Source organism: Triturus cristatus, chromosome 5_1 (assembly GCF_964204655.1).
Source record: "Triturus cristatus chromosome 5_1, aTriCri1.1, whole genome shotgun sequence".
Taxonomy (NCBI): Eukaryota; Metazoa; Chordata; class Amphibia; order Caudata; family Salamandridae; genus Triturus; species Triturus cristatus.
The window spans coordinates 290,414,703-290,486,791 of NC_140587.1; positions in this window are offsets into that span (position 1 = coordinate 290,414,703).

A 72,089-nucleotide genomic window follows, 5' to 3' on the forward strand; every position below is an offset into this window, starting at 1 on the left:
ACGTTCCGGTGGTGCAATACCTTGCGCCATATTTACAAAGTGGCGTTAAGTCACTTTTTGTGGCTTAATGCAGCTTAGTTAATATGGTACCCTTTCACGCAGGTATGTGCATGAAAGGGACGTGCAATAGGTGTTGCTGTGGGTGTTTCACTGTAACACCCATTACTTTTTGGCGCTGCCCAGATTTACAAAGATCTATAAATCTGAGGCAGCACCAACAACTAACACCATTCAATAGCTGGCATTAGAATGGCGCAACAAGGTGAAATTCTTTTATTTCTCCTCGTTTTTGCCTTTTCTATGTGCTGCATTGTGCAGCACACATAGAAAGAGACAAATGCCATTAATGATTGTTTATGTGCAGGATGGCCCTTCCTGTGCATAAACAATCATTCCCTGCAACACAGGCACCCAAGGGTGTCTGTGTTGGCACTCGGTAGCTATTTTTAGTGTCAGCACTAGGGAAAACACAGGGGTGCGCAGTATTGTTGCTAATACGGTGCATCCCTGCGTTTTGGAAAGTGTGGAGCTCCATCATTTCCACAAAAACTCAACCTTAGTTTTACGATCAGTGCACAAATTCACCATTTTGTGTTTTTTGTTCTTTATATTCATACAATATTACACTTAATCTCCATATCGCTCATAATTACATTGGAAAATGCACATCACTATTCAACAGTATTTCAGAATAAATCTTTTACTGATATATCCCTTAGCCTTATATGTGCTGGACACGGTGTGTCAGATTCTAATGCAATATTTACTTTGAGCATCAGAGCTGATTTGTGCTGATGTGTGGGTAGAGGGAATTCTCTTAGTGACTCCTGCCATCCCAGCAGCACAAGCATTCAACAAATGTTATAAACCAAGGGGCAGATTTATGTTGCCTGGCGCATCCCTGCAAATCAGCAAGGATGCGCCAGGAATGATGCGTCACGCAAGTTTACCCTTGCGCCACACATGATGCGCCGCATTTATAATGCGGCGCATCATGGCGCAGGAATAAACAGATGCGTGACGCATCCAATGGCGTAAGGTTGGCGCAGTGCTTCAGTTGCGTCGCAAGCGCGACGCAACTCCAGCACTGTTCCAACCAACCCTATCCCTAACATGGTGCGTCAAGCCTTACGCCTGCTTCAAGCAGGCGCAGGGTTTTGGCGCATCAGCGTTGGGAAAGTGACTCAGTCAAATCTTATAGATTTGACTGAGTCACTTTTCAGGGGCGTTCCTGCGACGGAACGCCCCCCCCCTATGTCGACACGCCCACGTGAAACCTGACGCAGGTTTTACGTGGCGCAGGGCTTTACACCGTGACGCATCTCCATAGATGCGTCACAATGTAAATTGGGCGCAACGCGGCGCAGGGTTTACGCCGCCGCTGCGTCACAAAAGTGACGCAACGGCGGCGTAAAAGTGGCGCATCTGCAACATAGATCTGCCCCCAAGTTGGTTCAGGTCTCAGCAATGGAGGAGGAAGGGTGGGTAGGAGGTGGGGTTCGAACCTGAAATGTTTTTCTAGTGCATTTATTTCAAAATTTTACAAAGCTTAATTAAATCCAGACCTATTGGCAAATTGATTTTAAACCTGTTCAAGCACTGACAGTTGTTATTTGTCCACGAAATTGTAGTTCTTTAAGACAAAGTTGCAATCAACCCCAAACAGCAAATGTAGTGTTGTCTAGTGTCACTCTAAATATACACAAGAATATGGAATGTACGACAATCCCTCCAGTCTCCAGGGAGTATCTTTCTTGACCCTTTCACTTAGGTCCTGCTGGCAGATGCATTTGTGTACTTTTTGAAGCACACTGAATTAAGTTAATTAATTTCTGGTAGACAAGGCCTATTTATGTTACTTTTTTAATTTCTGGTATTACTTCAAACACTGCCTGCAGCAAATCATATCTGTGCAGTATCCCATACCTGTCAAAATACCCATGCAGTGTCTTTACAAGTTCAGAATTAGCCTGATTTGCAAATGACGGCAACTTTTTTAGCTATCTGGATCGCTAATGGAAGCCATTTTTATTATGGTGCCTGGGCCTATTTTCTGTCCCAGTCTGACCCTGCATGTAACCATTTGCCAAACACAGCATGAGTGCTCTAAATACTTCACTTTTTAGGTCTCGCTGAGCCCAGCGCATGCGCTGGCTCGGAGAGACATTTTATAGTTGGGACTTTTCAAAGTGCTACCGCTGGCATAGAGCTACAGTGCACGAGGCGTGCACGCGCGCAAAGCAGCCATATGGCTTTCCTTCGCCGCCATGCGCTAGGCCAGCCAGCAGCACTAGCGCGTCATCGCGATCACTTTCGCTTTCACAGCGATAGTGATCGGGATGACCTTCGTGGCCAATGCTTGTTTTCATTCCCGCTAGGTGGCAGCAGTGTCAAGCTAACGGAAGTATCGTCCCTCTAATTTTACTCGGATTTCACCGTTGAGGTTGTTTGGTAATTCCGTATGCTGGGGCTGAAGTCGCCTTTGTAAAACAATGATCGCAGGTGTTTATCTCGGCTATTACAAACACAAGTCTAGCTTGATTAGCACCGGTACAAACTCCACCATATATGGTAAATAGATGTGCACTTTTGCAATATGCGATCTCTCCTGGGTTTTACTGACATTTTTAAACGATTACCAATATGCTAAAGCCAAAATATTGTCATCTTCAACCCCGATAGTTCTTGTGGAGATTTTATGTGCTCCCTCTGTCCTTACAGCGAGACCTTAATCTGCCTCGCAAGAGCTTTGTGTTTCAAGTGGCAAGGTTGTGAGAAGCCCCATGTTTTACTTGCTCCTCTCTGGGGTGCATTTTAAGTATGTCTGTCGCAGTTAGTACTTTACTTGTTTATGATTGAAGACAGCAGCGGTTTCCTTCTTCTGTTGGTTTCCTTTGTGTGTGCTTGACACCTGTTGACTGATTGACTCCAGCGTCGAGAAAAAGACGTTTCCTAGATTTAAAAACTGCAGATGACGTTTTTGTATGTCTGAGTTTATAGCACCTATTTGCTTTAGTAGCCTGGTATTGTTACATGTCCTTATTAAGAAACTAGGGCATGGGGCATGTATGGACCGCGACAGTCAACAAAATAAAAGTATTTTACTGACAGGTGTTCTAATGAAGCTTTATAGATGTCAAGTGAGTTGCCTTAGAAACCAAGATGTACATAGTGCTGCTGACTTAAGAGTTAATAGAAATTTTACTCCAGCAACACGCTTTCCATTACTCGCCTGTTTACCCCCTTCTGTTCTACTTATTCCTGTCCTGGATATATGGTATTATGTTTTTTCAAGAGAGCAGTGGGTGGTGAGATTTTATTTGTAGTTTTATTTACTGACGCTGGGAGAAGGAATTTGTTAGACTGAAAAATGTCATCATTTTCTATCATTTTCGCTGAGAGTATGTTTAAAAGGCGATGCAGTAAGAACATGTAATGATTGCCACTAACTACTACATCCTCTCGATCATTTATCAAAACCTGACTATTACAATGCCCTGTTCATGAATATCCAGAAAAGATTTCTGAAGAAGTTAGACTATTTAGAATGAGGCTGCCTGGCACCCCCAAATACAAATCAGTATCACAATCCCTAAAACAGCTGCACTGGCTACCCATCAGGAGGTCCATTGATTTCAAGGCACTATGTATTGCATTAAAGTACTTGTACAAAATTGACCCCAAATACCTTTAAAATTCCTTTCCTACACCCCAGCTATTCATTTACCTGTTGATGGTGGGGACTCTGAGCCAGTACTCAAGATCTTCCCTGGAAGAAGAGCTGATTTGTTAAATTGCGTTGATAATGTTTACTTGGGGCCATTTTGTGATGGGTTTCCTTCTGTATTTTTGTCTTACACCTCTGTGATCCTCATATCATTACTGCTGTTGATTTTAGTTCCACCCCTTTTGGCCCTGAATCTCTGCTCTAATAAGGCAAGATAGAGCATTTGAGACATTGCCCAGGAATTCATGGCATGTTTTTGCAGAACTGATGATGCGCTATATTTTGATGAGATTTTTTTACTTCTGTATTGTGACTCTTCATTGGAGTCTAGTAAATGCTTTCCTTACACTTACACTGAGAAAGCATTTTAAGCATTGCAGCTTTATCACAGTAGTTTTAAGTATGACAGTCTTGCTTGCCGAATGTGGATTTGAAAAGGGCTTCACATTCCACATATAACTTATCAATGAACTTAAGACAATCCTTTTTTGAAGTGCTGGTTAGTGTCCTACCCGTTCTGGATACTTGATATCTTTTTTTTTTGTTCTTCAAAATTCTCAAGTCCTTTCTCCATACTATGCTTTCTCTGAGCTTCCTGTACAACCCCTCGTATGTTTTTCATGGGAGTTTATTTGGATTCCTGTGCTTAAGTTTTTGGGACTAATGATTTCAAGGCTCCCTGGAGCCCTAAAATGTTAAAGTCTGGTGTTCTCTTTGCTTATAATGGTTTCTCTTAGAGGTTCTACATAGGTTAGACAGACTCAGTTTTGAAATTCTTGATCACCTTTCCTGTGATGTCATTATGATGTGCTTAGTGAAGGCGGGCCTAACTGGGTCCCTGTAGCCAGCCCGCGCTCCATTGCGGCCGGCTTGAACTTGTGCCTTTTTCTCAGTCTGGTGCAACCAGACATCCACAGTTGGTGCTTTGTGCTTTTTGGCGCTATTTTGATCCAAACCTTTAACAGTGAATAGCTCCAGATCTTCTAATTGGATTTTTGCGGTTAATTTTGGGTTTGCTTGTGCTTGACCCTGACAAGAATTGTGTTAGCTGCCTGACCACAGCTCCCACCCCAGTCAACCAGTAGCCCAGTTTGTTGCAGATCTGAACACTGGTTTGAGTCTTCATACAGGTATAGACAAGGCCACTAGAATTACGCAATATTGTGGCTGTGGTGTTTTCTGCATAATTATGAATTTGACACATAATCCATCATCTGCTGCATAATTCGCAGATTATTACAAAAAAAATGTTCTAGCTCAATTGGGTCAAAAGTTATTAAAATGTGACAACACATGATGCTGCACATTGAGGGCCGTTTGCAAAGGTTCGACTGGTCTCCTTTCTGTTTCTGTATTTGTGTGTCAGATTAGCACTAATGACATGAAGCCTTTGCCTAGACAGTTTTAACTTGTAAAAATGACAACATAACAAAGTCTCGATATGTGCCCCATATGCAGCATAATTCCCTTTTTTTGCTACATAATTCAGCTAACCCTGCCGCATAATTTGGTCCTTCCTTGCAGAATATTTCCATTGGCCCTGGATGTAGGTGTCGAAGTGCCACAAATGATTAGGATGTTTACATGCAAATTACAGTGTAAGTTTTATGAGTTGCCTATGTGCCTCTTTGCCACCTGTCCTTTTTAGGTCGAGCATTGAAGACCTCTTGTATATACTTATATATTAGTATATACTTATTTGTGTATGTACTTTGTGGGCTCTGGAGATCAGCCCTAGGTCTTCTGCTTCCGCTTAGGGACTTTTTTTTGTTCAACTGTCTCTATTTAACTGTCTTAATACATTTGTGGGATCTGGAGATCATCCCTAGGACTTGTCTGATTCCGTTTAGGGACTTTTTTTGTTCAATTGCCTCTATTTAACTGTCTTAATAAAAAAGGACCAGTAGAGGTCAGTAAAATGCCAGAATTGCTTTCTGCTGAGGGGCTTTCTTTTTTAAATTTTTCTGGCAACTTCCTCTATTTAACTTTCTTGATAGAAAACGACCAGCAGAGGTCAGTAAAATACCAGAATCACTTTAGCATTCTCTGGATTCCAGTCCATAGAAATTGTCTTCCACGAGCACCCCTAGACAATAATATTTTTTTCAAATCTTGTATTTTCAGTGATATGACCACCGAAGGCCCTGATTTTATATTAAAAAAAGAGCTTTGGACTATACTGTTTCCCGCTGATTGGCAATATTTCTCACCATGTGTTGTCATCCCTTGTGTGTCATGCAGCTTGGTGCTTACTTTCCCTCCATGTTAAAGAACAGTAGATGTTTCAACATTCAGGCTAATGTGCTGCATAGCTAAATACGTATAAAGTCCCAAAGGCGAGACCTATTGCATTGCAAATGCTTGTTTAATTGTGTTGCTGGATTTACGAATTCTGTGCTAGATTCGCAAATCCTCAGACCGGGGCATCTGCGGGACCCAGAGAAGGTTGTGCATCCATGACTCCCGCAATTAAGTAATATATATTTTTTTTATTTGAATGCCAGCGGGTGTCTCTTTGCCACCTGGCCCCTGGATGGGCCTGGGGGTCAGGGCAGGTTGATCCTATCCCCTTATGCCCTTTGTCTTTTTATTTTTACCAACACAGTGCTTAGTGCAATACAAATGTTTCTCGGATGGCCAGTCGAAAACGCATTTTTGGTTTACAAAGTTTTTTATGGCAAGTTTTGTGCAGGTCAGTCAAGTGGAGATAAAAAATAAAAGATAGGTTTCCCAAAAGTGATATTTACCATTTTAACTTCCTTCGGACTCTGTACTCCTTCATACAGAGAAAATGAGATGAATACAATTTCTTCAAACTTGGCAGGTAATAAAAACAATTTACTAGTAAAAGATCTCTGGAATGTTAGTCTCCAGACCCAGGTTTGCAGACTGCCTGTGAACCTAGATATAAAAACAAAAGCCCCACATTGGATAAGAAGCTTTTACCTCGGTTGTCCTTTGAGGGTCCGCTGAAGCAAAGTTGAGTCCACGAACGTCTTATAACAAGATATGTAACGCCTTAAGAATATTTTTTTAAACACACTGGTGCATATTATCAAGCACGGCGTTAAAATTATCGCCGCTTTAGCGGCCAAACACTGCCGCTAAAACGGCGATAATGGGCTTGACAATATGCTGCAGAGAATTCCAATAGAAGCCCATGTTGACACCAGAACATGGGCTTCTATGGGAATTCTCAAGGGCATATCATCAAGCCCATTATCGCCGCTTTAGCGGCAGTTTTCTGCCGCTAAAGCGGCGATAATTTTAATGCCGTTTCTTGATAATATGCCCCATAGCCAGGCTGCAGGGTGACCCTATCACCAACTCTAGCTACATATGGCTGAAGACCAAGAGTAGTAGGGACTGGAGTCTGCAGCATTCTGCGCTCAAGGCTTGGCCATAGGCCGGGCCATGCACCAAATCCTTCCGTGCACAGCCTTCAGCCCCACAGATGTATCACAGGGTCTGGCCAAAACCTCCAGTGCACAGTCTTCAGCCCTAGGTGCCCTCACGGGCCTGGCCAACTTCTCTTTACCTTGCCCACGGATTTACTTTTGCAACCCTTGCCACATCTCATCAATACCCGAACAGTTTTGATCAACACTCACCCCTTAAACTTTGTCTTCATTGTCAAATGTGCTTGAAACCTGAGATGCCTGCACTGGGCTAAACTTGCTAACAGCCTGTCAAATATCATGCTGATTCATTAACCGTCATCAACGTTATTAGCAAATGAACACTTTTTGACCCACCTCATTTAACTCGCCCCTTCTTGGCAGAATAGCATGAAACTCAATATATTATTAGTAAGTTAAACATGATAAGGGTCTGTGAAATGTCATGCAGATCTATGCTAAGGCACCAAGGGGCTTATTTATAGGCCCCTTGCGCAGCCGGTTTGTCACTGTTTTTGATGCACCAGCTGCGCAGTGTGCTGCCCCGTATTTACAAGGCCACATAAATATGGCCCCATTTCATGCATCACATTGCATGAAGGGTCCCTTTCTGCACAAAAACAATCTTCCCTGCAACCACAGACATCCTTGCACCATGGTGCAAGGGTGCCTGCATTGGCGCATGGCAGCCAATTGTGCGCCAGCGCTGGGGAAAGCACTGAGATGCGTCATGTTGTAAATATGATGCATATCTGTGCTTTTAAAATGATGCAGCCCGGCGCAGCAAAATGGCTTGTGGTGCTGAGCTGTGTCATTTTGTTGTAAATAAGGCCTCAAATGTATTAGTAGATAAAAGATGTATACCGTCTCCTATTTAAATTAGCTCCTTCTTGATTGATCTGCATAAAAGTTGACATACCAACAGAAAACTAAACATGCTAAAGGTTGGCTCAATTTCATGCAGATCTGTGAAACAGCACCATAGTTATTAGTAAATAAACACTTTTTGACCACTTTCTTTTTCAAAGTACCCCCTTTGATGGATCAGCACAAATTTGAATACATTGAGAGTTGAACATTCCAAATGGCTGCCAAATGTCTTGCCAAGAACCCCAAACTGTCTGAGAGCATCCATCTGACAAAAACCCCATTGATGTTATCCACTCCTGCACATCACCATGCAGCACAACACCGTGTCACAATCATGCAACCAGCCATGTGGCCCGTACTGTACATCACTCAGGGCCTTATTTATGAAAGCTTGCCACACTTTTGCGTCGCCGTGGTGCAACTTTTTGTAACACACTATCTGCATAAAAAAATGCGCCATGTTGCGCCCTATTTACAAAGTGACACATCTAAGCAGATGCATCACTTTCTAAAGCCCTGCGCTACATTATACCAGCGCCAGGTATAATGTTTCGCAGGGTGGGCGTTCCCCCCGCAAAAAACCTTGTAGATGTGGCACAGTGAAATCTATCAGATTTCACTGCGCCACTTCTAGTTCACCACTGTGTCAAGATCTTATGCGTGCCTCACAGCAGGCATAAGACTGACGCAGGCACATTTAACATGGGACTTGCCCATGTGCAATGACCCATTGCTGGAATTGCATCACTTTTGTAACACACTCCAGCAATGCATCATTACTTTGCCTACAGATACATCAGAAATACTGATGTATTGTTAACTCCTTGCGACATGGAGCGCCGTACATTAAATACGGCGCATCCATTGTGTCGCAAGGAGGGCACAGAGAAAAAAGTTGCATTGCTGTTTTCACACAGAAAGGCGACAGTTTTCATAAATGAGGCCCTCGGTCCACTTCAGATGCACATCACTTAGTACTCCCATCATGTGCAACACTTACTGCTTCGCTAATGCATAGTTCCCAGTGCTACCATAGGACATACCACCCTGTACTTCTGTGAGACACATCTTTCAGTGCTCACTGTGGGGCATCATCCAGTGCTTCCCGAAGTTGTATCACCCAGGACTCCCCTGGTACACACACATGCCCCCACTGCACATTCTGCTATGTTCCACTGATGCACACCACCCTATTCCCTCTGCTGCACAGAGGTGTGTATCACTGCTGGCCTGTGTACATTGATGCCTATTTGCTTGTTTGTCTGCTTGTTTCCATGTCTGTAGGATGATATGAAAATCTGTGGCTTCAGGTGTGGTGATTGGTGTGCATTTGCGCATCCACCATATGTACCTATTTTGTTTGCACACTATAAAAGCAAGGATTGTTACTTAAAGACTACAGTAGATTCACAATACATAGGACTAAACAGCATTTATTGAAAAGAAACTCGTGGGAGCAAATAGGACCTGTGCAATCAGTAAACCAGTACGCCGTGCACGGTTCTATATATTGCATCACTGTAAAGAGGCCTCTAGGGGTTGTCAGTGAAGTGATTGCCCAATTTGGGTCAAATTCAGATAAACACGTCTCCTGTTTAATCCGGCATAGGCGCCATGATGTTGGCTAAGGGGTGTAGTATTCTACAGTCTAGTGTTTGTACCTTTCGTCACACCACATCCGCGGGCCAGGCGTGGCCCGCGGGGAAATAATAAAAGGGGCCGCCCGCTCGGGGGTGTGGTTCTCCAACTGTGATCCGTTGGCGTGGTGTGTGGTCGCGCGCTAGCTCCGCGCATTGCGTAGCGTCTGTGGTCACCCCCAGTGCCCCCAAATAGCAAACCTTACACTGGCGATGAGGGTGGGGGACTCAGAATCCCTCCGTCTGCAGATCTGCGAGCCGGAAAGGCTCCGAGGACATCGCGAGCATCGGATCCCGGCTCCCGGGTGCGCGCGCATGTGCGCCGGCCGTCCGACACGCCTGAGGCTGCGTGTGCGTTGCCGCCTCTGGTGCGAGGCCCGGAGTAACTGCTTGGACCCCCGCTGCCACGGGGCCAGCTGATCTGCATGCCGGTAGCGCTGCTACCTTCCAGAGGCCTGCCTGTTTGCGTTCTTTTGCTCTGAGGCCCCAGCAGCACCACGGAGGTTGCTGAAAGTGAAACCAGAAGAGGATTCCACAAGAGAGCTATTCAGGGCCAGAGCACTCGCACCAGCAACTTGAGGGGACCTGGCAGGTGTGCAGAGGAAAAAACAAAAATAAATGAATAAAGAGGTAGACGAAGGTGAGCATTGCACCTACCCACAAGCGCGGGGCCACAGCTTCATAGCTGGAGGGACAGCTGAAAGCACCTAAAAGGGGACACAGGCCCACTACAAACACGGGAGAACGCCACAAGGGCCAACACGGCCGATCAAGAAAGGGGCCCACCGCATACTGCACTAGACAGGCCAATTACCCGCACCCGCCACGATGGTTGATAATACCCAGAGGGGCGCACAAGGACCGGCGGCTGCGCCTGCTCCGGCCCCATTCCAACACGCAGCGTCAGGAGTGTTACCCCCGTTCAGTGAGCTGGAAGAACCTGCGACAGCGTCGCCCAGATGGAAGATCTGGATCGAGCGGCTCAACAACTACTTTATCGTGACCAGGGAAACCGACGACGCCATAAAAAGATCATTGCTCCTGCACTACGCAGGAGATGAGATTTTCAAGCTGTTCAAGCACTTGCCTAACACTGGAGCGGCGGGGGATTACGACGCAGCGGTAACCGCCCTGAATGCTCATTTTGATCCCCAACTGAACCCAGACTTTGAACGGTTCAAGTTGCGCCAGGACCGGCAGAGAGAAGGGGAGTCAATGGACGTCTTCTATGCCCGACTGCGCGAGCTTGCAAGCACGTGTACGGAAGATGACCAGCCAAAGGAGATTCGAGCACAACTAATACAGGGGTGTTGGGATAAGACGCTGAGAGGACTTATTCTTCGCCAGCCGAAAATCGCACTCGAAGACATGCTAGTACTGGCAAGATCGCACGACCTGTCGGCAGCCAGAGCAAACGAGATGGACCAGGCGCTCACCAAGACCCCGGACAAACCCGAAAACATCAAGGTAGAGCGGGCGGACGCCATTCGCGCCAAGCCAAGAGGAGGCCTGTCCAGGAGCCAGAACACAGAGATGGTAAAATCGAAGTGTGGGTATTGTGGGCATGAACCACACGCTGCGAAAGACTGCCCCGCACAAGGGAAGGTGTGCACCAACTGCGGGATACTGAACCATTTCTCCTCGGTATGCCAGAGACGCACGAGAGACCGTGAGTTCCGAAACAGAAGACCCCCGACGAAGGCAGTAAGACACCTGTCGGTGACGGACGGGAGGCCACCCGAAGACTCAAAGAGAAGAGGGAAAAAGTACCTAGACACGAGTGAAGAGTCATCGGACGCAGAGGAAGGAGAGGCCTACCTCATCTCGTTCGCGCGGGAACTTAAACTGCGCCGCAGGCCACAACCAACGTGCGTTATCCACGTGGCAGGAACGGAAATACAGGCGGTCATTGATACCGGAGCCACAGTGAACGTCATGGGCCTGCAACAATACCGACAGCTGAAGTCCCGGCCCGTGGTAAGACCGTCCAAGACCCGCATCTATGCCTACGGAGCCGACACACCTTTGCCGTTGAAGGGAAAGATCACTGTACCAATCAAGGCGGACGACCTAGAGGTAACAGCGACGATACACGTCATTGACAGAGAAGCGGACACCCTTCTAAGCAGTCACACCGCAGAAGACCTGGGTCTGGTCTCGTTCGCAAGGTGGATACAGACTCAGCAAGTCGAAGAACTGCTTAACCAGTTCCCAGAACTCTTCCAGGGACTTGGACGCATCAAATGCAACCCAGTCAAGCTGCACATTGATGAGACAGTCGCCCCAGTCGCATTGCGACACCGGAGAGTCCCGTTCCACTTGCGGCCGTTGGTGGAAAAGGAGCTGGAAACCCTGGAAAAGCAAGGCGTCATTGAGAAAGTGACGGGGCCAACCCCATGGGTGTCGCCAATGGTCATCGCGGAGAAGCCGAAACAGCCGGGAGCAATACGCCTTTGCATTGACATGAGATTGCCGAACAAAGCAATACGGCGGGAGCGACACATCACGCCGACCAAGGATGACATCATCGCGGATGTGAATGGGTCCAAGTGGTTTTCGAAAATCGACCTAAACGCAGGGTACCACCAACTCCCACTAGCCAAGGACAGTCGATACATTACCACGTTCAGCACCCATCTAGGGCTAAGGAAATACAAGAGGCTCAATTTCGGCATATCGTCCGCCGCGGAAGTGTTCCAAAACACGATAAGAGAGATGCTGTCTGGGTTGCCCGGCGTGCTAAGCGTCAGTGATGACATTCTTATTCACTCGGCGACAGCGGCTGAACACTACAAACACCTCCGCGGCACACTGGCGCGCCTCAGAGACCACGGGGCAACCCTACACAAGGACAAGTGCCACTTCTTTCAGCCATCATTAGAGTTCTTCGGGTACGTGTTTAATCAAGAGGGCATCCAGGTAGACCCGAGGAAATCCCAAGCCATCAGAGACGCACCGGCTACGCTGACTCCAACAGAAGTACGCAGCTTCTTAGGGATGGCGACCTACTGTGGGAGATTCATCCCAGGACTGGCCACGCGGGCGGAACCACTGCGAGCCCTCACCAAGTCAGACGCCAAGTGGGAGTGGGGACAGAAAGAAGAAGAGGCGTTCCAGAGCATCAAGGACGCTCTACTAGGAGAAGCTACACTCGCGTACTTTGACCCCACAAAACCGACGGAAGTACTCGTAGACGCCAGCCCGGTGGGGTTGGGCGCCGTCTTAACCCAGGAGCAAGAACCTGGATGGTGGGCAGCACTGTCTTTCGCCAGCAAGTCACTGACTCCCACGGAAGCCAGGTATGCACAGGTTGAACGCGAGGCCCTGGCAATCAAATGGGCCTGCAACCATTTTCACCTATACCTCAAGGGACAGCCGTTCACGATGGTCACCGACCACCAACCACTCGTGCCCCTTTTCAAGGGAACAGCGCCTCACCCCCCACCGCGGATCGAGAGATGGGCGGTACAACTGCAACCCTACGAGATGGAAGTAGTGTACCGGCCCGGCGCCAAAAACCTAGCCGACTTCCTGTCCAGGCACCCGGCCCCGGCAGCTGCACACGAAGACACCAAGGACGTTGAACAATACATCCATTTGGTTTCCCCTGCGGCCTGCCCGGTGAACATGACCCTAGAGGACATCAAAGAAGCGGCCGCCACGGACGAGGTGTACCAAAGGACCCTAGCCGCAGTCCAGGCAGGAGTATGGACCAACTATCTGCAGCCAGCAAACTCCTGGAGCCCGGCAGAGACAGAGTACGCTGGGAAGATGTGGCACGTACGACATGAACTCAGCGCCACCGATGAGGGGATCCTGTTACGAGGTGCACGGTTGGTGATCCCTCAAGCCTAGAGACATCAGGCAACCCGACTAGCCCACGGGGGCCACCAAGGCATCACGAAAATGAAGGCCAGGATGCGGGAGAAAGTCTGGTTCCCCGAGCTGGAGACTATGGTGGAAGAGTACGTCCGACGATGCCCGTTGTGCCAGCTGACCAGGGGGGGTGAAAAGACCCGCACCCGTGATAACCGAAAGCGCCAGCACCCTCCCGTGGTCGAGGGTGAGCATGGACTTTGGGAGACTCCCTGGAGGAAAACACACCCTGGTACTCATGGATGAATTCTCGAAGTAACCTGTAGTGGAACTGGTGACCTTGACAGCCTTCGCCCAAGTGGCGCCCGTCCTAGAGAAAGTGTTCGCGATGTTCGGGTTCCCCCAGGAAATCCGCAGCGACAATGGACCTCCCTTCCAGGGGACCGAGTTTGCAACATTCCTCAGCCAGAGAGGGGTACGCCACTGACGAGTAACTCCCCAATGGCCGCAAGCAAACGGCGATGTGGAGCGTTTCATGCGCACCCTAAACAAGGTGTTCCGTATTGCAGGAGTGGAGCAAACGGACCCCGAGAGACGGCTCCATGAGTTCCTACGGGAGTACCGAAGCACACCCCACTGCTCCACTCAAAGAAGCCCATGGGCCCTGATGTTCCAAGGACCCCGGAGAGACCTTTTCCCCACATGCCCAGGGTGGGCATCGCCACCCATAGATACGGATGAAGTGCAAGCCTGAAGAACTGGCCGAAATCAACGGGCAAGCATCCACCGCCGGGCCACGTCCAGAACCCTTCGGACCGGAGCTACCGTTCTGCTCAAGGACCGTCGCCCTGGGGGAAAATTCAGAACGAACTATGAACCCGGACCATGGACAGTGACGGCCAGCCGAGGGACCATGGTAACTTCCAGGAGAGGAGGTGATGAAGTATCCAGGAATATATCCTGGTTCAAAGAAGTGCCATCGGGGCAACCAGAGAGACCCGTGGGAGAACCCGCGGAGGGCGCCACCACCGACGCCCCTGGGAGTCCTGAGAAAGAGGGGGGGTCAGCGGCTAACCCGCCCGCTGAGGACGAACACCCCGCCGGTTCTCGGATGCGGGGATCACCTCAAAGGTACTGCCTAAGGCCCAATCCGCGCCCCAGCCAGCGTCTGAAAGACTTTGACTGCTGAAGACCACCAGACGCTGACGCCGGAAGGCACGTAAGTATCACCACTCACGTGGTTGGAACTTTTGAACTTTTTTGAACTTTGTGAACTATTGTAAAGTTGTTTGTTTGTTCCTTTAACCAATTTGGATAGGGATGTAGTATTCTACAGTCTAGTGTTTGTACCTTTCATCACACCACATCCGAGGGCCAGGCGTGGCCCGCGGGGACGTAATAAAAGGGGCCGCCCGCTCGGGGGCGTGGTTTTCCAACTGTGATCCGTTGCGTGGTGTGTGGTCGCGCGCTAGCTCCGCGCATTGCGTAGCGTCTGTGGTCACCCCCAGTGCCCCAAATAGCAAACCTTACTAGGGGGTCACACTTAACATGGACGCCCTGACTTCTGTGGCAACGCACAGCTAATAGGAACAAGCAAATTAAATGTGCAGAATCACCAAACACTTGCACTTGCTCATAACCTAATTTAGGCAATGTTTCTTCTTTCTGAATCAGACCTGGGCATTTGGCAGGCCTACAGAAGTGTGTTCTTCCTTTGTTATTATCCATCTGAAAGTATCACACACTCCGTTTTACAATCTGCATCTCTTCATTTACATTATGTGTGTAAGATGTTTAACATCCACATGTATTGTATTTCATAATTCCTTTCAGATGTCCTCAGGCTCGTTTCAAGGTTAGTTAATGGATGTATAATAAGGTTTGGTTTGTTTCTGTATATGCAGGTCAGGTCAGTAACAGCATGTATGTGTGTTTTTTGTTGAGATTAGAAGCGGTGACGCTCTTTGCATAATGCGATATTGGGTGCGAATGCTACACAGAAAACATGAGATGTGATTAGTGTCAAGTGTGCTCCTCATTGTCCTCCTTGGTGGTAAGACGCTTTTCACACTCTAATTCCACTCCTTAAGCGTATCAAGGATCTTGATTAGCGAGATCTGAAAAAAAAAAGTTCTGCTACATTTTAGTTATAATTTATTGAAGCCAAAGTAGGACTGGAGCGCCCTCTGCTGCTTACATTTGAGATTATCAAACTGTATTTAATCCATAGGTTTTTTTTACAAGTGTGAAAAAAATAGGGGCTACAAGAAAGTAATCTAGCCAGGGATTTTTTCCTAGCCTGAGCTCAGCTTGCAGCCGTGCTAAATACCAAACATCCTGGGTTAGACTAATGCATTTCCCTCGCATTTCCGCCGGGTCTATAATTTGTCACAAATACCAGCTAATCTATGCTGAAAGCCTGTCTGTTCAGACTTTCTTTTTCCTGGTACTGGTGCAGAAGGTTAGACTCTATTCCTTCCATTCCTGGTTAACGGTAACCCTGAACAACCTCGTTTGTGCATGCCCTGTCTGCAATCACTGAATGGCACGAGGGCTTTCTCTGACACTGTCGAAAAACTGCTCAGCAGCACGCTGCGCTAAAGCCCCGCCCCAGAGATGGACTTGTGTGCGCGCGGACCCTGCGCACGCCTGAGAGCCACTTCTGCGGTAGGTGAATGGTGCAATGAGTATTTTATGTGACTTTTGTTATGGATGGTAAGGTTCGGACGATGAAAGACGCAGTGAACCTTTGTTTTGCTTTGGAAACTGAAATCTTTGTAACAAAGTTCATCACATTTATAGACTTTAACTATACCACGCTAACAAATGTGGGGTCTGAATTTAATTCCTTGTTGCTTTATCCTGCATTGGGCAAGGGCTGTCTCTTTTTACTGTTATATTAGTTTTACTATCTTAGGTTGGGGCGTGGCTTCGATATGCTGGGCCTAGTCCAGGGGCAGCTGGTACAGATTGGGGGTGGCGGGGCGGATGGGTGGGGGGTAAAGAAAAAAATAAAACTTACCTCCTTGCCGCGTCTTGTCTCTCCTCAGTCAACTCTTCGCGTTATCCCTCCGCTGGGCAAGAACACAAAGCACCCAGGCTCCCCTGTCCAATCACAGCGCTAGTGCTTGATCTGAGCACCATGGTTCGTCACTCAGCCAGGGAGTGGGAGCCTGGGTATATTCTTCACCCAGGCTGTAATGCAGACTGGATGGAGAACATGCAAAGTGTGCATGACTGTTTGGCCGGCCCAATAGGGCCGGCCAAACTGTCATTGCGCACTTACAGAGTGCCCACCACTCCTCTCCCCTGCTCTGAGAGCAGAGTAGCCCACCCCGCAAAGACGCCGCGCCAGGAACAAATAAAACCATAATAACAAGAAGTTATTATCATTTTATTTTTTGTTTATTCACACTTCTAAAAGCAGAGGAGTGACGCTGCCAGTCTGGGCAAGCCCCCCTCCCCCAAAACAGCAGTAAAAAATGTAGGGGTTTGGTTGGACTCATCCTTAAACTATCAAGTCCAAACCCAAAAAACGGCAGGGACTTGTTTTGGACTTCTACGGGGGCTCAGACCATTGCTGGGCTTCTTTGACGCATCCACGCGTCAGGTCATCATTCAGGCGACGGTTTTGTCCAGACTTGATTATGCCTGCTCCCTCTAATAAGGGTCCAATAAGGCGGAGGTTTTGAGGTTGCAAAGGGCACAGAATGCAGCAGCAAGAACCCTTTTAGGCCTGCGTAGGTCCGACGCCATCCGCCGTCTTCATTGGTTACCTGTGGCCAGGCGTATTGAATTTAAAACCTTATGTATTTCCTTTAAGGTTTTGAAACTGGCCACCCCTCCTATTCTGGCCAATCTCCTTCTGCCATATACCCCACCACGGCTTCTATGCTCACAGGGTCAGCACTTGGTGGTGGTTCCCCGGACACGAAGAGTCGTGCAGGTTGCCACTCCTTTCGTTATAGAGCTGCCACTCTTTGGAACACACTCCCTGTGAAAGATTCGTGGCCTCAACAATTACTTAGAATTTAGAAAGGCCATTAAGACTTATCTTTTCCCTGCATCTTAGTCCGGGACTGCTCTTTTTGCCTTGTCAGTCTTTTCTTGGTACTAGCGCCGGGACGCCCCTTTGCTGGGGCAGCTGTTGCGCTCTAATAGTCACAATAACATAACATAACATAGCTGCCACTGGCCTAGTCTATCTACAGGAGCCACAAGCAGCTTTCTAAACTCTGTATTTACTATGCCTTCAGACGTTGCATACCTTGTCTATGGGGGGGCTCCATCTGCTACTCCTTTTGTGCCTCCTGATAGGCCGCAGCAGTGACTTAGATTGATATACGAGTGACCTCCATTTTCTTAGCAGTTGTGTCTTTTCTCCTCACAGAACACCAATGACCTACCAGAACTTTTGGGGACTTTCCTGAATATGCCTAACGTCCTCCCACATTTGATACTGTAATGCTTTTTTTTTATTTTTTATATATTTAATATGGTCAGTGGCGTAGTGTGGTGATAGCTACCATTTTATCAATGCACCTTCCTCATATGACGGATTTATCGATTGCCAAGACCCATGGGGACTTCCATTCTATGCCTACTAATCACTCATTTTTGCATTAGCTACTACTTTAAGTCACCTGCTTTGTATGTTTGACATGCCCAGTGGTGCAGTTTGATAGCGACTGTCTCTTCTGTAGCACTCCTTTCATGTTTTTTTACCTCCAAGCTATGGTTGAGGTGTCCCTCTCAACTGGTCACCCCATTATTGATGTTTTGTATATTTGTATTCTCTTGAATACAGTATATGGAAATATCTGGCTGTCTAATGGTCTCCAATGCCGCAATATGATCTTATTATAACAATCTATATTTGTTTTTGGCCCCACTGTTTCAAGCTTGTTTCTTTTTGAGCTTGTGTCTTCTTCATGGTAATCATACTGTTATTTTAGGGCAGAATAAAATCCACTCAGAAGGGTCCTCCCAATACTACAAACTGCGTAAAAATGGCCATCGGCTTGGTTGTTGGTGCAAAAGCCACATCATCTATCCCGAAGTCCAAGAGGGTGAAAAATGATCCTCCTTCACCTATCAGGTCTTCTAAAAATCCAATTCTGGATAGCATTGTGGATGAAGCTTGCAGCCTTCTATGTGTGCCATCAACGAAAATTTATGAGGTTAGATGGATTGTTATGGAGGACAAAATGATTGAATTGGAGAAACGTGTTAACTCTGTTCAAGATTTTCCCACTAAAATCCCTTTGCTTCAGCAAGAGAGCTTTAAGCTCAAATTACATACAGAAGATTGGGAAAACAGGAACCGCTGTAACCATCTCCGTCTCTATGGTCTGCTAGAGGCTCTCAAAGTTTCTTTTCTTGAAGACTTCCTTCTGCTTCTTCTCTCAATTTAAAAAAGAGCTCATCGCCTGGGTCACCCTAATACTCACTTTTCCAAAACACGATGCATAATTATGCTCTTTCTTGAATTTCCAGACCTTCTCCGCATCATTAAAGCTGCTTAGGACAAATGGCGACTTGTTTGGTCTGGTCACAATATCTCCATAAGTCAAGACATCTCCAGTGGTGCTAATGCCAGACTTAAGGAATTTCTTACTTTGAGGCTTCAAATGCGACATCTGAGCATATGTTATGGTATTCTCCACCACTGCTTATGCAAGATAACTTACGAAGCCACTTCTCAATCCTTTGATGACCATGTTAAATTCAAATTGTTTCTCTAGAACATTATGCCTCATCCTATGGATACTGCTGCTCAGAAATCTTAATATGCTTTCATGAACTTATTTCCTCTTCCTGTCCCTAAAGTGTCTTTTTTCTGTTAATATTTCATGTATCTGCTATCTTCTGTTGTTCTTTTTATGATACTGACACATCTCGTATCACTTCTCAGTATTTATCCTTTCAGATCTGGATGCTCATCCTTCATCTGCTCCTATTTTACTTTCTTACTTGTCCCCTTTCTTCATTTCATTTTTCCCCCTTTCTGTTCTCTATGAGTGCTTATATAATTTTTGTTTCGTTTTTGCATCCCTATCCTCACTCCGTATTCTATTCAATGAATGTTGCCATTTTGTCTCCTTTTCTTTTTTAAGTCGAGCGTAGACAGCGCTAGCGCTGTCTGCAAGATCTGTTGTATGTACTTTGTGGGCTCTGGAGATCAGCCTCAGGACTTACCTGCTTCCACTTTTGCTTAGGGACACTTTTTCTATTCAACTGCCTCTATTTAACTGTCTTGATACAAAATGACCAGTAAAGGTCAGTAAAATACCAGAATTGCTTTCTGCTTGTTTAACTGCCACTATTTAACTGTCTTGATAGAAAACTACCAGTAGAGGTCAGTAAAATACCAAAATTGCTTTCTGCTTAGGGACTTTCTTTTTTATTTTTCTGTCAACTGCCTCTATTTAACTTTCTTGATAGAGAACGACCAGCAGAGGTCCGTAAAATACGAGAATCACTTAAGCATTCCCTAGATTCCAGGTCATAGAAAGTTGTCTTCCACGAGCACCCGTAGACAATAATATTTTTTTCAAATCTTGTATTTTCAGTGATATGATCACTGAAGGCCCTGATTTTATATTAAAAACAAAGCTTTGGACAATACCATTTCCTACTACTAGGCAGTATTTTTCTCCATGTGTTCCGCAGTTTGGTGCTTACTTTACCTCCATGTTGAAGAACAGTAAATGTTCCAGCACCCAGGCTAATGTGCTGCATAGCTAAATACATATAAGGTCCCAAAGGCGAGACCGATAGCATTGCAAATGCTTGTTTGAAGATTGTCACCCATAACCCTACTTTTACCCTTATGTATCCACTATGTGTAACGCTGTCTCGTGAAATATTTGTGAACTTGGTCATCTGGTCAAACAACAAAAGGTACTTTCTTTGTATCTAAACTTGATTCTCAAATTGCCTTTTTTACAAGTAAAGACAGTGGGTTGGTCAGGTATTTTTCTTTCGTACTATTGATCATTGTCATAAAGCTTTAAGACTACAAGATACCTCCACTGAATGTGATACTGATCAACGATGGAAAGCTTTGAGATTACGGGTTACCTCTACTGAATGTGATACTGATGGACGACGGATGCTGGTAAATGCTAAAAGCCATAACACACATTACTCTGTTTAATGTTTATGGCCCAGTCAAATCTGACCCGTATTTTTGATATTCTATTGAGTTAAAGCTTGCCAATATTTGCAATTCCCTTATCATTATGGCAGGTAACTTTAACCAATTGTTGGGTACTTTTACAGATAGAAAGTCTAAATATAAATTTGAACCTGACAAGTCGCACAAACCGTTCCAATCAGACATTTCATCTCAACCATTATTTAACGTTTGGAAGACTTGAAATCTTGATAAATTTTAATTTTCATTTTTCTCTATCGTTCCTCATTCAGTGTCCAGAATTTATTGTATTTTCAATGCTTGTCACATTACCCAGAGTTCCTAGCAGGAAGCAGGAAGCAGGAAGCAAACGAGTGAAGGATAAAAAAAGCAAAAAAAGAGAAGGATAGACAACAAAGAGAGAGACTAGTGTCTGCACCTGAACCATCGTTAACCAAAAAAAAAAAAACAAGTGGGATTCAAAAATTATTTTTCTTAAAGGACCCAATGGCGGCTATATATGGATAAACACAGGAACAAGCCCACTTGCCAAGCCCAATCGTACCTGCATTAAGGATAAATAACAGTAAAAATGAACAACTGCAAGCAAAGAATAAGAAGGAGGAAAAAGAAGCTCAAAAACTCCCCATTGAGAACAACAGCCCAACCCACTCAATGGAACAGTTACAAATTTCTCAATCCTCTGGAAAGGCAAAATGGAAAACAGAAGATAATAAATCAGTTGTGGTAGCAGCCCAGATACATAACCAGAGTTCCACAGTAATGGAGAAATCCACGAAAAAAGAGAACAGGACCAAGGCCAAAGATAAGGCTAAAGATAAAAGCTTTACAATAGAGGGGAATAAAACCGGGGAAGATCAAATAATTGCGCTAGAGGAAATTTGGTCAGCCCTCTTAACATCTAAGGAGACAACCCCGGACAGATTAACAGAACCCAACTTTCAAATAGAACAATGCATTCAAATTCAAACACAAGGTGATCCTAAAAATAACCAATTTCGGCAAAATCAGCAAGGTAGATATAGACCAGAACAAGGTAAAGGGCCAGATTGAAGAAGATAGATTGGAATCTACACCAATATGTCAAGTCAAAAATTATGTTGCACCAGATGAGAAACATGAAAAAACCAAGGGGTGGCCAATAAAACTAAATTTGACATCCCCAATCACGATCTCTTCGGTGAGCAGACTGGAAGAGGTGTCAGACGTCCTGGAAATACTACCAGGAACGAACCAAAAGGTCCCGTGGAGTGAGGCACTATTAAATACCCTGGATCAGGCAATTAGGGCCTTGAATTTCCAGTCAAACAAAATGGACGTACAAATTGATCTAATAAAACTTATCGCAAGCCATATATCAGGCATAAATATCAAGCTGGATCATATGACAACTCTTTTATCTAGAAGATCAGATTCGGTCCAACAACATACAAATGCCTTGAAGCCCACCTGCGTGTGTGGCAAATTGGTGGATAAATTGTCAAATTTACCAAATATCCTAAAAGATATCTTAGGGGTAGTACAAACATCACTAGGGAACAACAAACATACGAGCCCCAGCAGGGATAAAGAGATCAAAGAGGAAAGTGTGAGCCAAAATGAGGGCATAGAATGGAATAGAAGCTCTGACTCAAAAAAAATGATAGATGAGGAACACTCAAATCAAGGAGTATTCCAAATTGAAGATTCACAAAGAGTAATGGACAATTTACACGTAAAGTTAACAAAAAGACAAAGAAAACGCGCCAGAAAGGGGAGGACTCAGCAAAATGAGACGCTTCCGATAAACGATCAGATTTTTTCCATTTTCAATAAAATACCTTTAAAAAAAGAGAAATGGTTATCAGAAAAAACTTCATCAATTCTATCTGAAAATAACCTGGAGCACTCAAACCAACTAAGGATAGAGAATGGGCACGATCTCCTTAATGAATCACAGAAATCCCTTACGCCAATAAAGGCAAACCATGCACAGGAAAAAAAGAAAAAAAAAAACTAAAAATTCAAATAAAAAAACTTCCGCAACCACAAGGCAAAGCCCGAACTGAAATGGAAGGCGACAATAATATATCCTATAAAGAAAACTCAGGAGAATGGGAAACAAAAATGCAGTGGGCAGAGAATAGTTCATCTCCTAAAGTTAAAAGGGTAAAACGAGAAAAGGAACAACTAACTATCAAAGGCGACGAAGTACGGAACCTCAGGAGACAAGATAGCGAAGAAGAAAGGATAAGAACACCGATAAAAATAAAGTTAAATGAAAATGGGAGAGCATGCAAGACATCTCAAAAAGACCAATTCTCAAAGCGTCCACAAGCAGCGTTACATTTAAAGAGTGATATACTTGAACATAATATTGAAGGGACAAAGTTGGAAACAGGCGGGCCTATTGCACCCATTTTTAAGCGAAATAGAACAACAAATACAATCGGAGAAATAACCAAAAATATTCAAATTCCAAGCAGAACAATAATAGCGAAGGGAGACCAATCAAAGAACCAACAACAAGAGGAAAAAGAAGAAACACTAGTAACTAAAATACAAGGAGAAAGCCCTGAAAAATTATTATTTGTACCGGCATATCAGATAACTGGTGGTCAAGACGTCTTGAATAGAGGGAACTTACTGCGACTTTTTAAAGAAATTCCAGAATTAGAGGAAATAACATCCAAAGACCTGATATCTGTAGAATTTAAAACTGAAGCAACCAATCCAGATATAGAAGAAACGCTGACTACCTGGGCCTCAAAGACCTTAGTGGATAGGATACTCGCAATGAGCCTGATCTTTGAAGCATGGGGTATTGGGTTAAGACGTCTTCAACGGAAAAAATACCCATTCCCTCTTTTAAAAGCCATTAAAACGGAATCTACAGAAAAGGAAATCAAACATAATCAGAGATCATGCCTAAAAAGCGCATGTTCGGTAACACCGCAAAAAACAACACAAAGAGGCATGATACCGACAACCTTAGAGGACCAGGATAGTAGGCTGGAAAAGAGCACAGACTGGTCCTGGATTGCCAAAGCACTGAACCAAAAGAGTTCCTAATCAGTATAAAAGTTCATACGAGAACAGGAAAGCTCACTTATAGATAACACCCCATAATTATGGGGAATCAGGAAAAAATCAGTCAATCAGAGACAAATTCGGTGAGTTGAACATAAGAACAATCAGTATTTGCTCTTGGAACGTCCATGGCTTCAGTAATATGGGACAAGATCATGAAACCTTGAAATTTTTGGAACAACAGGATCTAATACTACTTCAAGAAACCTGGAACCGGGGGAGGAGCCTAGCGCTTGACCAAGATGGCTGCGTGAGCTTTGAGCTCCCGAGACCCTCGCGCCCTCCGTCAACTATCCTGTTCTTTATCCTGTTTCTTATGCACGGTATCCTGCAGATGAGTCATCGTGGGGGCGATTGACGCTGCCCGGGCTAAAATCGCCCGCCAGGGACCGGAGTTGTGGACGACGGCAGATTGCGGCCTACCTCCGAGGGATGCCAGGAGCTCGCGTTGGCAAGATGCCCGGCCACTAATTGAACAACAGCAGGCCTGTGGGGTGTGAACGGGCGGATGGAGACCACCGCACTTTCACTTTCACTTTCTCGCCCTTTGTTGGCTACGGCCTGAGAGTGCTTCCTGAGGATCCACGGACATCTGGAGGACTTGCGCCCGACCCTGGTCGTTGAGTGACGGTCCGGCCTGTCTCATTTAGCTGGGTGAGGGACGTTTCTCCGTAATTGCCTACATCGAGTCTGCAATGTCGGCCAAAGCAGAGGCTGACAAGCCGAAGTTCAAGGCTACCAGGCGGGGAGGCTATACCCAATCCAACAATATGGATCGATATGCCCAGCAGAAGGGGTCGCCTGGTGGATCGGGACAGTCACTGGAAGTACAGAAAGCTGACTCGTCCCCGACCTCGGAGCTGTCGTTGCAGGATGTCATGGGGGCTATTGAGGGGATGCAAACATCGATCGGGCGACAGTTTGATGCCTTGGCACAAAAAGTGGACACGATTTTGGTCGATGTTAACTTGATACGCGCGGATTTGGCCAAAACCAATGAGCGGGTCAAGTCCCTGGACCTCAAGACTACTGGCCTTGCGGATGATGTTTTGGGACTGCAGGCGGAGGTCGAGAAGCTGCGGACTGCTAGTGACCTCTCCGCCCGTCGGCTGGAGGAATTTGAAGGTCGGGCCAGGCGCAACAATGTGCGCATTACTGGAGTCCCGGAATCCTCGGAAGAGCGCTCAGTGGACCTACTCGTTGAAGACTTGGTGGTGAACCATCTTGCGCCTAAGGGCCTTGGAAAGTTTTTTGCCGTAGAACGGGCTCACAGGGTGCCTGGCGGGAGGCCTAAGGCGGGAGCTCCCCCGAGACCGATTGTCGCCCGGATATTCCATTTTCGAGATCGGGACGCTATCCTGCAAGCGTCGCGGGTGACGGGCCCGGTTCCTTTTCAGAACGCCTCTGTGAGCTTCTATCCTGACTTCACCCAGATGGTGCAGAAGCAAAGGCAGTAGTGTTTCCTGGGGGTTAAGAGACGCCTTAGGGAGATGGATTTGAAGTACGCTATGCTTTTCCCTGCCAGACTACGTGTGGTGTATGAGGATCGGACTTTCTTCTTCGACTCGCCTGAAATGGCCGGAGATTGGTTGGACGCTCTGCCACGGAGACGGACCGGCGGGGACTGTGTCACGGGAGTGGACAGTGGCCGGGCTGAGCAGGAGTGATGCCCCGGGTGTCAGGTTGTTTTGATTTTGCCCCGGACAATGACTTGTGGCTAACTGCAGTAATGGGGGGGGTGGCGGAGGGCCGTTCGGAGCTCTTTCCTCCCTCGGGGTTCTTTTTGTAGATTTGTTTTTGATAGGGCGACAGGCACACTGCAAGTTGGGGGGGCTTTGTAAGCTGACGCAGGGGTGCAGGGAGGGGGGAGGATTTGGGATGTTGGGGTGGTTGTTGGGGGGGGTTTTCTTGCAAGGCGTAGTAATGGTTGTCAGGTTGGTTTGGTGGTGGCTTTTCGGGGGGGGTGGAGGTCTCTTGGTGTTTGGGGATGGGGGGTAGGGGCCTAAATATTATTAGCTGGAATGTTAATGGCTTGGGTGATCGTATTAAGCGAGGGATCGTCTTACAATTCCTGAAGCGGACCTCGCCTGATGTTGCCCTATTGCAGGAGACACATCTTATAGGGAATATGTGTTATGCACTTAATAGAAAGGGTTACAAATTCATTGCCCACTCTGGCTTTTCATCGGGCTCCAGGGGGGCGGGCATACTTGTTCGAGCCTCACTGCCCCTCGAGGTTGACTCCACCATTGTTGACGATAGGGGGCGGTTCGTAGCTGTGGCGGGGAGATGGGAGGGTAGAACGTTGGTATTGGTTTCTGTGTACGTTCCTCCGGCCCTGCAGGCCTCCACGTTTGCGGATCTGGGCAGGGCCTTGTTGGAACTCCCTGAGGGGCTGCTAGTGGTGGGGGGAGATTTTAATGCTGTTGGTTCTGGGCTGCTCGATAGGCACCCGCCCAGGGATACCGGGGGGGCTCAGAAGTGGCTTCCTGACTTCATAGACACTTTTGGTTTGGTGGACTGCTGGAGACTCCGGCACCCCACCCAGAGTCAGTATACCTTTCACTCCGGGGCGCATGGTAGTCTCTCCCGGATTGATTACTTGCTCACCCTGGCTGCGCATGCCTCGCTAGTTTCTAAGGCTAGGCATATGGCACGTGGCATATCTGACCACTTGCCGGTGTGGGTCCGTTTCGACATTGGCCGGGTAGGAGGGGGTAGGGTGGCTCCCATTAACCCCGGGTACTTCCGTGACCCCAAGACGCGCAGGGCATTGCTGAAGGCAGTTGATCACTATTTTCAGGACAATCAGGATTCGGTTGATTCAGCGGTGTCTCTGTGGGAGGCGTTTAAGACCGTATTGAGAGGGGAGGCCCTCTCATTGGTGGTGGCCGCCAAGCGACGGAAAGACGCCGAGGTGATACAGATTGAGGATGAGATTGCGGCTCTAGAGGTAACCCTGGAGGAGGAGGTTACAGCGGACACTCTGCATAATCTGAGTTTGAAGCAATCGGAGTACAGGGATCTGGCGGAGAATGCTGCCAAGACCCTTAGCAGGGAGCAGCAGGGCCGTCTGTATGATGTTGGGGATAAGGCCGGGAAACTGCTAGCTTGGTTGGACAAAAAAGAGCGGGTCAATAGAGTGGTGCCGGAGTTAACGATGGAGGAGGGAGAGGTTGTTACTGACCCCGAAGGTATAGTCCAGCGTTTCTCGGATTATTTCCGCGTAGTGTACACCTCGGTTTCGGACAGGCCGACTGCGGACTCGTGTGACCTTTTGCGTGATATTGTTCTGCCCTGCCTTTCTGACGTAGATAGGGACGACCTAGATGGTGATATAACGGTTGATGAAGTAGCGGGTGCTATTCGGGCGTTGAACTCGGGTAAGGCCTCCGGTCCGAATGGTTTGCCTATTGAATTGTACAAGCTTTGTCCGGATAAGGTCGCTCCTCACCTGCGCGCCATGTTCGTGGAGGCGCGGGTGAATGGGTCTCTGCCGCTTGATCAACGACTGGCAACCATAGTGGTGATACATAAGGACGGTAAGCCTCGGGACAAGTGTAGTTCCTATCGGCCGATATCGCTTCTTAACGCTGAGCCGAAAATCCTTGCTAAGATCCTGGCGAACCGCTTGGTCCGGGTGCTTGAGGATTTGATCCACCCGGACCAATCGGGCTTCATTCCGCATCGTAACACTGCATTAAACCTTAGGCGTCTCCATGGGGTGATTGCTAGGGCGGGCACGTTGCGGGAGCCGGCTATTGTGGCGTCTCTTGACGCCACGATGGCGTTTGATACGGTGGAGTGGGCATACCTGTGGGCTGTGCTAGCCAAGTTCGGCTTCGGGCCTGGTTTTGTGGACTGGGTGAGGTTGCTTTACGAGGGTCCCCTTGCTAGTGTTGTGGTAAACGGGAGAGCGTCCAGGCCGTTCAAGCTTGGGAGGGGCACCCGGCAGGGTTGCCCCCTGTCGCCTTTGTTGTTCGCCCTTGCTCTTGAACCGCTGGCGGCGTGGATACGATGGCATCCGAGTATACGTGGGCTTCGATGGTCGCCCGACCACGAGGACCGTATCTCACTTTACGCCGACGATATCCTATTATACCTCGCCTCGCCCCAGAAGTCTCTCATAGTGGTTTGCAACGTCTTGACTTCTTTTGGTAGGAACTCGGGCCTTGTTATCAATTGGGGAAAGTCATATCTGTATGTTTTGTGTGGCGATGTTCCGCCTGTCCCCCGAAACTGTTCGATCCAGATCGCCCAGCAGGGCTTCCGGTATCTAGGGATTTACATCTCCACTGACTCCATCTTGCGATATGAGAAGAATCTGCTCCCCCCCCTGGCGCGTCTGCGGCGGGCTGGCGGCAGTTGCCGCTCTCCCTCCTCGGGCGCGCCGCGTTGTTTAAAATGATGTCTCTTCCCCGTTTCCTCTATGCCTTGCAGAATACCCTTGAATGGGTCCCGACTAGTTACTTTCCAGAGGTCGAGAGCCTCCAGCGTTCGCTATTGTGGGACGGGCGGCCGCGCATAGCGATCGCTAAGCTGACGCTCCCGTTGTACGACGGTGGTATTGCGCTTCCGGACATTCGAAGATACTACTGGGCCACCCAGTTGTGCGCGATTAATCATGGTGTCTATGGCTCGGCGTTGAGCCCCGGCTATGCCATGGATCGGTGGTTACTGCGTGGCGGTAATTACCACAGAGCTTTGTACTCGAAGTCGTTGGACTCGTCCCTTACGGGGCCCACTGGGGTGGCGGTGCGGGTGTGGAAGTAGGCGACGGACTCCCTGGGTTGTGGGGGCAGGCTTACCCTCGCTACCCCGTTGTTTGATTCTGATATCCTGGGGAAGCTTTGGCATACAAAAGGGTTCGAGAAATGGGATTTGATCGGTATCTACAGGGTCGGAGACTTGCTGGCTCAGGGCAGGGTGAAGTCCTTTGAGGAGCTGCAGAAGGAGTATGAGCTGGGGAGCACTGAGTTTTTCCGCTATGCCCAGGTGCGTCAAGCCTTGCGGTCGGTCCTCGTGGAAGGTGAGAAGGTGCCTGCGTCCTCTCCGTTGGAGGACAGAATTCTGGATGGCCATATGCCGGAGAGCGCGATCTCTCTCATCTATAAGAAGCTGATTAATGTCCAGGCCGACCTTCTTCGGGGGTTGCGGGATCAATGGACTAGGGATGGCCTCGAACTGGATGACGAAGATTGGCAATATGCAGTTTCTTCTCCTAGGGAGGTTGCGATTCCGTCGCGTCTGCGGCTGGTGCAGCTTAAAATACTCCATCGAGTCTACGTGACAGGTCCTAGGTTGGTCCGTATGGGTTTCTCTGAGGAGGGTTTATGTAAGCGAGGCTGCGGCATGGTGGGTACCTTCTTACATATCATCTGGGAATGCGGCGTGATCGTGGAGTTTTGGAGGCGAGTTCATGCAGTGATGGGGGAGGTGACGGGCATTGTCATGCAGCCGGAGGCGCGGTGTTGTCTCTTGAACGTCTGGGGTCCTACCGATCTTGATGACGCACAGACTCAGTGGGTGACCCTGGGGAACATGGTGGCTAAGCGGGACATCGCGCGCCTGTGGGGCTCTGCTGGGCCTCCTGCGCTGGCAGCGTGGAAGGAAAATATGGATTGGAGCATGCTAAGGGAAAAGACAGTGTATTGTGCTAGAGGGCGCCCGCGGAAATGGCATGCAGTATGGGAGCGATGGAACCACTACAGGGGGGACATATGTCTGCCCCCTGATCCGGATCCGCCTGAGGAGCAACTTTCCCCTTGACATTCTTTCCGGCTATGTATTTATTGTTGATGACTGATTGCCTTTTATGAGTCTCTGCTTTCCCCCTCCCTCCTCTCATTATAGCGTTGTTTCTGGTGGACGAAATGGGACTAGCTCCCCCTGATGGGCACCCATCATGTGCATTCGAAGCTTATCGCCTTGCTAGTGTTTGGTTTGTGTTTGTGTTTATTTAAAACTGAACATTTTTCTGATTCTCCTTTCAGTGCAGTGCGAACGCTTTTCTGTGTTGCTCAACTTAAGCTGCCGAACCTCCGGGTTGTCGGCTGAATAGCTGTGTTCCGGATTTACTGAATAAAGGTTTTTAAAAAAAAAAAGAAACCTGGAACCAGAGCCCAGTATCCATCTCCGGTTACATAGAGTTTCATATCTTAGCTGAAAAACTTTCAAAATTTGTTCACCCGAGAGGAGGACTAACAGTATACATCTCTCAGCAATATGGATGGCAAGCGGAAGAGATAGATACCGGGGTTAATTGGCTGCAAGCAATAAAACTCACAGCAAAGTTTGACTCAAACGTACAGATTAATAACTTATTAGTGCTTAATGTATATGTACACCCGGAAAAGAAACAGAAGAAGGAAAGACTTATAACATTAATATCCCTCCTTCAAGCATTGCAAATTTCATATGAATGGAACCCTTTAATTATTTCAGGAGACTTTAATACCAACCTAGTGAAAGATAAAGATTTAATTCAAGAACTTAGAGAGCTGGGCCTGCCAATTTTGAATGGGAACACAAATGGGGATAAATCCATAACAACTTTTTTAAGCGGTAAACGGAGATCAACTATAGACTTTACAATAATGAGCAATAACCTGCTGCCAAAGGTAAACGAAAAATTCAATTTACGGAAACTGAAATGGGGCGGTAAAGATATTAGACCAGCAATGGAGAAATTCAATACAACCAATTGAAGAAAAAAAAAAAACCATAAAAGCTTGGGAAAACTTATGTGATTCCATAACTAGAGACCCCCCAGCTCCAAAATCAAACAACAGAAGAATAGACAGTGGAAAGAAGCCATGGTTTAATCTTACGCTCCGGGAGGAAAAAAAGAAAATTTCCCTTGAAGTACGGAAGCAGGTAATAATGATGAAAAACGGAAGGAATCCAGATAAGGTAAAACTAAGAGCAATGCGAAATAAATACAAGACAATGCTGAGTAAAGCAAAAAAAGTATATCAAGAAGAAATCTGGACCAAATTATTAATTGCTGGAAAGAATAAAAATGGCCGGTCATTTTGGGGTATAATTAACAAACTAACAAAGGGTAACCAACTAAAACAAGAGGCAGGAATCGGAGAAAACAAATGGATCAAGCACATCAAAAATATGTTCGCTGGTGGGAAGAGCAGACAAAAGTGGCACAACAATAAAGAGTGTGAAATATGTTCCAATGAATCGGAGCAAAAAAAACCTCCTCTCAAAACACAGGATGACAAAAGGATTTCAAACACGGGCAAAAAGAACCGACTCAGTAACAACATTGGTAAAGTTATCACAAGCGTACCTAAAGCACTAGAAGCTAATATCCTGGACCTAGACACCCTTGTGACAGTTAAACAGCTAAAAGGAATAATAAAACATTTAAATACAGAGGGAGCAGCAGGACCAAATGGACTCCCAAACGCTCTTTTCAAACACTTCCCTGAGTTTTGGCCGAATACTTAACCCCATTATTTAACTGGATTTACACCAAGAATAAAACGCCCAAGTCCTGGAAAGGAAGTATAATACACCCTATTTTTAAACAGGGCGATCATAACGAGCCGGGAAATTACAGGCTGATATCATTGACAGATGTGGATGCAAAACTATATGGATCATGCTTGCTGCAGCACCTTCAAGATTGGATGGAGGAAACAAAAATAATACCTATGTTTCAAACAGGTTTTAGGCAAAAAATGGGCACCTTAACAAATTTAACAACCTTGGCACTCCTAAAAGGAAAAGCAGAAAAAAGGAAGACCAGATTATTTGCATGTTTCATTGACTTACGAGCAGCATTCGACAGAGTGAATTGAAACCGACTATGGAAAAAATTAAATATATGGGGATTACCAAAGAACCTGTTGGATGCAATAAAAAACCTGTATAGCGAAACTTGGGCAAGAGTCAAATTGGGAGACGGCAGCAGTACTACTGGCGAAATTAATACGCAACAGGGTCTAAAACAAGGATGCGTCCTTGCCCCAAGCTTATTCAATCTTTATATGGCAGACATCACACAGCATATGAAGATAGCAGAAGGACACCCGCCGAAGTTGGCAAACATCCCAATCCCCTTTCTGCAATACGCGGACGACATTGTTGTACTGAGCCAAACCCCAATAGGACTCCAAAGATTGATTAATAATCTGGTAATCTATCTGGAGCACGAAAGTTTGGAATTAAATAAAGAAAAGACTAAAGTGGTCCGTTTAGTAGATAAAAAAAGCAGATATTTAAATGGTTCGCAAATAAAATACAAATAAAGGAAGAACCATCGTATAAATATCTAGGCCTAAAAATAGAAAGAGGTTCATCGAACAAAGAACTCAAAATTGACCTAAAGGCAAAAACCCACTCCTTGATTTATGCACACCGGCTACTACAAAAAAAATGGAGTTGTCCAAACTATATCCATCAGTTAAACGTGATAAAATCACAGATTTTGCCAACCTTGTCATATGCTTTGTTAACCTGGTGCGGTAAAGAGGCGGGGCTGTTAAATAACCTTCAAATGAGGGCATACAAAGCAGTTTTAAATCTCCCAAAATCAGCCTCACCGGCCCAGGTTCGCTTAAAATTTGGTCTTCTGAACCAGAAGTTCTGTAGCAGGGGCACTTTTGTAAAATTTTGTCACAAAATACGTCTATCCGAAGAAGGCACATTGGATAGTCTATGCTGGAAGGAAATAAGAAATCAGCTGAGTAAAGACACGCAAGGCAGTTGGGGATATTATTTGGCTCAATCTTTGAAGGTCCTCGAAATCCAATCATTATGGGACTCTAACCCAGATAGACCAACTTTCAATAAAATAACAAACAATGCTGTCAAACGGATATCGTTTTTGGAAGATCAATCATTAATCACGAAGCGACGACATGGGTGGACAGTAATAAACTCATATTCCGGGATAAAGCCGCAGTCTTATCTAAGAAGTCATTTTAACGTGACATTAAAACAGAGATACATCGAACATCGGTTGGGCTTACATTTTTCAAAAGATCTATTATTAACTTATAAAGGCAGCTATACGGATTCCTGTTGTCGCGTATGCGGCTACAAAAATGAAACACTACCCCACTTGCTATGCGCTTGCCCAGTACTATTGGACATAAGGAGACGATTTCTAAAAAACATCTTTAACAAACTGAACATTCGCACATGCAGGCAAGCTGTTATTCAATGGTTAGATGGAACATCTCCCATGTTGGCTTGTAGGGGGGTTAAATATATGAGACAGGTACAATCCCTCCTACAACAAGTGGAACAGGGGGGGATGAAAGAACCCAAAAAACTCAAAACTAATATTACATAGACAAATGTTCAAACAATTTATGGACAAGTTGATCTTAAACCAACATTACATAGATAAATGTATAAATAATTTTATGGACAATTTGATCTGATACCGGTATAAAATAAGAGTATTTTAATGAATGTATCTTAATTTATTCTGTAATAGTTTTTAATAACTGGAAACAATAAAATTGACTTGACTTGACTTATTGTATTTTGGTCAACAAATCAGTGCTCCCAACCGTAAAATCTTCTGACATTGGCTCCATTTTTATATCTGTCGATGCCCAATATTCTCCTAATATGATTTTTCTTCTATTGATTCCAAAACCTGTGATGGATATTTAATACCTCCTTGCCATATGATGATCAATTTATCACTGAAGCTAATGCTTTTATACAATAATTTTTCCACTTTAATAATTCTGATGATACATCTACTGTCAATAATTGGGAAGCTTTTAACACCTCCTTTCGAGCTTTTATCATAGCCTACTTTGCCTGAAGAAAAAAGAGTCTAAATGCTCAATGTGGACTTGGCCCTTTTTGGCTAAAGTTCCCTAAACTTTTTTGCTTTTTCCCTAGACCTTTTTTCTGACATGTGTTGCCAACTTAGATACTTTGGACTCTTTGCCACTGCTAAACAGTGTCAACGTGAAAGTGCTACCTGTGTAGAGTGTAATGGAGATTGGCTGTACATTATTGGTATGTTTGCTTTAGTAGTAAAGTCCCTAATAAAGTGCACTATGTGTGCTAGGGCTAGTAATGCAAATGCTACTGGTGGGCCTGCAGCACTTATGGTGCCACCCACTCAAGTAGCCTTGAGAAGGGAACTCAGGCCCGCCTTTGCAGGGCCTGTGCGCAGTTTTCTAAACTGCCATGTTGCTCTGGTAAGTGCATGCACTTACCAGATCCTACCCTTCCCTTTCCATACACATCAGGGACCCCTATGGTAGGTCTAGGGTACTCCCTAGACAGGGTGCAGTGCATGTGAAAGGTGGGACATGTACCAAGGTGTGTACCATGTCTTGGCAGTGAAATAATCTCCATTTCGTATTCACTGCTGGAAGGCCATCTTGCGCATCAGAATGGAATGGAATGGCTGTGTAATGTGTTTGCCAGCCTATCTTCCCAAAGGCTTGAGATGGAAAGGTGAAGTTTAGTGTGCCCGAACTCACCCTGCAATAACACATTTTTTATGAAGATGGTTTTTGCATTATGTGTTTGTAAGCCACTCTTTCAGAAGTGGCTGGGTTTTTGTGCTTTAACTATTTCTGTGTGTCTCTGCCTGGTTGTGGATTGACTGGCTGGATTTGAAAGCGATAGGATCTGGGGAATGTCTTGACCAAGGGGAGGAGGTGAGACAGCACAGGCTGACCTGCATCTGGAGTGTGTAGGGGGAGGAGTAGGCCTAGAGGTGAAGAGGCCTGGGCTGGTGCTATAAAACAATTGTCCGATCTCCTGCTGAGTGATTGAGAATCCAGACCCCCACTAATCAAAGGAAGAAGGTGTCGCTGGTATGGAGGCATCCAGAACTGGTTTGAGCAGGGGTCAGTGCCCCCTGTAACACAACGACTTAAAAGCCATTGAGGGGTATAACTATGAGAGCTGGAGGCCCTGAACTTTGGGGAATGAATTGATCAAGTGTGAACAAGACTGGAGCTACTTCGTGGATCAAGAGGAAACTTTGCCAAGGAAGAAGCAACTGAAGAGACTGTTTGATAGGACTGCTCTTGCTGTGTGATCTGGGGCTGGCCTGCAGTTTGCTGTTTCAACTAAGGAAAGGCTGTAGGGACTTAGCTGTGTGCTGTGTCCGCCTGCTTGATAGACTTTGCTGTGTGCTGTGTCCTGAGGTAACTATCCCCAAGGGCTCTGTTTAGCCTGAGACCTTTGCAAATCGTGCCCTGTCATCTTGGGCACCTGGAGTTCCAAACGAGACTCAGAGACGCGGTGTGCATGTGCTCTGTCTAACCTGAGTCCTTCGAGAAGATCGTCCTGTGAATCTCTATACCGGGGAGCCAAGTAAGTCTCAGCGACGCAGTGTGCGTGTGCATGGGGGCAGCCTGAGACTTTCGTGTGGATTGGCCCGTGATCATGTACATATGAAGAGCAAGTGTGTCTCAGCGACGCTGTGTGTGTGTGTGCTGTTTGCACCCTGAGACCCTCGCTGGAGGTGCCCTGTGATCGGGGGCACTGGAAGATAAAGTGTGTCTCAGGGACGCTGTGTGCGTGTACCTTCTACTACCTGAGAACTGCGCACGGGGTGCCCTGTGATCAGGGGCACCCAGAGATAAAGTGTGTCTCAGCGATGATGTGTGCGTGTGCCGTTCGCAGCCTCAGACCCTCGTGAGGAGTTGTCGGTTATCGTGCACCCGGAGTTCCTGTGAGTCTCACTGACTCTGAGTGCGGGTGTAGTGTGTAGCCTGGGATCTTCCCATTGCCTGAAAATTCTGAAAAATTGCATTGGAGGCCCAAGTCACTGGACGAGGAGAGGAGAGTGGGTTCGCGGCCCCCCAGGTAATGTGTGTCGTCTCCTGGGGCGGGGTGCGGGCTCGGAGGAAGCCGCTCTCGGCCTCTCTCTGTCCTGCAGCGCGAGCCTCTGCTTCGGCTCAGATTGAGGCCCGTGTGCCAAGGGAGTGGCAGCACCAGACCTGAGTGAGAAGCTGTATTTACTGTGTTCTATCTTACCCGTGTGGGGGGGCAACTGTGGCCGGAGACTAACCTCAAGCCAGCACGAGTGGCGGAGAGACCGCCGAAGGCACCGTAAACGGTGCCGAAGTAACTTACGTATTGCATTATGTTAGATCTGGGGGTCTCTAGTTGGCAGGGTAGGTACCACTGTCCAGGTAGGGACCCTTGCTTCTAGTCAGGGAAAGGGGGATACACTGTTAAGATAACCCCTGCTCACCCTCTAGGTAGCTTGGCCTGAGCAGTCTAGGCCATCAAAGGCAATGTGTAAAGTATTTGTACCAACACTCACAGTAACACAGTGAAAACGCCACAGATTTACTCTACACCAGTATTAGAAAAATAAGGTATCTTTACTAAAAACTTCACAAGACCAAATACTACAGAAAAACCAACATACAATTAAAAAGGTTACTTTAAAGATAGTTCAAGAGTTTGTAGAAAGTACTCCAGGATGTAAAAATCAGTGTCCTGCACAATGCGACTCTCAATGCACAAAATGCGACACTCTCGTGCCCAACAGTACCTGTAGTTGCGCTAAGGTTCCCAAAAGCTATAACAATGAAGATGGCAAAGGCGATGCGATACTCCTGAGACCTTGGGGAGGCTTTGCAGCAGCCTTGCTTCACGCAGCAGAGGTGGATGCGCCAGCTCCGATCTGTAGGGGGAGGATGCGATGACTTTGGCTTTCGTTGCGTAGGTTTCTTAGGGGGAAGCTTCACGCACAGGTACGGTGCGACGCTTTCCGATGGGGCGCGATGCGGGGCGTTGACTTCTGGCGCCGCAACCCTCGATGCACCATGGGACGGGACTCTGCGTCGACGCACGCAGCGACTGGATACTTTCACGCACCGGCAGTGGTGCGGCCTGCAAACTGGTTCTGCGACGACCTCCGCAGTGTCAGGAATCTTCACGCACCGGGACGATGCTCGACGCACTCTGCGATGCGGGGACTCCGGGTGCTGCAATGACGCCGCAATGAAATTCTTCTCGCACTCTCGATCTTGCGACTCGCAACCGGATGATGTGACCCTCAAACGGATGATGCGATGGGTATCAGTTACTCTTGTTCACGCTTTCTGCTTTCCAGCTCCCAAACACAGCAAAACGACCTCCTGAGGCCCCAAGACTAGGCAAGCACTCCAAGGCAGGTCAGAACTCCCTCAGTAGAGTTCCAGGGTAGCTGGTGGAGAAGTCCTTTTGTTCCTGGGACTTCTTAACAGGGAGCCAGCTCTCCTCAGGCCCTTGTAGATCAGAATTTAAAGAAGAGGACACAGCAGAGTCCTTCCCCTCTCCTTGGCAGCAAAGCAAAACAGCAAGCAGGCAGTCTTCTCCTCTTCAGTTCCTTCCAGCTCTTTCCTTGGCAGAGGTTCCTTCTTAGTTCCACAGTGATCTAAAGTTCAGGTGTCTGGGGTCCTCTTCTTATACCCCTCCAAGTCTTTGTCTCTCTTTGTTTCAGTGGGGGGATTCCCCTGCTCAAACCGGTTCCTGGGTGTGCTCTGCCCTGGAGCACCTGGTTCCTTTCAGAGTGAGGGGCAGGGTCGTTGGACGCCCAGCAGGAGGTGGAGCCTTCTTTGTGCTGGCAGAGGCAGAGTCCTCAGCCTGGCCAGCAGGGGATGGAGCCGGCATTGTGCTGGCAGAGGCAGCCCTATTCAAAACCCAGGGGCTACTCCTCCCACCCATCTAGAGCAGATCTCCCTATTCACCCTGCTGCTGACTCATCCAGACTCCTGGAGCCACCTAGCCCATCACATGACACCAGTCAGCCAATCTGCACACAGGCACACAGGAAGGTTAAACAGGAGAATAGCTACTTTCTAAAAAGTGCTATTCTCACACAGTGAATTTAAAAACCATCTTTCTAAAAATATGTATAATTAAATTCTGGACACAAAGATACCAAACTTGGATTTTCTATCTTGCCTTTAGGGGAAGATAGGCATGTAAACAGCCTCCCCCATTCTGTCCTATGGGCAAGATAGCCTCTCAGCAGTGAAAAACGACAATGGCTGTAATTCACTACCAGGGCATGTTACACACCTCAGTACATGCCCTACCTTTCAGATACACTGCACCCAGCCCAGGGGGGTACCTAGGGCCACTATAGGGATGCCTTACATGTACAGAAGAAAGGGAAGGATAAGGCCTGGTCAGTGGTTGCACTGGCCAGGTCGACATGGCAGTCCTGGACTGCACATAGGCACTGCAAGCAGGCCTAAGACATCATTTTAGCGCTACTCCTGTGGGTGGCACCATCAGTGCTGCAGCCCACTAGTAGCATTTGTACTACCAGCCCTGGCACTCTCAGTGCACTTTACTAGGGCCTTGCAGGTAGAACAAATATGCCAAACATATATAGCCAATTACATCACAATTTCCCTAGGGAGCACTTGCACTTTGACACTGATCAGCAGTGGCAAAGTGCCCAAAGCATCTATACCAGTAAAAACGACATCCAGCATAGCATCAAAAATACAGGAGGTAGAGGCAAAAAGTCTGGGGTAACCACGCCAAAAGATGCCAGGTCTAACACGTGTCCCCTCCAGCTGAAATGTGGGGAGAACTACCCACCCTCTTGGGAGTTCTCATCACTAAGGCGGAAAAACCTGGACAGACCGTCAGCGTTGGCGTGGTCTGTACCGGGACGGTGTTCCACCGTGAAGTCCATCCCCTGTAGGGAAATGGACCACCTCAACAGTTTAGGGTTCTCACCCCTCATCTGCATCAACCATCTAAGGGGCCTGTGGTCTGTCTGAACCCGGAAGTGAGTCCCAAACAAGTAGGGTCTCAGCTTCTTCAGAGCCCAGACCACAGCAAAAGCTTCCCTCTCAATAGCACTCCACCTCTGTTCCCTGGGAAGTAGCCTCCTGCTAAGGAAAGCTACAGGTTGGTCCAAGTCCTCATCATTTATTTGTGAGAGCACTGCTCCCACTCCATGCTCAGAAGCGTCTGTCTGCACTATGAATTCCTTGGAGAAGTCAGGCGCCTTGAGTACAGGTGCTGTACACATGGCCTCCTTCAGGGCATCAAAAGCTTCTTGGCAGGCACTGGTCCACATCACTCTCTTGGGTAACTTCTTGGAAGTTAGTTCTGTCAAGGGAGCAACAATGGTGCCATACCCCTTGACAAAACGGTGATAGTACCCGGTGAGTCCTAAGAAGGCTCTCACCTCTGTCTGGGTCCTGGGGGGTTCCCAAGCCCAGATGGTATATATCTTGGCTTGTAGGGGCGCCACCTGGCTGCTTCCCACCTGGTGTTCCAAATACACCACTGAACCCTGCCCTATCTGGCACTTACTGGCCTTGATAGAGAGGCCTGCACTGTGCAGAGCCTTCAACACTGCGCAGAGGTGTTGCAAGTGTTCTTCCCAAGTGGAGCTGAACACAGCAATGTCATCCAGATATGCGGCGCTGAATTGCTCCAGCCCGGACAGTACCTGGTTGACCAGTCTCTGGAATGTGGCAGGGGCGTTCTTCAACCCAAAGGGCATGACATGGAACTGGAAGTGCCCCTTTGGCGTTGAAAACGCAGACCTCTCTTTGGCACCATCAGTTAAGGCAATCTGCCAGTACCCCGAGTTCAATCAAACGTACTGAGTTAGTTGGCAGCTCCCAACCGATCCACAAGCTCATCAGCTCTGGGGACGGGGAGTGCGTCAGTCTTCATGACCGCATTGAGCCCACGGTAGTCCACACAAAACCTAAGTTCTGGAGTGGCACCTGGCGCAGCAGCTTTTTGGTACAAGTACCACTGGGCTAGCCCAGGGGCTGCTGGAGGGCTCAATCACCCCTAGTTCCAACATCTTAGAAACCTCCTTCTTGATGCTGGCCCTGACCTTGTCAGCCACCCGGTAAAACTTTTACAGGAATGCTATCTCCAGTGTCCACATCATGGACACACCAGTTGGTGATACCGGGGGTCAGGGAGAACAGAGATGCAAACTGACCCAACACATGGCGACAGTCCCTCTGCTGTTATGGGGTCAGGGTGGGTGAGAGGACCACTCCATCCACTGACCCATCTTGCTACTTAGCTTCCAGGAGGTCAGGAAGAGGATCGCCATCCTCCTCCATCCCTGCATATGTAGCAAGTAGCATTGTTACTTCAGACCTCTCAAAATGGGGTTTGAGGCGGTTCACATGTAGGACCCTCATGGGGTTCCTGGGAGACCGCAAGTTGACCGGGTAGGTCACTTCACTCTTGCGCTCCACCACCTCATATGGCCCAGTCCACCTGTCTTGAAGCGCGCAAGGCTCCACTGGTGCCATCACCCACACCCTCTGCCCAGGTTGAAACTCCACCAGAGTGGTATGCTGGTCATACCATCTCTTCATCTCATCCTGGCTGGCTTCCAGGTTCGCCTGAGCTAGTGTCCTGAAGCGCTGTGTCTGGTTGCGGATGGCCAGCACATAGCTGAACACATCCTGGGGAGTTTTCCCAGGGGATTTCTCCCAACCTTCCTTCACCAGACTGAGAGGTCCTCTAACAGGGTGCCCGTACAAAAGCTCAAAGGGACTGAACCCTAGAGACTTTTGTGGTACCTCCCTGTAGGCAAATAATAGGCATGACAAAAAGACGTCCCACTTCCGTCTCATGGGCTCTGTCAGCCCCATGATCATGCCCTTCAGGGTCCGGTTGAACCTTTCAACCAACCCATTTCCTTGAGGGTGGTAAGGAGTGGTGAACTTATAAGTTACCCCACACTCCTCCCACAGAGACTTCATATACCTGGAGATGAAGTTGGTACCCCGGTCAGATACCACCTCTCTGGGGAAACCCACACGGGAAAAGATCCCCATCAACGCACGGCCCACCACCGGGGCTGTGGTTGTCCTGAGAGGGATAGCCTCCGGGTACCGGGTGGCATGATCCACCAGGACCAGGATGAACCTGTTGCCCAAGGCTGTCCTGGGGTCCAGTGGCCCCACAATATCTATCCCCACCCGCTCGAAAGGGGTGCTCACTACAGGAAAAGGCTGGAGAGGGCCTTTGCACTTCCCTCCAGCCTTGCCACTTGCCTGGCAAGTCTGGCATGATCTACAAAAGGAACCAACATCCGTCTTTATCCCGGGCCAGTAAAAGTGGGTGGCAAGCCTTTGTCGGGTCTTGTCCTGCCCGAGACGTCCTGCAAGAGGCACGTCATGAGCCAGACCCAGTAGGAAGTCTCTGAACCCTGCGGGTACCACCAGGGTACGTGATCCACTAGGCTCACTGTACAACAAGTCAATTTCCCAGTAGAGAAAGAAGTTCTTTGGATCAGCACCTGCTGCCTGGTCGGCAGCTTGGTGCCGCAGACCTTCAGGAGTAGGGCATGTCTTCTGCGCCTAGCAGAACTCCTCTCTGGAGGGACCACCCTCTTGCTGCCAATGGGTCAGCTCAGGTATGTCTCCCAGCTCAGCTACCTGTTCTCCTGTAGGCTCCAGGGCATCCCCCTCAGGGTCTGCTCCTTCCTGGACCATGGGAACAGCGGGGGTGGACGCACCATGCCCCTTGCCCTTCCTCTTTCTGGCAGGGACCCGGGCCACTGTTTCAGGCTCCAGGTCTGCTTCACAACCCTGTCTGGCTGCCATGGACCGAGTGGTCACACAGACCCACTCAGGCAAACCCAACATCTCCAAATGAGCCTGGCGTTCCTCCTCCTTCCATGGGGAACTCACCAGGTCATTACCTAGCAGACAGTCTACTGGCATGGATGGACTCACAACAACTCGTGAGAGGCCCTGAGACCCCACCCTCCCCCCACTCAAAGGGAACATTTGCCACCTTGCAAAGGCGCACAGAGTTGTCAGCTGACACTACAGGGTGAAGTACATCGGGAATGATCAGCTCCTCAGGGACCCACTGACACCTGACCGAAGTCACACTGGCTCCAGTGTCCCTGAGAGCCTCCACCCTCTTCCCATTGATGGTCACCCACTGCCTGTACTTCTTAGTGTTATCAGGCACAGGGGTTTCCTGGACCATCTCTGTGTCTCCTAAAGAGACAAGGGACATAACTGCTTATCCCTCCAAATCACTAGAAATTAAATCCCCACCAAAAGCTACACTAGCTATACCCGGTGTTGGAGCACCAGGGGGTGCCTGGGATTTCTTGGGACACATAGGGGATTTGTGACCCAATTCCTGACAGTGATAACACTTAATGGGACCCCTGTAATCCGACTTGCCCTTAGGGGGCCAGGTTGGTTTGGGTTTTGACTTGGGGGGCTGGGACTGGTTACCCTGGGAACTGTTTTGGGGCCCTTGTGAGAACTCCTTTTGGTTACCCTGGTCCACCCCACTCTTCTGCTGGGGACCATGCCCACCTTTGGCTGTGGTACCCACAAAACCCCTATGGACCCTGGTACTGACCCAGTGGTCTGCCTCCTGTGCAAGCTCAAGGGGATCAGTAAGCTTGCGGTCTAAAAGGTGCTGGCGCAGCTCTGGAACACATATACTACTCAAGTGCTCCCAAATGATCAAATTCAACAACCCCTTATAATCATTCACCTTGCTGCCCTTTATCCAACCTTCCAGTGCACGTGAGAACAGATTTACACATTCCACCCAAGTCTGGGACCCCTCCCTCCTGGATTTCCTGAACTGTACCCTGTACTGTTCTTGGGTTAACCCAAACCTGAGGCATAAGGCCTCCTTCATATGGGGATAGGTCAGGTTACCGGCTGCTTCCAAGGACTCAAAATGCTTCCACAGACCTGCACCCCAATCTTCTTCAGGCCCTCTATGCATCTTACAAGAAATCTCATAGGCAGAAAACCACCCTTAGATATCATCACTCACTCTGTAACTCTGAACCACATCCTTGGGGATATATACCTTACCCCCTTTCACTGGCTGTTTGCTGCCACCATTTGAGCCGGTCTCCACCTCTCTGGCTTTGATCTCCAGCTCCTTCATGCTCAACTCATGAGCCAAAAGCAATTTTCTTTCCTCAAAAGCAATGGCATTCTTCTTCTCCTCCTTTGCCATTTCCATTTTCATTTTCATTACTTCCAGCTCATGTTCTCTGATTCTTTGATTCTCTTGTAACTCCTCTGCTGGGGAGAGACCCCTGCTGGATTGGTGGCTCCCTGCTCCGCTGGTGGGGTTGCCCACTGGCAAATCATTTGCCCCAAACCCATTCCCTTCATTATTATCATCTGCTCCCTCAGCCTCTTTAGCCTCCCACCAGGTTTTCAGAACCTTCTGCAACTCTTCCTTTCTGAAGTTGCTTTTTATGGGACAACCAAAATCCTTGCAGAACCGCTTGAGCTCCTCCACCTTGTATGAACACAAATCCTCAATGGTGAACTCTAGCTCTCCTTCTACACTGGCTGCTTTCTCACTTGGAGCCATGATAATTCAAGAGTTACCTCAAAAATAAAACCAAAAATCAACAATCAGCAGTATGTGTCTGTGTAATGGTCTGCGCTCCTAGTGACTTACACCAATTACTGTGGGTCAAGTACAAATACAAGTTCAATCCTCACCGCTGACCACCAATGTTAGATCTGGGGGTCTCTAGTTGGCAGGGTAGGTACCACTGTCCAAGTAGGGACCCTTGCTTCTAGTCAGGGAAAGGGGGATACACTGTTAAGATAACCCCTGCTCACCCTCTAGGTAGCTTGGCCTGAGCAGTCTAGGCCATCAAAGGCAATGTGTAAAGTATTTGTACCAACACTCACAGTAACACAGTGAAAACGCCACAGATTTACTCTACACCAGTATTAGAAAAATAAGGTATGTTTACTAAAAACTTCACAAGACCAAATACTACAGAAAAACCAACATACAATTAAAAAGGTTACTTTAAAGATAGTTCAAGAGTTTGTAGAAAGTACTCCAGGATGTAAAAATCAGTGACCTGCACAATGCGACTCTCAATGCACAAAATGCGACACTCTCGTGCCCAACAGTACCTGTAGTTGCGCTAAGGTTCCCAAAAGCTATAACAATGAAGATGGCAAAGGCGATGCGATACTCCTGAGACCTTGGGGAGGCTTTGCAGCAGCCCTGCTTCACGCAGCAGAGGTGGATGTGTCAGCTCCGATCTGTAGGAGGAGGATGCGATGACTTTGGCTTTCGTTGCGTAGGTTTCTTAGGGGGAAGCTTCACGCACAGGTACGGTGCGACGCTCTCCGATGGGGCGCGATGCGCGGCGTTGACTTCTGGCGCCGCAACCCTCGATGCACCACGGGACGGGACTCTGCGTCGACGCACGCAGCGACTGGATACTTTCACGCACCGGCAGTGGTGCGGCCCGCAAACTGGTTCTGCGACGACCTTCGCAGTGTCAGGAATCTTCACGCACCGGGATGATGCTCGATGCACTCGCGATGCGGGGACTCTGGGTGCTGCGATGACGCTGCAATGAAATTCTTCTCGCACTCTCGGTCTTGCAACTCGCAACCGGATGATGCGACCCTCAAACGGATGATGCGATGGGTACCAGTTACTCTTGTTCACGCTTTCTGCTTTCCAGCTCCCAAACACAGCAAAACGACCTCCTGAGGCCCCAAGACTAGGCAAGCACTCCAAGGCAGGTCAGAACTCCCTCAGCAGAGTTCCAGGGGAGCTGGTGGTGAAGTCCATTTGTTCCTGGGACTTCTTAACAGGGAGCCAGCTCTCCTCAGGCCCTTGGAGATCAGAATTTAAAGAAGGGGACACAGCAGAGTCCTTCCCCTCTCCTTGGCAGCAAAGCAAGGCAGCAAAGCAGGCAGTCTTCTCCTCTTCAGTTCCTTCCAGCTTTCTCCTTGGCAGAGGTTACTTCTTAGTTCCACAGTGATCTAAAGTTTAGGTGTCTGGGGTCCTCTTCTTATACCCCTCCAAGTCTTTGTCTCTCTTTGTTTCAGTGGGGGGATTCCCCTGCTCAAACCGGTTCCTGGGTGTGGTCTGCCCTGGAGCACCTGGTTCCTTTCAGAGTGAGGGGCAGGGTCGTTGGATGCCCAGCAGGAGGTGGAGCCTTCTTTGTGCTGGCAGAGGCAGAGTCCTCAGCCTGGCCAGCAGGGGGTGGAGCCGGCATTGTGCTGGCAGAGGCAGCCCTATTCAAAACCCAGGGGCTACTCCTCCCACCCATCTAGAGCAGATCTCCCTATTCACCCTGCTGCTGACTCATCCAGACTCCTGGAGCCACCTAGCCAATCACATGACACCAGTCAGCCAATCTGCACACAGGCACACAGGAAGGTTAAACAGGAGAATAGCTACTTTCTAAAAAGTGCTATTCTCACACAGTGAATTTAAAAACCATCTTTCTAAAAATATGTATAATTAAATTCTGAACACAAAGATACCAAACTTGGATTTTCTATCTTGCCTTTAGGGGAAGATAGGCATGTAAACAGCCTCCCCCATTCTGTCTTATGGGCAAGATAGCCTCTCAGCAGTGAAAAGCGACAATGGCTGTAATTCACTACCAGGGCATGTTACACACCTCAGTACATGCCCTACCTTTCAGATACACTGCACCCAGCCCAGGGGGGTACCTAGGGCCACCATAGGGATGCCTTACATGTACAGAAAGGGAAGGATAAGGCCTGGTCAGTGGTTGCACTGGCCATGTCAACATGGCAGTCCTGGACTGCACATAGGCACTGCAAGCAGGCCTAAGACATCATTTTAGCGCTACTCCTGTGGGTGGCACCATCAGTGCTGCAGCCCACTAGTAGCATTTGTACTACCAGCCCTGGCACTCTCAGTGCACTTTACTATGGCCTTGCATGTAGAACAAATATGCCAAACATGTATAGCCAATTATATCACAATTTCCCTAGGGAGCACTTGCACTTTGACACTGATCAGCAGTGGCAAAGTGCCCAAAGCATCTATACCAGTAAAAACGACATCCAGCATAGCATCAAAAATACAGGAGGTAGAGGCAAAAAGTCAGGGGTAACCACGCCAAAAGATGCCAGGTCTAACACATTACTTCTGCATACTGGAGTATCTGATGATTGTATAACGCATTGCTTTATTCCTGCACAACGGACTGCCTGTTTTGTCGTATTGCCCATTGCATTAGTTTGCCTAACGAACTGCCTGATAGGTGTGTTACGCATTGCACTAGGTTTGCATCACGATCTGCCGAATTGTCGTATGACACATAGCATTAGTGTTGCACACCGAACTGCCGGATATATGTGTTCCGCATTGCATTAGTTTCACATAACGAACTGCATGATAACTTGTATTACACATTGCATTGCTTTTTCCTATCAGACTACCTGAAAGGGGACCGTAGGCATTGCATTACGGGGGCATAGCAGTTTACCACGTTGCTGCTTTGCGCATTGCATTACAATGACAGTACAAATCGCCAGATAGCAGTATTACGATCTGCATTATTCTTATGTTGTGAAGTACCTGATCCTTGCATAACGAACTGCATATTACAACATTAGGATTACGTAGGATTGTTTAGTTTAGCTCAATCATAATAGGCCAGGGGGAGTATTAACCCAACGCATATGTTGGTTTAGTATTGTGTGGTTGCAGCGTATATCTTTGTATAAACATATACTTGTTTTTCTATGAAACTCGTGTGGAGTCTATTTGTGGTGTCATCATTGGATTGCTTTGAGCGTAATTGCAAATACTTTACACATTGGGCTTGAAGATAAGCCTGGCTGCTCGTGCCAAGCTACCAAGGGGGTGGAACGGAGGCTATCTCTAGAGGCGACCTGTCTTTTCCCTAACGTTGGGGCTCGCGGGTCCCTGTTTGGCCTACGGTACCTACCTCAGCCAACCAGGGATCCTGGGAATTCTAACACTCAATAGCTTCTACTCCAACACATCAAGACAATTGAGCATGCCTACTTTACCCCTAAGTCTTCTTCTATCCTGCATCTTTTGGTTAATACTAAATCTGACCATAACAAACTTGCAGCTGTTGATGCATGTAATATGTTACTTAAAGTGAATTACAGTTTTCATGGGGGTCAGAACACAGCTGGTAAAATGCTGGCTAAGTGCTTGAAGATGAAAGCAGCGTGTAAGACTATTGGTCCTGTGATCACTCACATTTCACATAGACCTCCAATACTGATATACTTCTATAAAACACTATACACAGAGGATTCTATCATCCCTTCTGCGCTTAACATAGATAACCTTTTGATGGCCATCTCCTACTGACACTTTCGTGGAGTTGGAGGCTGATATTGCAATTCAGAAGGTTTTGGAAGCCTTTGAATCTGCTAAGAGGGTGAAAGCTCCTGCACCAGACAGGTTCTGTATTGATCTAATTTCATCCCTATCTTAATTTTTTGCTCCCAAGTTATTAAAGCTTTCAATGTCTTTCCTTACTGATTCCAAAGCAAGTGCCTCATTTTTGGTAGCCCCAATAATCATAGGACCCGATTCACAGAATTAACTTAAGACAAAATCCTAAACTTACTACTTTTGGTATTCACAGAATGCCCTTACTACTTTTGGGAGTCACAGAATGGATTTACGACTACTAACTTTACGTCCGCAGTCGGGACGGAGATTCCGGCCCGTAGGAGGAGCTTCTGGCACGGAGGTGGAGCTTCTGGCCCGGAGGTGGGAATTCCGGCCGGTGGCGGAGATTTAGCCATGGCTGAAATCTCCCCCTCCGGGCCAGAAGCTCCGCCTCTGGGCCGGAAGCTCCGTTTCTGGGCCTGAAGCTCCGCCTCCGGGCCGGAATGTCCGGTCCGAGTGCGGACGTAAAGTTAGTAGTCGTAAATCCATTGTGTGAATACAAAAATTAGTAAGTGCATTCTGTGAATATCAAAAGTAGTACGTTTAGGATTTTGTCTTAAATTAATTCTGTGAATCAGGCCCATAGTTCCCAAACAATACAAAAACCCATAATTCTGTAAAAACTATAGGCCCATATCCATTATCAACTATGATTGCTAGATTTGTGCCACAATTTTATCCTCCCATGTTGAATTTGTGGTACCTCTACTTGTTACACCTGATCAATCTTCCCATATTAAGGGACATTTTGCTGCAGACAATGCCAGGACGTTTTACAATATTGTTAGTCTTGCTGGAAAAATTGATACTACTCTTGCGGCCCCTTCACTGGATGTTGAAAAAGCTTTTGAAAGAATTAACTGGTAATTTTTGTTCACTACCCTCCACTGGTTTGGGTTTGGCCCAAGATCTATTTCTTTTATAAAGTTATTGTAATCCAACCCCAGAGTCGGAGTTTTTGTTAACAGCTGTTTTTCACCTTACTTTGATTTACACAGAAGTACCAGAGAAGGTTGCCTCCTCTCCCCTTTGTTATTTGTCCTATGCTTAGAACCTTTCCTGTAATGTAGAAGTTGTAATACCCTTATATCCAGTCTCAGACAGGGTTCTCTAGAGATTAAATTATCTGCCTATGTGGATTACATTCTAATGTATTTGTCCAATGCTTTGACTTCCCTAGAACTTTTCTTACAAGAGATTTCATTATACTCTAGCAACCCAGGGTATTAACCTAATTTTACTAAATGTGAAAATGTACCCTTGAATTCTCTTTGCTATCACACGTTACCCTCAAGCAGGATGTTTATGCTCCCTATACACCTGCGTTAGCTTTTCAAAGTATGTGTGTACAGATGCTTTGGGTTCTTTGGATTTTCAGAAGATTTGGGTCAATTTGTCTCCTTTTGGGAGACCTAAGTCTTTAGGTGATTAATGAGTGCATCATATTTGGTCCTAGCCAAGGGTGAAGGAGCATTTGAGCCTGCTACACTAGGGGGTTCCTGCGCCAGCCATTCCACTCCTGTTTTACATTCTGCCCTCAGGTCCTTTAGGACCGTCACTTCAAACAGTACTTCCAAATTCTCCCACAAAATATTTGAAATGGTAGCTTTCTGATCTATCTGTATGTACCAATCATCAGTATTCCCCCCAATCTGTGGAGATAATTTGTGAAATAGAAGAGATCTGTCCAAGACCATGGGGCATGCATATCTGATCCTTCCTGTACTTCCCTTAAAGGGTATTCCTTTGCTTTTTCACCAGCATCTTCTTTGTTGCCTCTTTGTGGTCTTACTTTTTCTGTTTCACCTTGACTCTCTCCTTCTTAGACCACAACTCCCTGAACTTCTCAGTCTCACTCCAGTCCCAAATGGTCTCAATCAGCTCCTTCACATGTGTTCTTTATCCCCTTGGCTTTCACAGTTTCAATTCCCTGTCACCCATCATCCTCCTAACATTCTTTTGCAATTTCTTTCATTGAGTCAAATCAAATCCACATTCATCTGCCACCATCTTTGCATATGCTTCTCGCGCCATCCTTGCAGCTTCCTTGCTTATTTAAAGTAGCTCACTCTCACCATAGCTTCCATGAGGTCCATCCCTACATTAACCTAAATAATTACATCAAATTTGACTTTCAATTGGGTGACATTTTGTCTTTGTGGGGTCTGGCCCTTACTTTGTGGGTTGACTGGTAAAGTCGCAGTGGTCATGTGACCTTCTGCTACAGGGTTTGTTAAAGCCTCTCCCTGGGGTAGGTCTGACACTATCATGCTGGACATCTCAATGAAGTCCTGAGGGACATTTTAGAAGGGTCTGGCTCTGGGACGTGCAAACAGCGGTCGCAATAGTGGAAACATTCGGGGTTACCGATTAATGTGAAATACACATGCTATGGGGGACGAGGTATGAGCTGGGGATAGAACAGTGGTCTCTGAGTAACTTGAGGGGTGCACTCACTTCTGGAGTAGGTACAGGGTTTGTTTTGGTTTAATCCACTTCTGCTGTAAAACTTGGGGCAGTTGCTGCATTATATGGGGGTGGTCTTATTCTAAAAAGCTCATCTGTGATGGTGTCCTCCTCCTCGCTCTCTACTTCTGCATTGTCCTTGGATTAATTTTTCTTGCAAGGTTTTCTCCTCTATCTCCTCAGCCTCTATCAGCAGGTAAGCACTGTAATAGTCACCTACTCCCTCAACCTCTTTTGCCTCTCATCATCCAGGACATTCAACCTTGAATAAGCTTTGTTGCAGAACTTCAACGCAAACTTCTTCCTCTTTTTCTCACTTGCAACTTGTTCCCAAAGATTCCGGGACTCAAACTGTCTGGTCTAGGCTGAGGTCTCATGTCATACATCCTCTGTCTTAAATGATCGATTCTGGGAATGTGGAAAGTCCCGCTCAATGGGCACCGCACTTACCCATCTTTGAATGTATATTTGTTTCATTGCCTAAGCCATATGCATGTGTGTAACCCCTTCTTTGCCACCATTTCCCTAGCTGGAGTACATTCTAGTGGGAATTTCTCTACCTTATTTTGATCTCTCTCTCTTTTTGAAAAAGGGATTCTCATTCTTATAGTGTTTTCAGTCACTCCTTGCCTCAATCTCCCCAACTCTCTGTACATATCCTGGTCATTGGTCACCCTATCCCAGCATGGCTTAAGCATCCTCCAGCCAATCCCTGTGTGGCACTAAATGACGTAAACACCTGAATACTGGCAAACTCCCCTGAATCATTTCCACCACAGTTAGCGTTCTGCCTTCTACGCCTCATCAGAAACCTCTACAGAACCTGGAAGACTGCTTACGTTTACACACCAGAAGATCCTCGATCTGCAGGGGCTGCAGTACTCAGTGTGCTCACTCCTGTGTACCAAGTAATTAACTGCCACTGAGCTTGATTAATGCATTCACACAGTGGAAATGTTAGGTCTCTATCTTGGTGTAGCTGATAGTGCTTCACAGTACACCTCACCTTAGCAGATGGTTCAACAGTTCAACAAATCTAAATCAGGTACCTTTCTTCAACTTTATGCCGTATACATCAAATAAATCAGAAATGAAAAATACAACTGCTGTCCCTATAAGTCCAAGAATTAGAGCCACGTAGTAATTACATTTCAAATCTGCCTATTAAATTTGCACCTACAACAAATCCCGACATACACTGCCTTAAGGCTCACTTCTCATTCACCCACCGCATGTGCATAAGTTCCTATTGATACTCACGCCGTCCTTCTCTGAGTCACATCTATCTCGTCCTCAATCTCTGGACACAACTACTTGAACCATGAAAGTACAGTACTCGGTTCTTTAGCCAAATGAGTTAATTTAACGCTGACCGGATCCAGTTAGAACCATCCTCTGCTATCAGATCTGATGGCACGCAAGTCTGTTTCGCCTTTACCTTCCTGAGCATGCCAACGTCTCGGACCGGGAGCAGTATAGTACGTGTAGAAACTTTGGTGCTCCCCGGTTGGACCCATCTCTATTACCAGAAGGCTCCAAAATAGGCAGAATATTAAACAATTCTCAATAAGAATGATAGACACGGGCCAAAGTTTTAAGGCTTTATATAGAGGATTATATAAGCAGATACATGACTTATATCATCAAAGGATTTAACAGCAAAGAATACAGATCACAAGTATATAGAGCTCAATAAAGTTCAATAGTAAATCCAGGATAGATTTGCCTTCTACAAGTCGGAAAATTAGGGTTCCGTCAACGGAGGGAATGCGCGTACTTTTATAGGACTTTGGATAAAGGATTTCATACATTCCTATTCAAGTACAAGGTTCTCAGGATATGTACCAATGAGGAACAGGCAACAAGAAACATTATGCTAAAAAATGCATTAGAAGATTCTCTCATAATACTATTAAATTGGATTCAAAGGGTCCCAGAGTCTATTCAGGTGACAAGAATTGTAAGACTGTAAACAGAGCAGTCTGTAACAGCCAGGTTGTCCTTGTTACGTACATCCTAGTCCTAAAGACTGAAAAGCTCCAGACTGAAAAGCTCCATTGTAAAGCTCACACTTCTTTATTAGAGCAAAAGCATGAACAGTGAGCACGTGGTGTATTGCGACGTCATTTCAAAATGGAGGAGTGTTCAAATTTGGTTATATTAGCGCAAGCTCGCGTTTAAACATCTCAGGGATTTCAAAAAGGTAAAACAGCGTTCACACACACCCTCACCCTCCCCCCCCCCCCCCCCCCCTTTGTTGGAACTATTTGCCCTTGCGGTATTAGCGTTATTACTTTCATCTCTGCTCGCTGTGTCGATGTCATCTGCCCAGCTGGAAACGGTAGGTATTTATTATCTGCTTCTAAATAAACGAGGCCTTAGTGGGGAACCAAAATATTGATTTAGAGATGCTAAAATGAACTTTGCCACTAGAGAGAGCCATATGCCATTCTAAATATTTCAATCTCTAAACATACAAATAAGAATTATATTTATTAACAAAAGCAAACGGTTTTGAAACTAAATCGAAACTGAAAAACTACAGAAATAAAAAGTAGATTTTGAAGGAGAATGTATACATATACATGTTGCTTGCGTTTTCGCGTGTAATATAAATGGAAACATATCCACAAAAATACATGCAGTCTCATTTATATTTTTGAAAAGAAAAAGACAGACAGACAGACAAACAGATAGATATTCCCATATAAAATAAATTGTCGAAAACTCTTCAGCTATTATTAGGCTGCAGTTTTTGGCTAAGTTGTTTAGTGTTAGCAGAGCGTACTGCCGCCTTGACTGATGACATCACACAGATGCTGGGATGCACTCTCCCCACACGCTCGTCAGGCGTAACATTGAATTGTGGGTTTGGTGCTGTGCGACATCCTCACTAGATGACCCTTCCAGACACCCACTGTGAGCGCTTAACAATATTGCAACATAGCATGGCCTCACATCGCATTAGATAACACGAAATATCAAATAACATGGCATATCATGTTGCATGGTTTCAGAGTTAAACTTGTGGACCCCGGGGTTCCACCTGGTTCTTCCTTTTCACTTTATCCTCCGTTTCAAACCGTGTGACCCTGGTGTTCGACTTTTGATCGTAAATGTGCTCATGGTACGTTTTCTTTCCCTTTAGGGTGGTATGTCCGACCAGAGTTCTCAGTAGACAGCAGAATGTTCCTCACTGATGCAAGTTGTTGAAGGGTTGGTTCTCCCGCAGTGATGATAAGCCAGTGGCAGGGCTTTAAGTGGGCCGGGTCTCACCGGTGCTGAGCACCGGCAGTTTTTTAGGTCTCGCCTGACCCAGCGCATGCGCTGGTCTGGAGAGACTTTGTGTGAGGGCTCAAAAAAGTGCTACCACTGTAGCCTAGAGCTACAGTGCATGTGCGCGGGAACGCACGCCTCACTTTCGCGGCCGCAGGGCCGCTTTGATGTTCTCCGTGAGCCAGGTTCTTTTTCCAGTGTATTACTTCTATGTAGTAATGGTGGCACCCGTGCGACACAATTACTACAGAGCAGTAATAAACAGAAACAAGCATTGGCATAGCCAATAGGTCTCACTTTTGGGACCTTCTAAGTATTTAGTTATGCAAATGTTGCATGGCTAAACACTTATAAGGTCCCAAAAGCGAGACCTATTGGCTATGCCAATGCTTGTTCTGTCTCCTTTCCGTCTATCCACTCAGTTTTCTCTCCCACCTTCATGCTTGTTTTATCTCTATCCATGTTTCATTCCCTTGTTTCTCTTTTCCCCTTTCTCCGCGCCGGTCTTTCCCTTTTCTGCAGATTCTTTATTCCTCCGCCTCGCCCTCATTTTTATTTCCATCTCTCTAGTTCATCGTTCTCTACTTAACTTCTCGCCGCCAGTTCCTTCCTGAGCACCTTTCCATCCTCTTTCCCGTCTCCTGCTCCCCGCTTCTCTTCTTTCTTTCTTTCATTCGCTCCTCTTTTCTCCTTTCCTTTCTTCTCCCCGCGTCTCTTCCTTCTCTCCTCTTCTCTCATTTCCTTTATTCTCCCGCTTCTCTCCTTCCTTCTCCCCGCTTCTCTCTTTTTATTCTTTCTCCGCGCATCTCTTCCTTCTCTCCACTTATCTCCTTTACTCTCCCTGCGTCTTTTCCTTCTCTCCGCTTCTCTTCCCTTCCTTCTCTCCTCTTCTCTCCTTTACTTCCTTCTCTGCGCCTCTTCCTTCTCCCTGCTTCTCTCCTTTTCTTCCTTCTCCCTGCGTCTTTTCCTTCTCTCCACTTCTCTTCACTTCCTTCTCTCTTCGCTTCTCTCCTTTCCTTCCTTCTCCCCACTTCTCTTCTTTCCTTCTCTCCACCACACTGGCCATACCTCCCTTTCTCCTCACCCACATTCTGCCTTGCTCTCGCATCTTCTCTTCCTCCCACCCTCTGTTGCTCTCTCCACCGTCTCCCTTTCTTCCTGTTGATTCTCTCCCGTTCCATCCCTCCCTAGTTTTTATTGGCTACATTGTGTTCCTTTACCTCGTCGATTTTCTTCTCCTCCCCTCCCTCCTTTGTTTACTTGCATGTTTGTATAGCGCCGAACAGACCCACCTAGACAAGGAGTGCTTTACGTAAAGACGTCCTTTCTCGCTGATATAATAGCATTTCGATCTCTTCGCAGGCCTTGGCCGTGGTCACGGGTCGGACACACGTGAATGGGTGTATCTCGTCCTTGCCGGCTCCTTACTCTACTGTGGGAGTTAGGGTGCAGCTTTAAGACCGTAGCAGTGTAAGTGTTGGGATACACCTCCCAGGACTTTGCAGCCTCCAAGTCTGGAAATCTTTCGAATTGGGTTGGGGTCGGGGTATTGCTCTGTGTCGCCTTATATTTTAGAGAGGAGTTTTTGTGACCTGCCCGTTTCATCCATCACTTGGTCTCGGTGCGGAAACTGTAGGTTACAGGTTGAAGATAACAAGAAGTACTTTGAGCTGTTTTAGGTCTGGCCCAAGAGTCTGTTGCGATGCTCATTATCTTACAGTGGGCCCAGACCCCGCCCGTGCCTTACTATTGGTTTGTCACTCTCATTTGCCTAGTTCGTATTCATTAGCTTTGTGGGCTTTCCTTCTTCATGTGTTTGCCCCACCCATGGAGCAGGGATGCATTACCATGTTGTTCCACTGCTTGCTTTTTCAGGCGTTACTTTATTTTTGTTTAGAGTTTGTTTGTCTTCCCACTGTGTCGCTTGTCTGCTCCCCCTGCCCCCCAAGCTTATTGTTCCTCTAGTGCGCCCATGTGCTTTGCCCCAACCCTTCCTACATTGCCTTTGCGCCAGTCTGCTTTCTCTCTGCCAGCACCTTGTTGCTTTTTTTCACCCATTTGATCCCCCCACCTACACCTCCGTGGTGCTTCCCCACTCATTTTAACAAGCATTGAAAATGCAATAGGCCTCGCCTTTTATTAAGTTAAAGCCATTTGCTTTGCTATATAATACCATTAGCAAAGCAAATGGCTTTAACTTAATAAAAGTCTTGCATTTATGCGAGTTTGAGCTATTGAATTTGCAAATAACAATGCCTTTTATTTTGGTTTCATTATTCAAACATAAATAAAAGGCATTGTCATTTACAATGCCAATAGCTTAAACTCGCATTAATCCGAGACCTATTGCATTGCAAATGCTTTTATAGGTAGAGCCTATGCAGCGCATGTTGTATTCACTCTGTGGGCTTACACCGCACTCACGTGAAGTAACAGTAGATGTTGTGGCACCCAAGACCTATTGGCTATGCCAATGCTTGTTAAAGGGGACCTCAAAACGGGTCTCTATCGGGCTCTGTTGTGTGCCCTGGCACAGGCGGTCCGTTTTTTTATGGACTGCAGTGACAGCAGGCACATCGATGTGCGCGTGCTCACACTGCTCACTTCTCACTAGTGTGCGCTGCTCACACTGCTCGCTAGTGGAGAAGTTACGGCATGACGTCATGCCAGGTGAGCGTTGTAGGGGAAGGAAAATCCTTTAAAGAGAGTCATTTTCTCCCTGGATTTCCCTTCTCTTTTTGAAACTCAGGAGCAGCAACATTGTATTGGTGTCACCAGGGCTTTAGGTGGAAGCTTTGTCAATATTATAGACAAGCCATAGTTGCTGCTTATTTATCTTACGCAACTAACAACCACTGACAAAGCCAATAGTCCTGACTTGTTGTAGGTATGATGTTACTTGTATCATACATCTGTATTCAATGACAGAAACTGTAAAATACAAGTCGGGCGGCACACTATGCTAAGAACAGATTTTTTAGCCACACCCTTAATTACATAGGCCACGTCCCTTTGAGAGACCCCCCTAGTTCTTTCATCCCACCTAAAGTCCTGACCAGTGGTATCTCTGGCAGTGCAACCGTGTGCAATAGCCACCTTCTGTATTCCCAGGAACCCTCCTACCATTTCCATGGCACATTTTATTATTCTGTTCCTTCAGAATAATTTGCTCTGTGAAAATAGCATAGATGCCAAGTTTTTAGCTTGCTGATGTTTGACATTTCCATGTGTAATTGATGAGCGACATTTAACGGACAAATGTGTGGCATTTAGAGTGACACTTTCTCCCAAGTAAAACCAAGCAATAGGGCACATAGGAGGAGACAGATATCAGAAATTACATTCTTATAGGCAATGAGAAGTTCTAACAAAATCTTGAAACTGCTGCAAAACCCTAACACGGAACATCAGAAACTAATTTACTGCCCCTTTCTATACTGTGTTCAAACTGCAACACTGCCCCATTGCGCTCATGAGTTTGAGTGCAGTCTGCTGGACTCGCCTGTGGGTGTCAGAAGCTGGATTTCCAGGCTGCTTCAGACGTCTTCAAATTGAGCGTGCTTAGAGACTCACATTTGTAAATGACAGGACAAAGTACATTTTGAGCATGGAAAAGGGGAGGGATTTCTAGCAAAAGGAGTGAAGGTGAGGGGTTCTCTCCTATACAGAAAAGAACAGCATGTGAGTACCGCAGGGAAGCTGTGGCAGTTACAACAGCCCGTGAGTGCTTCTTGCAGCTTTGTGAATTCTAACAAATGGTAAATTAGCTCTAGATGTCGGAGGTACAATTCAGGAGTATAGTACAGACATTCTTCATTATGAACTGTGACAAGCAAATAGGTTTTGCGGTAACAAATTGCTTATTTATGGTAATCTCTATTAAATTTCCTTTTCCTTGTCGCACATTACAATTGGATTGTTCAAGAATCTATTTCACACCTGTGTAAGTTCCACGATAATGCCCTTTATGTAATGTTTTAATTTTTATGGATTTTCTTAGCCTTTTCTTGTGCAAAGACTTCTCCACGCAGGGATATTATTTTCGCACTAATAAAACCCAGCTAATCCAACAACCTCCCGCAGATTCATGGTGTGTGAATATTTGCATCATAATTCCACACAGAAAATGTGTGCTGAATTTTTCTCTGAAAGTTTACATTTCACAGGTTCTTTTTTTTTTTTTTGAAAAACCTTTATTTTATATCAGTGACACAGCTATTCAGCCGACATCCCGGAGGTATGGCAGCTGTAGAAGTTCAACACATGCTTGCGTCCACATATCACTGACAGGAGAGCCAAAGGTTTTATTTTGCACAAACATAAATACAACCCTAAACACAAGCAAGGCGAAAGGTACTGTAAGCACCAAGAGAGGTTCCCGTCAGGGGGGACGAGCCCCATCACGTCCAACAGGCACTGATCTATAGTAAGGGAAAGGAGGGAAAGGCAGAAACTCTAGAAACAATCACATATCAGCGGGAAAGTCAAAGCCGGAAAAGGACTAAGGGGAAAGTTGCTCCTCAGGCGGATCCGGGTCGGGGGGCAAGCATATGTCGCCTCTGTATTGGTTCCATGGCCCCCACACAGCATGCCATTTCCGAGGGCGCCCCCTAGCACAATACACTGTCTTCTCCCTAAACATGCTCCAGTCCATGTTTTCCATCCACGCTGTCAATGTGGGCGGCCTATTGGAGCCCCACAGCCGAGCGATATCGCGCTTGGCTACCATGTTCCCCAGGGTCACCCACTGAGTCTGTGCCGCGTTGTGGTCAGTAGGACTCCAGACATTCAGGAGACAACAGCGCGCCTCAGGCTGCATAACAATTCCTGTCACCTCCCCCATCACCTCGTGGACTTGCCTCCAGAACTCCATAATCGCACCGCATTCCCAAATAATATGGAGGAAGGTACCCACCAAACCACAGCCTCTCTTACATAGGCCCTCCTCAGAGAAACCCATGTGAACCAACCTGGGCCCCGCCACGTAGACCCTATGGAGTATTTTAAGCTGCACCAGCCTCAGGCGCGCGGGGATAGCGACCTCTTTGGGAGAAGAAACTGCGTACTGCCAATCCTCATCATCTAGTTCAAGGCCGTCCCTTATCCATTGGGCGCGCAACCCTAGGAGAAGATCCGCCCGAACATTGATAAGCTTCTTATAGATGAGCGAAATCATGCTCTCAGGCATGCGACCATCCAGGATCCGATCCTCCAACGGAGAGGACTCGGGCACCTTCTCCCCCTCCACAAGGACTGACCGCAAGGCGTGGCGCACTTGTGCATATCGGAAGAACTCCGTGCTCCCCAGCTCGTATTCCTGCTGCAGCTCCTCGAACTACTTTATCTTACCCTTAACCAAAAGGTCTCCAACCCTGGATATGCCGATCAAATCCCATTTCTCAAACCCTTTTGTGCGCCAAAGCTTCCCCAGAATCTCGGAGTCAAACAGAGGGGTGGCAAGGGTAAGCTTACCCCTCCAGCCCAGCGAGTCCGTCGCCACCTTCCACACATGGACGGCCACTCTGGTGGGCCCCGTGAGGGTGGGGTCCGACGATTTCGAATACAACGCTCTGTGGTAACTACCCCCACGGAGCAACCAGCGGTCCATGGCGAAGCCAGGGCTGAGCGCCGGACCATAGACACCATGGTTAATCACGCTCAACTGGGTGGCCCAGTAATAACGTCGAATGTCTGGAAGCGCTATACCACCGTCATACCACGGAAGCGTCAACTTAGCGACTGCGATACGCAGATGCCCGTCCCATAAGAGCGCGCGCTGGTGGCTTTCGATCTCACGGAAATAGCTGGCCGGGACCAGGTCAAGAGTATTCTGCAGGGCATAGAGGAAACGGGGAAGGGACATCATTTTAAACAGTGCAGCGCGGCCAAGGAGGGAGAGCGGCAACCGCCGCCAGCCCGCCACATCCCGCCGCAGGCGCGCCAAGGGAGGGAGCAAGTTCTTCTCGTAGCGCAAGATGGGGTCGGTGGTAATATAGATCCCCAAATACAAAAAGCCCTGCTGGGCTATCTGGATCGAACAGTTACGCGGAACAGGCGGGACATCCCCACACAGGACATACAAGTGTGACTTCCCCCAATTAATGACTAGGCCCGAGTTTCTACCGAAAGATGTCAAGACGTCACAAACCACTATCAGAGATTTCTTAGGCGAGGCAAGATATAACAGAATGTCGTCAGCGTAGAGTGAAATACGGTCTTCGTGGTCAGGCGACCAACGAAGCCCACGTATATCCGGGTGCCACCGTATCCACGCCGCCAACGGCTCAAGAGCAAGGGCAAACAGCAACGGCGACAGGGGGCAACCCTGCCGGGTGCCTCTCCCGAGCTCGAAAGGTGCCGACGCCCGCCCGTTCACCACGACGCTTGCAAGAGGCCCCTCATAGAGCAGCCTCACCCACCCCACGAATCCAGGCCCGAAGCCGAATTTGGCCAGCACCGCCAACAAGTATGCCCACTCTACCGTGTCAAAGGCCATCGTGGCGTCGAGGGACGCCACAATAGCCGGCTCTCGTATCGTACCCGTCCTGGCAATCACTCCGTGGAGGCGTCTAAGGTTTAGTGCAGTGTTACGGTGCGGGATAAAGCCCGACTGATCCGGGTGGATCAAGTCACCAATTACCCGGACCAGGCGGTTCGCGAGAATCTTGGCAAGGATTTTCGGCTCGGCGTTGAGGAGCGAGATCGGCCGATAGGAACCACACCTATCCCGGGGCTTTCCGTCTTTAGGTATTACCACGATCGTCGCCAGCCGTTGATCGAGCGGAAGAAACCCGTTCCTCCGCGCCTCCACGAACATGGCGGTCAAGTGAGGAGCAAACTTATCCGGACCAAGCTTGTACAGCTCTATCGGCAGACCATTTGGGCCCGAAGCCTTGCCGGAGCGCAACGCACGGATAGCACCTGCCACTTCGTCTACAGTGATATCACCATCGAGGTCTTCCCTATCAATGGCGGAAAGGCGGGGCAGAGCGATGTCACGCAGAAGATCACACGAGTCCTCAGTCGATCTATCCGAGACCGAGGCGTATACCGTACGAAAATAGTCTGAGAAACACCGGACTATACCGTCGGGATCAGTGACAACCTCTCCCCCATCCGTCAACAACTCCGGCACCACACGATTAACACGCTCCTTTTTGTCCAGCCATGCCAGCAATTTCCCGGCCTTATCACCAACATCATACAACCGCCCCTGCTGCTCCCTGTGAAGGGTCTTGGTGGCATTTGTCACCAGATCCCTATACTCCAATTGCTTCAGGCTCAAATTGTGCAGCGTGGACGTCTCAACATCCCCTTCTAAGGCCAACTCTAAGGCCGCTATCTCGTCCTCCACTTGTTTCACCTCGGCGTCTCTCCGCCGCTTGGCGGCCACTACCAGGGACAAGGCTTCTCCTCTCAGTACGGCCTTAGAAGCTTCCCACAAGGACACCGCGGAGTCAACTGAGCCCTGGTTTTCTCGAAAATAGTGGTCAACTGTCTTCAGCAACGCGCTGCGCAGCTTGGGGTCCCGAAAGTACCAGGGGTTAACGGGAGCCACCCTGCCCCCCGCCACCCGGCCTATGTCCAGACGTGCCCACACCGGTGAATGATCTGATATGCCCCGTGCCATGTGCCTAACCTCAGCTACCAAAGGGGCGTGTGCCGCCAGAGTGAGCAGATAATCAATCCGGGAGAGACTCCCGTGGGCCCCGGAGTGGAAGGTGTATTGTCGCTGAGTGGGGTGCCGCAGCCTCCAACAATCTACCAGGCCAAAAGTATCAATAAAGTCGGGAAGCCACTTCTGAGCCCCCCCGGTGTCTCTGGGCGGGTACCTTTCTAGCATTCCAGAACCAACCGCATTGAAGTCCCCTCCCACCACTAGCATCCCTTCGGGGAGTTCCAACAAGGCCTTGCCCAGATCAGCAAACGTGGAGGCCTGCAAGGCAGGAGGGACATAAACAGAAACCAAAACCAACGTTCTGCCCTCCCACCTCCCCGACACGGCCACAAAGCGCCCCCTATCATCAGCAATGGTGGAGTCAACCTCAAATGGTAGGGAAGCTCTGACAAGTATGCCCGCACCCCTGGATCCCGAGGAAAACCCCGAGTGAGCAATGAATTTGTAGCCCTTTCTGTTAAGTGCATAACACATATTCCCTATAAGGTGGGTCTCCTGCAGGAGGACCACATCTGGCAAGGTCCGTTTCAAAAATTGCAGGACTATCCCCCGTTTTATACGGTCCCCTATGCCATTAACATTCCAGCTGAGTACGTTTAAGCCCCTATCCCCCATCCCTGAACACAAAGAGACCTCCCCCCCCCCAGAGAACCACAATCGGACAATCCTGACAGTCATTGCTACGCCTTGCAAGAAAAAACAGCAACCCCAAACAACAACCCCAACATCCTGAAACCCCCCCCCCCCCTGCACCCCTGCGTCAGCTTACAAAGCCCCCCCAACTTGCAGTGTGCCTGTCGCCCTACCAAAAACAAATCTACAAAAAGCACCCCAAGGGAGGAAAGAGCCCCTATCTTACCCCCGCCGCCCTCCCATTACTGCAATAAGGTGCGAGTCACTGTCTAGGGCTGAATCGAAGCAGGCCAACACCGAAGGTATCACTTCTGTCCATCCCGGTCGCCTTCCACCCCATCCACGCTGTCCCGGCCGGGCTGTCGCCGAGGGAGTGCATCCAGCCAGTCCCCTGCCATGTCCGGCGATTCGAAGAAGAAAGTCCGATCCTCATATACCACACGCAGCTTAGCGGGGAAGAGCATGGCATACTTCAGGTCCATATCCCTAAGCCGCCGCTTCACCCCCAGGAAACTTTGCCTCTGTTTCTGCACCATCTGGGTGAAATCAGGGTAAAAGCTCACAGAGGCATTTTGAAAAGGCACCGGGCCTGTCACCCTCGATGCTTGCAGGATAGCGTCCCGATCTCGAAAGTGGAAGATTCGGGCGACAATCGGCCGCGGGGGGGCTCCCACCTTAGGCCGTCCGCCAGGCACTCGGTGAGCCCGCTCCACCGTGAAAAACTTGCCGAGGCCCTTTGGCGCAAGATGATTCACCACCAGGTCCTCGACAAGGAGGTCCACGGAGAGCTCGTCCGAAGTTTCCGGGACCCCAATAATGCGCACATTATTGCGCCGGGCCCGACCTTCAAAGTCCTCGAGCCGGCGAGCGGAGAGGTCATTCGCGGTTCGTAGCTTGCGGACCTCAGCCTGGAGTTCCGAGACATCGTCCGCGAGGCCAGTAGTCTTGAGGTCCAGGGACTTGACCCGCTCATTGGTTTTCCCCAGATCCGCGCGAATCAAGTTGACGTCGACCAAAATCATGTCCACCTTGTGCGCCAGGGTCTCGAACTGTCGCCCAATCGAAGATTGCATCCCATCTATCGCCCCCTTGATATCCTGCAATGATAACTCCGAGGCTGGGGATGAATCGGCCTTCTGTGCTTCCAGCGACTGTCCCGATCCACCAGGCGACTCCTTCTGCTGGGCATAGCGATCCATATTGTTGGATTGGACATAGCCTCCCCGCCTGGTAGTCTTAGACTTTGACCTGTCTGCCTCCGATTTGGTCGACATCTCGGACAGCAGGACGGTCAGTCGCAAGAGGACGTCCCTCACTCAGGTAGAGGAGACAGGTAGTCAGGACCGGGTGGAGGTCTTCCAGACAACAGAGGATCTGTATGACGCACTCCCGACCCGGAGCAAACAAAGGGCCAGAAAGCGAAAGTGAAAGTGCCACGGCATCCGTCCGTCAGTTCACACCTCCCAAGGCCGCTGTTGTTCAATTAGTGGCCGGGCATCCTACCAACGCAAGCCCCTGGCATCCTTCGGAGGTAGGCCGCAATCTTCCGCCATGCACAACTTCGGTCCCCGGTGGGCGATCTTGACCCGGACAACGTCAATCGCCCCAGCTGTGACTCATCTGCAGGGTTCCGTGCATGAAAATCAGGATTTAGGACAGGATGAGTGCCGGAGGGCGCGAGGGTAGCGGGAGCTCAAGGCTCACGCGGCCATCTTGGTCAAGCGCTAGGCTCCTCCCCGTCACAGGTTTTTTAAAGCATAACAGAGAAGAACACTACGGCCCTCATTAGGAGCTTTGGATTTTTCTTAGCCTATGAAAAAACCCAAACAGCTTTTTATTGCAGCACAGATGCATAGACACATGTGTTCAGATTAGAATGTAGGAAGGACCACCACTGACGGCCTGTCAGCGGCTGTCTGTCCGGCATCTGATTCTCTGGTCCGAGCACCACATTATGATACGCGGTGGTCGGAGGCACGGGCAGAGGGACAGACCGATGCTTCCAATGGGCCAAGGAGCCCATCAGACCGTCGGTCGGAGTGTAATACCCTACAGTAGGGGTCATGCTTGTTCAGGGATTACAATGTTCCTTTCCGACAGCCTTTATAGGGCAGTCCGAATGCCATAGAAAGGCTATTGGAAAGGGACTTTGGGGGCCACTAGCAGGGCCCTTCAGCCCCCGGGGCCTCCGCTATGGAGCCCAGGGGGCACCCGTGTTGCCCCCCAAAACCTCTATGCACCCTGTGCCAGGCACTACATTGTGCCTGGCACATGGTGCAGGGATATTTCCAAACATACCTTTTTGCACTGAGGCTTGTGCTGCAGCCTTTTTAATGGGCCGCAGCACAAACCTCAATGCAAAAAGCTATGGGACAGATTTACAAGAAACTGACGCATCTGTAGAGATGTGTCAGTTTCCCTGCACCAGCCTGCAATACCCTTGCACCACCATGGATGCCCGTAACTCCAGCAATGCATGGGGAGGCCTATACTTATTGTACTGCGTTCCTCCTTACGCCTAAGTGGCGCAGTAAAATCTTGTAGATTACACTGCGTCACTTCTACAAGGGTTTCCTTTGTGGGAACGCCCACCCTGCATACATCATACCTGATGCAGGAATAATGTGAACGCAGGGCTTTACAACATGATGCATCTCCCTAGATGCGTCACGTTGTAAATTGGATGCATTGTTTCACTGATGTGACGCAACAGCTGTGCAAAAGTGTCGCAAGGGGCTTGTAAATCTGCCCCTGCGTTTCTTAATTTGGAGGTCAGGATCGACTCTTACTTGTCAGCCGGTCCCAATCCCGAAACTATGTCGGTCAGAAGCTTTTCCGACTGGCATCGTAATGAGGCACTTGGTACTGACAGAGCATGGATAGCTGAACCTCAATCTCTTAGTGAAATCATGAAATATATTTCCCTATTCGTCATATGGATTTTACTAGTTGACTTGCAGCAGTGTGAAGAACCTCACAACAGAAATGCATTTCAAAACCTGTGTACCCAATATGACCTCACAATGAATACCAAGAATCAATATATTCAACCATAAAGTTTTATTTTAGAACATTAATTCAACCAGTATATTTGGAAAGCAGAAATAAATTCAAAAGATATACCAGTACGGTCTGGAGACCCAAATGTGCCAGTAAGTTAAAGGCGTAATAAAGAGATACAACATAGTAACAGCCACAATGCAGAGGAAACAGATTGATTCAATCAGGTGTTCCATAAAGAAACCTTCCCTTTCTAATCTGTACTTAGGGTAAGACCAAATTTAAAAGCTATTAAAATCCGCCAGGAAAAGGTCGGCGTAAAGGTGGGTAAAAGGCCAAAAAGCCCATGTGGATCGCCACCGGGCCCATGTTGAGCCCCCCTATGTCAGCACAGTTGGTATGAGCACTGTTTGCCATCCACGACATGGTGCATGGAAGCAGTGCGCCCGACTTGCAGGAGGCGCAGTAGTGCGGCTGGCATTGTATTCAGGCTCTCTCCTAGAGACAAAGCATGCTGCCCCCGTGGCTGTGCCGCCGACACCCGGCCATTCCCATGGTGATCTCGTAATGCGGTGGTTAGGATGCCACAGGCTTGGCTGCGTTTTCCCGACCGCTGCCACAGCAGTCTGGTAGTGTGACTGCGAGGGTCGTAATCAGGCCCTAGGTCCAATGCCAATAAATGAAACCTGCACAAGACAAGAACTCAATTCAAAACCATAAGGGTTTATTCAAAATTAGAAAACCATTACAGAAGGCAAAAAGCTGTTAGTTAAATTATGAGGAATCAGCAATCATAATACGTCAAAATCAAGTACTGTACAAGAATTAACATAGGATCAAACTCTAACGCAAGAACAAATGTATAGTTCAGCAAGGGGACTATCACAGAGCCTGCCTCCAAAGAGTGTGCCAAAAAAAACTGGCACATATCCCAAAAACATGACATTTTATTTGGTTTTAGACAGAAGAGCCACACACTCAGTAATGGTGTAATGTGACATAACAGGACTGGATTAAAAAAAGATACATTCACGTAAACCAATCATTATTAAAATTCAAATGACATATCAAAAAAGATACTACTTTGTTGCATCATAGTAAAGCTGTGCACATGGGAAATGAAGTGGTATGACATTTATTTAATTTAGAAATACAATAGACAGTTTGGCTAATGAATGGTTGCTAGAGAATACTCTAGCAAAGGTCCTTGAATGTTACAAAGACTGGAACATCCTGCGCATTGCTATTACTTCCTCAAGGGAACACAAACTAATACAATTATAAAATAACCATCACCATGAACTAGCCATCTATTTTGCTGATTTTCTAGAATGGAAAAGCACATAGAGAGCATATGCATGTGGAGAATGCTAGTCTCCATCACATAAAAGTACACTTTCTTTCTGCAAATATGAACACATAGAATTACAATCTGGTTACAGCCTAGTTAGGCTAACTTGGCTAACTTAAACACATCTAAAAAAAGCATTATTTCTTATTCTAAAAAGTGCTTCTACAATATCTGCGACCAAAAGACAGATACACTAAGCCGGAATTTCACTTTCAGTTGCTTTTAAATTAACCAAATGCACTGCACAGTTTATTACTGTTGGGAACACGAACCTGTACACGACCCATACATGTCTCCTATCCTCCATGCTCAGGAGATAGGGGTCAGGCCTTGACAGGAATGAGGCCCTTGCAAAAGAGAGACTTAAGGTAATTTCCATGTTTTGGAAATAAATTGCTAAAATTCTGACAAACCTCAAGTTCAGTGTGTTCTTCCAAACACAACAAGCGAGGTCTGGCTAGCACCACTAGTTTTGTTATGTTGCATAGAATAGAAAATATATTGGGGCATATTTACAAGCCCCTTGCAACACTTTTCCGATGTTAAAAGTGACGCAAAAGTGGCGCAAGGGGCTTGTAAATCTGCCCCATTGTTTTCATATTTTCCATATAGTCCTGAATCTGAATTCTACCATTGAGCGAGCTGTGCACCATAAACTGAAAATCAACCACAATTTAGTGACGTGCACTAACGTCACATAATTAATCGATTGTGCAGACTACATTCCCTAAAATACCGCATATCTTTGGGATTGTTCAACTCCAGTCATTCAAGGCAATATTCACTAGGGTATTGTTCTGGGATTTCTTTTGTTCACTTGAGAAATGCAACAAAATATTAAGCAAATGGTTTAAAAAATAAAATATTTACACATTGTTCATTTTATCTTCAGGATGCAATACAATACTAATGCTGGAAATGCAACATAAAACCCCACGTGCTGAACAATGTACAGAATTGGTGTCCAAAGAGACCAAAGACATACATGTGTTTGAACAACCTAACGCTTATTGTTTGAAAATGCTCCGCAACAGAGGTGTTCAAATGCAAGCTTCCAGTCTGTAATGAGAAATAAAGCAATGATGTCTATTTCATTACCCCTTCATAAATATTGCTCATCCCAGTCAACACTGATCGAGGTGGTCCAATGTCCCAATAGCCCTTTATACAAGCAACCTTCTTATCACATATTTTTTAAGGCCTTTAGCTATTTTTAGTTAAGCTTATAAACGCTACCTATATCCTTCATAGCTTCCTGTCTTTCAAGAAAGCCCATAAGTTACAAGACCAAACAAGAGTAAATCTATTTTAGCCTTATTTTTTAACTATTTACTACTTTGTCATTTACATCCAGGTCGTGCAGTGGTGTGGTGCAGTAGAACTCACTGTCATCGGACCACCAGGATGGCAATCCACACACCACCAAACTCGTAATAAGGCCCTTTGGGTTGCTTGTTGTTGCTATCACAGGACACCCCTTTTGCCATATGGGCAGCCCACTATCCTCCTGTATGCCAGGCCCATCCTAAATGGAATGTGATGTGAGGTCTCATGCCACACAGAACACCATTTGGACTTTCTGAAGGGTAAAATACCTGTGCATGACTGTCCAGATGCCTTTACTGCCAGGCCCATCGCAATGATGTATATGGTCCATAGAGGCAAGTACCATAGTATGCACAACATCCTAAGACTAAGGTCACATGGTAAGGGCTGGTATGTGTGACACTCAGAGCTACCTCTCTGGGGGCAGTGTGGACATGTGGACTACTCATATGAATATCCTAGTAAGTCAGAAAGAGTTTGTGTTCTTTGTCCTGCCATCACAGGACACCCCTTTTGCCATATGTGGCACTCTACTTGGGACGACCCTCAACATACCTTTGCAGGTGTAGTGTGATAGGGAATACTGTAGCCAAGCAGAAATTTACATTTCTGCATCTGTTCAAAAGTAACCAACTATCTACACTGTTTCTCAGATGTGCAATAGACCTGTACAGTGTAAGCAACACTATTAGAAAAGGGTGAACAGACCAGATCCATGTAACAGATATCAGAGCTACTAGTGGTATAGGTAACTGTCTGGAAACATCCATGGATCAGCAGGTCTACAGGGACATTACTCTGTCAACAATTCTCCAGCCACAGTCAGGCCTTGCTCTCTGCAGGCTGAGACTACTTTTCCCACATGAACCTCACACTTCCAAGAATTCTATACAGAAAAGCAAGAATTCTGCCCATTTCATATGTGAACATGCATTTATGTGGCACTCTGAAGGGATCTGTGAGGTATAGCTACCTACCAGACACTGTTTTACAAAGTCTGATGGGTGCTGAGTGATCAGTTGGACTATACATTTGGCTAACATCATCCTCAAATGGCAACAACAGTATACCGCCATGGCTCATGGTGTAAAGCCTACACATAACAATGCACATATACCATGATGTGATTTGAGAACTAATTGTAGCTACTATGAACTTGATCCCTGCATAGAGGAATGCCCATTACAACAGTAGAAATCACCCCTATCACACATTGCGAAGGTGGCCTTTTCTTCACAAAGTCCAGGGCCCCATAATCCATTACACTTGTGTCGTATGTAGCGACCACACAATGTATGCAATCAACAAAATGCTAACACTCTGACACTCAGAGGCACAATGTAGCCTATGAAACTAGAATGGAAGCAGTGAAATGGAGTTAAATATTTATTTGGTAATCTTACGTGTTCCTCAGGTGAGCCATAGAGCTTGTCAACCAGGGGAAGAACTTCATCCACCAGAGCATCCAGCTACTCTGGAGTAAAGGGAGGCTCCTTCTCCCCTATAGTGCATGCTATGAGTGCTCCCAGAAATGACTAACAGCAGCTAAAATGAAGGAGGTGTTGATAGCAGCAGTGTCAGGAGGCACATGAGAATTTTTTCCAACTTCCACGTACATGTTCACCAGGTACGCAGTCATCAGCGTCGGCACACACAGCCATTGGTTAGCGACCGCCACTATCCACAATGTTAGCTTATGGCTGTGTACATTGTGCATGCGACCACCCACCACACTGCCGGTAGGGGTAGGTTCGACATACCCTATTAGCGAGGTTAGGCATCCGCAATGTTAGCGGTTGGGAACACTGTATTGGTGACAGTTATTAGCTTCACCACCACTACAAACGAGCGCAAACATTTTTACATTTGAATTGCTCCATTCCCATTCAATGTCCAGTACAAAAATTCATCAGTGCACATCATTACTGTGCACATAGGTGAAATGTGCTTGACGCACTGTACACCGTGGTTGTGGTATGTCAAATGGAAAGTAATGCTACCCTGACTTTTAAGCAAATTTACCTTTTCGTAATTGATGATGTGCACAGTTGTGTACCAGACCTGTTTAGGCCACCTTGGGGATAACTGGTGGATGTTCAAGATTTGACATTGATGATGCAAAATGTGTAGTGCCTTATGAAGCTTTCATATTCATACACATGATATTTGCGTTACTCTGCACACTGTGACCAATATACATTTTTGTTTTACTCCTCATACAGGTACCCAGGCAGAGGGAAGAGACACCAGGCTCCAGTGTACCCCCCATTTCTAGACCTACAAACCATGGAAAAGCGACATGTTATCCAGAAGTTCCATTTGAATCATCAAATGATCCTGGATTTATATCACCAGTTGGAGCCTGATCTATTACCTCACATCAATAATCCTACATTAATCCCACCACTTGTTAAACTCATGTCAGTTTTGCATTTTTTGACCACTGGCTCATTGCAAATCACTGTGGCTATTTCAGATGGCATGTCACAACCTATGTTCAGTCGGGTACTCCCAGAAGTGCTAGCAGCACTTTTGATACAGGTGGGCAGCTACATCCAGTTCCCAGACATGAGGATTTAGCCACCATGAAGGCAGATTTCTATGGATTTGGTAAAATCCCACATGTAATTGGATCTATTGATGGCACCCATACTTCCTTAGTGCCACCACATGACAGGGAGAAAGTCTACCAGAGCAGGAATCACTTCAATTGTATCAAAGTGCAAGTTGTCTGATTAGAGGATTTGTACATCACAAACATCTATGCCAGGTTCCCAGGATCTGCACATGATGCCTTTGTACTACAGAACAGCACCATCCCCCAGCTGGTGTCACAACTACTACTGGAGAGGGCCTGACTTGTAGGTAAGTGTGATCTATCCTACCTTTGTGTGGGAAATGTTAGGTAGTTAGATCTGAAAGTGTGTAACTAAATGTTGCCTGTTAGACCTGTCAGCCCTTTGGGTGGTCCCTCCTCATCATTATTTATTTTGTCCCACTTTTGCCTCAAACCCTGTTATAATTTTTCCTTTTTGGGAACCACCAGACTTTTTAGTGTTGATGCAGGATCAGGGAGCCATTTTCCCTACCCCTGGAACTTCTGTCTGAGGGCCTGAGACACAAAATGGTGGCCACCCATTGTCACCTGTGACATCATCAGAACCCACTGGAGATTTCTAGAACCTTCCGTAACATTCTGGAACCCTGTGACAGTGAGAGGCAGTTTAGAATGTTGGGAGGCCATCTCAGAGTGGCAGTTGGCAACTGACTGGAGAAGAGAGAGGACCAGTTCAGAAGGAGGTCGGAGTAAGGCAGCAGGGGTGGAAACCAGTGCTTGGAGTGGGGTCCAGAAACCCACCCTTGATGCTAGTCCCTACTGACCAAGCCCAGCCTAGAGACCTGTGTGGGACCAAGACCAGAAAAACCATCTTAAGGACCTAAATATTGTGAAGAGGCCTTAAAGAAGAAGACCAGCAAGCTCCTGACCTGTTTAGCGGTGTCCTCCTGGAGTCCTGACGTCGAGAAGCCTGGAGACCTGAGGCCTGAGGTGGAGAAGCGGCGCTGACAGAAAGCAGACGTCGTACCCGGAGCCGTCAGAGGTCGAGAGAGGGCGCCGACGGAGGTCGTGGAGAGGCACCGGAGGTCGAGTAAGGAGTCGCCGGAGATCGAGGTGAAGCGCGCCGGAGGTCGGGAGTGGAGATCGCACTCCGGAGTCGCCGGAGATCGAGGTGAAGCGCGCCGGAGGACGGGAGTGGAGATCGCACTCCGGAGACGCCGGAATCTGAGGTGAAGCGCGCCGGAGGTCGGGAGTGGAGGTCGCACTCCGGAGACACCCGGAAGCGGGGAGACCGTGACCCTGCGACGCCGGAAGGCGACATTGAGCCGGAGCAGCCCAGCGACATCGAGCCGAGGCCGCCCAGCGACATCGATCCGAAGCCGCCCAGCGACACCGAACCGGAGCCGCCCAGCGACATCGAGCCGGAGCCGCCTCACGACATCGACACGGCGCCGAGCGGAGCCGATCATCGTGAAAAGGGCAGTAAGTGGTAGAGGGGGCGTCTGAGGCCCCGTGGAGCCCTAAAAGACCATTCTAGGGGCTAGAGGGGTGTTAGAACCAGCCTGGGAGTGCCAGGGGTGAACTGAGACTGGTGCAGTGACCTCTGTGAGGGGTTGTGTATTTTGGGAGAACCAGATCCTTAGGTTACCCTTATTCTACCTCAGTTCAGGCCCAGCCTTGACCAATCTAGGTGGGACCCCCCCATGTCATCCAAATGACCACAAGCTGTACTTGGGCAAAGTAAAACCAAACTACCTCGTGAAAGGGTTGTGAACTGTAATTGTCATTGATTGTGTTATTTAAGTTATTGAGGGTGCTTTATTTATTGTCTTCCACTAATTTATTGCCTGACTGTATTTATTTTCCATCTGTATTTATTGCACCTATATTTATTCCGTGTTTATTTATGACCTGATCCTATTTATTGAAACCCCACTGTGGTATTATTTATTTGACCTGCAATTTTCAAGAAAAGTCTTATGGTATTGTATGTATGTTTTGAAACCTGCAACTAAGAGAAAATAAGATAAAGACAAACTACTTTCTTTCATAATTTTTACGGTGTAGTGTCGTTTTTGGAACGGATGAACGCATGGTTATTGTGAGGGTGTGACGTACGCTTAACACGGTGCCTGACCCCCAACCGCTCCAGCCAAGCTACCATTGTGCTGGGAACCTGGTGACTGCTAACCCGGTTGCCCGGTTTCCAACATTGCCCATTTATCATTCTTCCATCTAGGAGACTCAGCGAATCCCAACCGGTCATGGTTGTTGGCACCGTTGAGGAATCCTACACTGCTAGGGGAAGTGTGCTTCAATGAGGCCCATGAAAGAATATGGCAGCCAGTGGTGCTGGCTTTTTGGCTCCTGAAAGCCAGATTCAGATGTTTGGACCGGACTGAAGGAGCCCTCCTCAACTCACCCGGGAAGGTGTGTAAGCTAACCATCTAGCATCTTGGTTACAGTTTGAGTGAGAGGGCCTCATGGTAGTTGTAGTCACTTCAATCTCACGTTACCATTACTTGACGAACGGTTAGTGTATCATTGCTGTTGGGAACGTGCATTTGGGATGGTCATACATTTACATTTAAACCCGTATCCAGGGTCCTGGATTGATATTTTGATGGTAATGCACTTACAGACAGCATTGCAACATGTGGTATGTGATGGAGTTGGATACATGTGTCTTATATGCAGCGATACATATTGCCACTGACAAACCAACATCTCAGATACTTTGAGTATTGCATGTTAGGAAAGTAGATAAAGAACACAATAGCAAAAGCAGAGTTAAGAGCAAAAATAATATTGTGATATTGTAGCAGTTATTGAAGTGTAACTTACCAGAGTCCATCCCCTCTCTATTCCTGTCAAGCCCTCAGTATGCATGATGGCCAAGACCTCCTCCCAGAGCAAGAGTTGTAATGGTGGACTGGGAGGGT